Source organism: Bos indicus x Bos taurus, chromosome 25, assembly GCF_003369695.1.
Source record: "Bos indicus x Bos taurus breed Angus x Brahman F1 hybrid chromosome 25, Bos_hybrid_MaternalHap_v2.0, whole genome shotgun sequence".
In the NCBI taxonomy this organism is placed as follows: domain Eukaryota; kingdom Metazoa; phylum Chordata; class Mammalia; order Artiodactyla; family Bovidae; genus Bos; species Bos indicus x Bos taurus.
The window spans coordinates 29629374-29701462 of record NC_040100.1 but is presented as its reverse complement, the minus strand read 5'-3'; the positions used below and the strand labels follow the sequence as shown (position 1 = coordinate 29701462).

Below are 72089 nucleotides of genomic sequence, written 5' to 3'. Positions count from 1 at the left end.
TCTCAGTGAACTCAAATTGGGTCTCTGTAACAATCTAAAGGAGTGGGAGGTGGGAGAGAAGTTCAAGAGGGAGGGGACATATGTATGCCTATGGCTGATTCATGTTGATGCATGGGAGAAACCAAGACAATATTGTAAAGCAATTATCCTTCAGTTAAAAATAAATATATTTAAAAAAAAAGAATCCAGCTTCCAACGCAAGGGATGTGGGGTCTCAGAATTAAGATCCCACACGCCTCAGGGCAACTACAACTACTGAGTCTGAGAGCTTCAGTGAAGATCCCACAACTAAGACCTGAAGTAGCCAAATAAATAAATAAATTTTTAAAAATACTCTAAACTTTGACTGTTCTCCCATTTCTTGCAGTATCTCTAGCTCACCAGGCAATTTTTGTTCTGACTGTTGTATTTGCTTGCCCTCTTTGGAAATCTGACATTCTTTCATAAGCCATTTGGTTTCTCCCATGTGCCTTCATATCTGTGGTGATGAGCAGCAATGTCAAAGCCATTGTGTCTGGCATTAACGGTGTGTCTGTCAGGCTCAGAGTTCAAGTAAGACATGGCTCACCTCCTCCACATTCAACTTTAGGCAGTCTTTTCTCAAATCTTTCCTTCTCCTCATTCTGCAAGTCAGACTCCTCCCAGGGAATGGAACCATCCATTGTGGCTTTATTAAAGAGAAAGCCAGTTCATCTACTGACCCTCTCCAACATGTCCCTAACCTCTATCCCTCTTCTTCCTGGTAACCAGTATTTTTCCATCTCACCTCCAATGAGTCCCTTTTCCAAAGTCCAGTCAACATATCTGACTTGAGTCACTGTATATTTCTTTTTGAAGAATTTGCCACATGACTGCACAGCCATTCCCTAGATCTTCATCAGTTATTATTCCTACCAAGACAAAGTATGCCCCAGAGGGCCATTTTGTATTTCCTAAAATGATGTGAGATAATTAAGATGCTATTAACTATTCCTGAATCATTTTGGAGTCTTTTTAATCCTTTACCTAATGAGATTAGGGACTTACATTAATATTATGGGAAAATAATTTATTTCTTTCATCAAAATAAACAAGCAATTGCTCACATCCCAAAAGACGGTAAACACTATCTATATTTGTGGAGTTATATTAGAGAATAGCACATGAAAAGATGAGAAATGCTGCATAATTTATTGCTGATTTTATCAAGATGGAAATCTGTATGCAAGTAAATTAAAACAAAAATAACAAAGCTTACTAATTGTTATATGCACACAGATCAAGGGTAAGTTCTTGCAGCTACATTCACAAATGCTGTATGTGCCACATATTGACAAAGTTCAAATTCATTGATCTATATTATGTATTATATAGATGTAATATATCAAGCTATATATTAAGTTGGTCCAAAAGTAATTGTGGTTTTACATTGCTGAAATTTGGGTTGGAATACATTCTTAAATAAATGTGGTTTTGTTATACATTACTTTAATGCACATTTCTCACTTTATTTTATTTTTGCTAATGACATTACTTTCTGTTTATTTTGTATTTATTTTAGACTAGGGAAATGATGTTAGACAAAAACCAAATTCAAATGATTTTCTTATTTAAGTTCAAAATGGGTTGTAAAGCCGTGAAGACAACACACAACATCAACAACGCATTTGGCCCAGGAACTGCTAAAAAACGTACATTGCAGTGGTGGTTCAAGAAGTTTTTCAGAAGAGACAAGGGCCTTGAAGATGACGAGTGCAGTGGCTGGCAACTGGAAGTTGACAAAGACCAACTGAGAGCAATTATCGAAGCTGATCTTACAACTACAGGGGAAGTTGCCAAAGAACTCAGTGCCAACCATTCTATGATCATTTGGCATTTGAAGCAAATTGTAAAGGTGAAAAAGCTCAGTAAGTGGGTGCCTCATGAACTGACCACAAACCAAAAAATCGTCATTTTGAAGTGTGATTTTCTCTTATTCTATGCAACAACAGCAAACCATTTCTCAATTGGATTGTGACATGCAATAAAAAGTGGACTTTATACTACAATCAGTGATGACTAGCTCAGTGGCTGAACCAAGAAGCTACAAAGCACTTTCCAAAGTCAAACTTGCACCAAAAAAAGGGTCACGGTCACTGATTGGTGATCTGCTGCCGGTCTGATCCACTACAGCTTTCTGAATCCTAGAGAAACCATTACATCTGAGAAGTATGCTCAGCAAATCGATGAGATACACTGAAAAATCTGTAACATCTGCAGCCAGTATTGGTCAACAGAAAGGGCCTGATTCTTCTCCCTGGCAAAGCCCAACTGCACATCATGCAACCAACGCTTCAAAAGTTGAATGAACTGGGCTACGAATTTGCTTCATCCACCATATTCACCTGAGCTCTCGCCAACTATCACTTCTTCAAGCATCTCAACAACTTTTTGCAGGGGAAACATTTCCACAACCAGCAGGAGGCAGAATATGCTTTCCAGGAGTTCGTTGAATCCTGAAGCATGGATTTTTATGCTACAGGAATAAACTAATTTCTCACTGGCAAAAATGTGTTGATTGTTAATGGTTCCTTTCCTATTTTGATTAATAAATAGGTATTTGAGCCTAGTTATAATGATTTAAAATTCATGGTCCAAAACTGCCATTACTTTGCACCAACTTAATAGATCTATAGTATATAGATATTATAATCTATATTATATATAGTTCAATACATTATATATACATAAATACACATATAATCCAAAATGCATCTATGCTGCTGCTGCTAAGTCGCTTCAGTCGTGTCCGACTCTGTGTGACCCCATAGACGGAAGCCCACCAGGCTCCCCCGTTCCTGGGATTCTCCAGGCAAGAACACTGGAGTAGGTTGCCATTTCCTCCTCCAATGCATGACAGTGAAAAGTGAAAGTGAAGTTGCTCAGTCGTGTCCGACTCTTAGCGACCCTATGGACTGCAGCCTACCAGGCTTCGCCATCCATGGGATTTTCCAGGCAAGAGAACTAGAGTGGGGTGCCATTGCCTTCTCCAAATGCATCTATATTTAAGCTGAATTGAATCCATATGTCTATTTTTCAGTTCCTTCCCTTGGATTTAATGCTTACTCAAAATAAATTCACCCAAAAAGTTAATATTTAATTTCCATTTATTTGCAATCTTCTTTGGAACCACAGTAATTTTTCTGGAGAAAGAAATGAGGAAAAGTTTCATCCAAATATAATTTATTTAATTTTAAAAATATATTTTAATATGCATCTAGCGTTAGGAATAAAATTCGTTGTGAATAAAAAGAGGAGAAATATTTTCTCAGAGTACTAACAATTTGATATGAAACATAGTTCTTTGAAACTTCAGCTCAAAGTAACAAAATTACCTCTGTAACTGTCTTGACATTGATGGCCACCAAGCTGCTATTCTTGCAGGTATTCACTTTATCCACAAATATCTTTTCCCTAACATTCACTGAGCTCTGACTGTGCAGCAGTTTAGGTCAGTTAATCCTCAAAACATTCCCATGAGTTACATTTCATTTCTGTACACCCATTCCACAGGCCAAAATTCTGAGGATCAAAAAAAAATTGCCTACAGCTATACAATTAGAAAGATACAGACAGAGGGCTCAAAGATACTGCTCTCTGGGTTTGGGGCCTGTGCTTTGCCAGTACACTGGGCTGAACCTCCTTGGAATGAGGCTTCTTTTTGGCCTCTGAAGTTACACAGATACATTGTCATACACTTTCCAAAAGTGTTACCTAAGTAGCTAAAATGTCCAAGGAAATCAAGAATGGATCATTACTAGGAAATCTAAAATTTAACTTTTTTCAAAAGATCAAGGAAAAAATTTGTATGATCATATCAATAGACACAGAAGAATATTTGGTAAAATCCAACAGCCACTCCAAATTTTAAATAATCTACTATAAAGGAACAATAACATATATGAATACTACTTCAGACCAGAAGAAATTTTTTTTTTTTTAATTTGGCTGCACCAGGATCTTTAGTTGTGGCATGTGGGATCTAGTTCCCTGACCAAGGATCAAACCCAGGCCCCCTGAACTGGGAGCACAGAGTCTCAGCCACAGGACCAACCAGGTCCCCAGAAGAAATATCTTAAAATGGAAACAAACAGTCCCACTAAAGCCAGATGCAAGACAAGACCATTATTGAACTTTCTTCTGCAGAAACCTTACAGCCAAGTCCCAGAGCTCTGGAAACCAGACTCATGTGTCCCCAAGCAGAAACCTGGTGGATTCTTCTCCCAAACAAACAACACTTTTTTTCCAGGAGAAAAGACCTAGAGCAGTTGAAGTATGGAAATCCCTCACTGAAATCAATTAGTCCACCAGCCCCACTCACATACACAGTGTCCAGTCAGTCCTTTGGTGCTTCACTCTTTGTTAACAGCGAGCCAGGGATCACCAAGTATATGTATATGAGGACAACGTCTAACAGACAGGGGGGAGGCAGGAAAAGGAACTTCCAGGAAACAGAGACTGGCTATTGTATGTCTTTCCACACCATGAAAAGACCATTTACACACTTTTACCACACTCCAGCAGCTGGGATATAAACAGGCATCTTCATTTGGGGCTTTGGATTTCACACAAGAGATTCAAAGAATAAGACACAGAGGAGAATGTGTCCACCATCCAGTGGCGGCCACAGTGGCTCATACTCGTCCCACAGAGCACCCATACCTATGGGCTTGGTCCTTAATTTCCTTGGTTTGTCTTCTTTGTAACCTGGTTCTCTAGAGCTAAGTTGCTTCAATCATGTACAACTTTTCGATCCTATGGAGCGTAGTCCACCAGGCTCCTCTGTCCATGGGATTCTCTAGGCAAGAATACTGGAGTGGGTTGCCATGCCCTCCTCCAGGGGATCTTCCTGACCCACAATCAAACCCACATCACTTACTTCTCCTGCATTGGCAGCTGTGTTCTTCACCACTGGGATGTGAAGAACATCCCAGTGCCACCTGGGATTCTCTAGACTTGCTGGCAATTCTGTGAACTATAGAATAGATTTCAATAAATTCCTTTGCTCTTTAATAAACCAGAATCAACTTCAGTTGCTCACCCTCAAGTACCTGTCTTGCACTGATCTCCGAATTGTATTATTAGCTGAAAAGCAATATGGTAAGAACAAAATCATTTGAAAGTGAAAGTGTTAGTCACTCAGTCATGCCCAACTCTTTGCAACTTCATGGACTGTAGCCTCCTAGGCTCCTCTGTCCCTAGAATTCTCCTGGCAAGAATACTGGAGTGGGTAATCATTCCCTTCTCCATGGGATCTTCCCAACCCAGGGAACAAACCTGGGTCTCCTGCATTGCAGGCATATTCTTTACCATCTGAGTCACCTCAAATAAAAGCAAAATCTACTCACAAAACAGTTAGAACTAGACATGGAAAAACAGACTGGTTCCAAATAGGAAAAGGAGTACGTCAAGGCTGTATATTGTCACCCTGCTTATTTAACTTCTATGCAGAGTACATCATGAGAAACGCTGGGCAGGAAGAAGCACAAGCTGGAATCAAGATTGCTGGGAGAAATATCAATAACCTCAGATATGCAGATGACACCACCCTTATGGCAGACAGTGACTGCTAAGTCGCTTCAGTCGTGTCCAACTCTGTGCGACCCCATAGACGGTAGCCCACCAGGCTCCCCCGTCCCTGGGATTCTCCAGGCAAGAACACTAGAGTGGGTTGCCATTTCCTTCTCCAATGCATGAAAGTAAGAAGTGAAAGTGAAGTCGCTCAGTTGTGTCTGACTCTTAGCGACCCCATGGACTGCAGCCCACAAGGCTCCTCCATCCATGGGATTTTCCAGGCAAGAGTACTGGAGTTGGGTGCCATTGCCTTCTCCGGGCAGAGAGTGAAGAGGAACTCAAAAGCCTCTTGATGAAAGTGAAAGAGGAGAGTGACAAAGTTGGCTTAAAGCTCAACATTCAGAAAATGAAGATCATGGCATCTGGCCCCATCACTTCATGGAAAATAGATGGGGAAACAGTGGAAACAGTGTCAGACTTTATTTTGGGGGGCTCCAAAATCACTGCAGATGGTGACTGCAGCCATGAAATTAAAAGACACTTACTCCTTGGAAGAAAAGTTACGACCAACCTAGATAGCATATTCAAAAGCAGAGACATTACTTTGCCAACAAATGTCTGTCTAGTCAAGGCTATGGTTTTTCCAGTAGTCATGTATGGATGTGAGAGTTGGACTGTGAAGAAGGCTGAGTGCCGAAGAATTGATGTTTTTGAACTGTGGTGTTGGAGAAGACTCTTGAGAGTCCCTTGGACTGCAAGGAGATCCAACCAGTCCATTCTAAAGGAGATCAACCCTGGGATTTCTTTGGAAGGAATGATGCTAAAGCTGAAACTCCAGTACTTTGGCCACCTCATGGGAAGAGTTGACTCATTGGAAAAGACTCTAATGCTGGGAGGGATTGGGGGCAGGAGGAAAAGGGGACGACAGAGTATGAGATGGCTAGATGGCATCACCAACTCGATGGATGTGAATTTGAGCGAACTCTGGGAGATGGTGATAGACAGAGAGGCCTGGCGTGCTGTGATTTATGGGGTCGCAAAGAGTCGGACACAACTGAGCGACTGAACTGACTGAACTGATAAGAAAGTTAAAAAAAAGCGGGACTAGTCAAAAAGAAAAGTTGAACTGTGATGTAGTCACAAGGAAGTCCTCAGCTAATCCTATAAGAAGTTCTGGAGCTGGGTTGGCCTGGGGCAAGAGAACTTCAACCAAATCCCTACATCAACCAGTCCTTAGGTGAAGCCACCACTGTGAAGAGTTGTGGAGTAATCTTGAGCAAAGCACCTCTTTATAGCTGAAGGCAAGTCTTAGGAACTCAGCCAAGAAACTGCAGCTGCCAATACCCCCAGCAGATGAGAGTATGAATTTTCAGTCCTGGAAGGTAGTGATCTGGTCAGCACATTACTGTATCCACTACAGTCTACCCCTTGTCAGATTCATATGTTGCAATAATTTAATCTGTGAACAGCTCTTCCAGGATTCTATTGGGATGCTTCCTGGGGTAAATTTCCAAATAATAATGAATGTGATTAACCATGGCCCCCATTACTATAGCAGGTCTGAGTTCCAAAACTCCTTTTCTTTATACCCCCTCCTACAACTAGCCATTCTAGAATCCCCTCGCCTATGGCTAGCACCTCTGAAGGTCAAGGTGGCTTATCTGGTACAGCAATCTAGACCCTCTTCTCTGTGGAATCTGAGCACCTGGTTACCAGTGTTTCTCAGGCCAATCAAAATTACCATTAAAATTGGGCCAAAGACTCTCAAAAGACAGCCAAGGATTTCTTTGGTGAGAAATGAATGTCTGTGGTTTACAAGCCATCCAATCTGAGGTATCTTTTTTTTTTTTTTTTTTCAGTGCTGTGCTGGGTCTTCATTGCTACCTGCTGGCTTTCTCTTGTTACACTGAGTGGGCTTCTCATTGCGGTGGCTTCTCTTGTGGAGTACAGGCTCTAGGGCACCAAGACTAAGTAGCTATGGTGCATGGGCTTTGTTGCCTCACAGCACATGGGATCTTCCCTGACCAGGGGTTGAACCACGACCCCTGCACTGGTAGGCGGATTCTTAACCACTGGACCATCAGGGAAGTTTTGTGTGTTATCTTTTTACAGCAGCCCAAATGGACCAATGCCTCCAAAGTACTTCCCATTTCTTGTCCATTTGGACTGTCAATGATGTCATCAGTATAGTGGGCCAACAGGATGTTGTATGGGATGTCCAGATGACCCAGGACCTTTGGGACTATATTTTGACAAAAGGAAGGAAAGCTAAGATAGGACTGGGGCAAAACAATAAATGTATACTGCTGTCCATCATAAGTAAATACAAAGTCTTTCTGGTCAGGGTGGAAATCAGAACATTTCTTGGATCAATGGTCACATGCCATGTACCTAAGGACATACTGATCTCCTCCAGCAAAAGATACCATAACTGGCACAGCAGCTATGTTCCAGTTACCTACTTGTAACAAACCACACAGTGCTGTAAACCAATAACAAGCATTTCAGTTCAGTTCAGTTGCTCAGTCGTGTCCAACTCTTTGCAACCCCAGGGGCTGCAGCATGCCAGGCCTCCCTGTCCATCACCAACTCCCGGAGTTTACTCAAACTCATATCCATGGGGTCAGTGATGCCATCCAACCATCTCATCCTCTGTCGTCCCCTTCTCCTCCCACCTTTCAAATGAGTCAGTTCTTCGCATCAGGTGGCCAAAATATTGGAGTTTCAGCTTTAGCATCAGTCCTTCCAATGAATACTCAGGACTGAGTTTGTTCTAATTAAGGAGGTCAGCTGGGCTCAGCTGGGTAATTCTCAGTCAGGGTCTGTCATGTGGTTACAGTCAATTGGTGCCTGGGGTCAGGGTCATCACAAAGGCTTTCTCACTCAGATATCTGCTCTGTGGGCTGGGATGACTCAGGTAGCTAGGGGCTGAAACATCAAGGGTTGCTCAGGCAAATCTCAATCTCAATCTCTCTCTCTTTTTAAATTTTTAACATTTATTTATTTATTTGGCTGGGCCAAGTCTTAGTTGCTACACATGGGATCATCATTGCGGCATGCAGGACCTTTACCTGAGGCATGCAAACTCAGCTGCAGCATGTGGGATCCTGTTCTCTGACCAGGGATTAAACCCAGGTCCCCTGCACTGGGAGCACAGAATCTTAGCTACTGGACCATCCAGGAAGTGCCCTCCCACTCACTCTTTATCTCTATTTCTCTCCCTCTCCTTCTCCCTCTTCCTCACCCATCTCTCCAAATAGTCTTTCAACATGATGGACTCGGGAGAGCCAGACAGGTTACATGGCAACTGAAGGCTCCCAGAGAGAGTGCCCCAAAAGAAACCAACATGGCCTTTACTATACCAATTTTGGAAGTCACTCACCAGCATCATTTCTGCCACATTTTAATCATTAATATAGACACAGGGTCTTCCTTGGTGGCTCAGTGGTAAAGAATCTGCCTGCCAGTGCAAGAGACATAAGAGATCCAGGTTTGATTTCTGGGTCGGGAAGACTCCCCTGGAAGACATTGTGGCAACCCACTCCAGTATTCTTGCCTGGAGAATCCCATGGACAGAGGAAATCTGGTGAGGTCCATCGGGTCACAAAGAGATGCACAGGACTTAAAACTTAGCATGCACACGTGAGGGGGATGGCTACCCCTGTAATACTGTTTTTTATATACTATTCTGGCTGATGTGAGAGAGAAGGGCCACTTTAGACACTTTCTGTTGGCCTGCTCCCACTATGACAGTTTTTACTCGACAAGCCAGGGATGCAGAGTTCTCCCAAACACCTAGTATGTCCATTCCAATCACACTTGGCTATCCCTGGAACAGAGAAGTGACCTGGGGCCAGGCAGCCCTCTTCAGCTGAGAGCAAGTTTTAGAGACTCAGATGAGAGCTGTCAGCCTCCAGCATTTCCAACAGATGAGGAAATGAATATTTGTTTCAAATGGAGTGTGGCATACCACAGCATCCACTACACTGACTGTCCCTCATAGAGTTTGATGAAATTTGCTAAGGTTAAAAAAATCAAGGATTTATCTGGAAGTGGCACAGGAGAGAAAAAAAGGAAGGCCATTTACTCATTTTTCAAGAACGGGTAAAGAACTAACCTTTTGATTTATTAGTCTTAAAGAGGACTCTCTGTGAATAAGCTATTCACATTCTCATTTTTCCCACCAGAATGATACAAAAGCTATCATACTATTTCCTCCTTTCTCTTATTTCAAGCAACTTGTCTTGACTTCTAAACATCATTCTCACTCTAAATGTCAATGCTGTATATCATGACTCCCTGTGGAGGCAAAACTAGGCGTGATTAGATCTCTGTTAAATAACAATCAATTCTACTTTTGCAATGAGCCAGCTCTGAATTTCCTAAACCTATTTTTTATTGAGAAGATACCCTGACCCAATGGCATTTCTCAGAAAAACATAAGAAGCAAACTCCAAAGCAAGCATCTAAGAGGTCAAGAAAGGACCAGAACATGAAGAAATGACAAAATGGGATATTTCAAATGGCTATCTCTTATTTACATTCATTTGTTTAATAAATGAATGCTTTAAACCCCAAAATCTAGTGCCATGAATAATTGATTTCTTATCTTCTACTGAATTACATGTGTTTGTTAATATTATTTAATTTTTAATACATTTAAACTATATGACTTTAAACAGCAAAAAGAATTAAACGATAAACATTGGGGGAAAAAATCCCCTTCTTATCCTGAATTCCATCTGTTCAATTTCCTTTAACAGTTTCTTAGTTTCTTATATCCTGCCAGATTTTCTTTATGTATATTCGAGCATAAATCTACATTCACAAAAGTGATCTTACACAAAAGGTAGCATATTTTATACATTGTTCTGCACCTTACTTTTTTCACTCAACAAAATCAATAATTTCTGATTAATAAGAACCCCAGGGTTTGGGGGGGATTTTTACAGTAAAACATTATTGGGGACTTTTTGGATAATCACACGATTGTTGTAGATATGCTAAAATGATAACTATGTATTACTTATAAATTACAGAATTAAGTCTGTCTACATGTTCCACCCCAATGACAAGGTCCTACAATAAAATTACATGACTTATTTCCATTTAATATTAAGCCAAAGGTCACTACAAGCAATGTGGTCCAAAAATCAGACCCAAATTTAATGTTTTCTTCTATCACCCCTGCCCTCTTCTACAAGACTGCAGGTAGAACCATATGTGGAGAAAACGTCGAAAGTCTACATTTAAACGACTGGGTCCCTTCTCATCTGAAACTATCACAACATTGTTAATCGGCTATGCTGCTGCTGCTAGAGACGGCAGCCCACCAGACTCCCCGGTCCCTGGGATTCTCCAGGCAAGAACACTGGAGTGGGTTGCCATTTCCTTCTCCAGTTAATCGGCTACACCCCAACACAAAATAAAAAAGTTGTTGTTTTTTTTTTTTCAATTCTACGTTGAAGACCTTTATGAATAAGGTCCCCAGGCATCACTACCCCAGAATTCCCTTCTCCACAAGACTAACTCCAAATCAGGCAAAACAGTTTACAACTGCAAGGTCATCAGTGCCTACTAACAAAGACAGGTAACTTAGAACATTGTCATTTGCAAGGTCAAAGCTCTTTGCAGCGTCAGCTCCAAGGCATGCACAGTCAGTCACACAGGCTCAGGAAGGCCTCATGCTTGGTTAAGTGCCCTGCTGTCACCACCCTGAAATTCTCCATTTTTTACAAAATGCCCTGAATTTTTATTTTGCACTGCCTGCTGCCTCCTCTCAGAATGCACTGTAAGAGAGAAGGTGCAGTAAGGGGAAAAGAATGTCTCCAAAAATAAGGAAAAACACATTCCACAAAGCTTACTGGATTTAAGTATTATTTTCCCCAGGGGAGAGCCTCCATGGGGTTCCCCATAAATCCTTGCAAAAGGTTAATTGCTACTCCATAGGAACCACTATCATTTTCACAAAAGGCTACTTGTTGTTACAAAGAGAGACAGGTAATTGGTTTTTGTGTTCAGCTTCATTCTTGCTTTGTTTCTTTTTTGTTAAAGATGAATGGCTTGTCAAAACAGCAAGAATATATTTATTTTAATTACAAGCCATCAAAAGTCCTTATTTCCAAGAGAAAAGATTACTTTAATAATTAAATTCCCTCTGCTTCTCTGAGTAATAATTAGTTAACCAAATGCTAAGTCTTCTTTTAGTGGACTTAACTACAGAGTATTAGCATTCAGGTGACTTCATTTTCAGGCAATTAATACTGGGCTTCCCCGGTGGCTCAGTTGGTAAAGAATCTGCCTGCCAATGGAGGAGACACGGGAGACCTGGGTTCGAGCCCTGGGTCAGAAAGATCCCCTGGAGAAGGGAATGGCAACCCACTCCAGTATTCTTGCCTGGGAAATCCCATGGACGGAGGAGCCTGATAGGCTACAGTTCTTGGGGTTACAAAAGAGTCAGACATGACTTAGCAACTAAACAACAACAACAAATATATGTGATACACACCAATGAATCTCCCAAGGACCTCAGGTCATGGGCAGAACTCTACAGGTATTGCAACTGTTTCCCTAGTCCTGTGTGTACCAACTATTGCCCAGGGACAGAATCAGTAAGACTGCTCAAGGTCATATACTAAAGTTTTTCAAATGTTTCTATTAATAGATGCTGCTGAAATTAATAAGTTAACAATTGATATGAAAGCATTGCTGAAATCATGTGTGTGTGTGTGTGTGCTCACTCACGTCTGACTCTTTGCGGCCCCGTGGACTTTAGCACACAAGGCTCCTCTGTCCATGGAATTTTCCGGGAAAGAATACTGGAATGGGTTGCCACTTCCCACACCAGGGGATTTTCCCAACCCAGGTTTCGAACCCAAGTCTCCTATGTCTACTCCAATGGCAGGCAGGCTCTTTACCACTAACACCATCTGGGAAGGTTCACTAAATTCACAGCAGCTTTTTAAATGTATTGTCCCAACCAACAAACACAAAAAAATCCTACTGCCTTTATGAAGGATGGGTCCAAGAGTATTTTGAATTTGTTAAAAGGATATTTGAGAGTGGAAAGGAAGGGGACCATCTGAGCCACATGTTCAAATCTGAATGACTCAGGATGGCGTTCAAGGCCTTCAGCATCAGGCTTTTAAGGAGACAACAGTTTAATTTAAGGTGGCAATAAGAAAGAATTCAGGTTTAGAAGCAGATGGACTGTGCTCCATGTTCCACTCTTACCTGGGTAGCTGTGGACAAGTTAGTTATGCCTTCTCACCTGTAGGGGCTTACTCAGTAAAACTTTAATCCAATTGTCAGCTGATGGGCGGGGCTGTGCTCCCCTCCTTTAGTTGTTTGGACTGAGGTGACCCAGTCCTGGAGTCTATAGGCTTCTATTGCTGTTTTCAGCTGCTGAGTCCGTCGACTCTGCGACCCCATGGACTGCAACGTGCCAGGCTTCCCTGTCCTTCACCATCTCCTGGAGTTTGCTCAAACTCCTCTCCATGGAGTCAGTAATGCCATCCAACCATCTCATTCTCTGTCACCCCCTTTTCCTCCTGCCCTCACCAACAGGGTTTTTTCCCAATGAATTGACTCTCTTCGCATCAGGTGGCCAAAATATTGGAGGTTCAGCATCAGTCCTTCCAATGAATATTCAGGGTTGATTTCCTTTAGGACCAACTGGTTTGATCTCTTTCCTGACCAAGGGACTCTCAAGAGTCTTCTCCAAAGAGGGCTTACAAGAGCCACATCTCCCAGGACTTATGCTGTCAGTGCTTCTGTCCCCATGGCAGGCCACTACCTACCCACGCCTGTGCAGGAGACTCTTAAACACTCACAGGTAGGTCTGTCTCAGTCTCCTGGGAGTCACTGTTCCTTTCCCCTGGGTCCTGATGCACAGAAGATTTTGTTTTGTTTGTGTAGTCTAAAAGTCTCTGTTTCCCCCAGTCCTGTGGAAGCTCTGTAATCAAATCCCACTGGCCTTCAAAGTCAGATTCCCTGGGGATTCCCAGTCCCCTGGCCGGATCCCCAGGCTGGGAAGCCTGATGTGGGGCCTAGAACCTTCAAAACAGTGCAAGAACTTCTTTGGTATTATTGTTCTCCAGTTTGTTAAGTCACCCACCCAGCAGGTATAGGATATGATTTTATTGTAACTGTTCCCCTCCTACCATTTTGTTGTGGCTTCTCCTCTGTCCTTGGATGTGGGGCATCTTTTTTTTGGTGGGTTCCAGTGTCTTCCTGTCGATGGTTGTTCAACGGTGAGTTGTAATTTTCGTACTCTGGCAGAAGAAGATGAGCGCATGTCCTTCTACTCTGCCATCTTAATCTCGTCTCTCCTCACTTGGAAAATAAGGAGAATAACAGTTCCTACTTTGTTATCTCACCAGACATCACCCCAGACTCTTTGCAACCCTCTGGACTGTAGCCTGCCAGGCTCCTCTGTCCATTAGACTTTGCCTTTTCCTCCTCCAGGAGATCTTCCCAACCCCGGGATTGAAACTACGTCTCCTGCGTCTCCTGCATTAGCAGGCGGATTCTTTACCACTGAGCCACCTGGGAAACCCCTATGGATTATTACAGGATCCTGGAAATAGTTCCCTGTGCTATATAGCAGGTCCTGTTGATTATCTGTTTTAGGTATAACAGTGTATATCTGCTAATCCCAAACTCCTAATTTATTCCTCCCTCACCCCCTTTCCCCTTTGGTAACCATAAATTTGCTTTCTGTCTGTGAATCTGTTTGTTTTGTAAATAAGTTCATCTGTATCGTATTTTAGATTCCACAAATAAGTGATACCATACGGTATTTGTCCTTCTCTGGCTCACTTAGTATGATAATCTCTAGGTCCATCCCTGTTGCTGCAAATGGCATTATTTCATTCTTTTTTATGTCAGCTCCATTTTAAAGACTAGGCCACTTAGGTATGCTGCTGCTGCTGCTAAGTCACTTCAGTCATGTCCGACTGTGTGTGACCCCATAGACAGCAGCCCACCAGGCTCCCCAGTCCCTGGGATTCTCCAGGCAAGAACACTGGAGTGGGTTGCCATTTCCTTCTCCAATGAATGAAAGTGAAAAGTAAAAGTGAAGTCGCTCAGTCGTGTCCGACTCTTAGCGACCCCATGGACTGCAGCCTACCAGGCTCCTCCGTCCATGGGAGTTTCCAGGCAGGAGTACTGGAGTGGGGTGCCATTGCCTTCTCTGCACTTAGGTATAGAGAGGTTAAATAACCTGCATAGGTCACATAGCTGAGCTGGGTTTCAAACCCAAGTCTTTATAAGTTACATCCAGAATCCTTAAGGGGCCCAAAGGTGATCTGGTCCTAGGAAAGGAGTCAAAGTCAGAAAGCATTCTCTCTTTATCTTTTCTCCAGCCTCTAGATTTAAGGCAGTTTCCATATGGATGTGTAAAACTGAGGTTGTTGAGAGAAATTATGGTGGCCTACCTATGGCAATCAGGGTTATCTAAGATGTGCTTAGTTCTACCTCAAGTCAGGAGGAAAATGATGCTTAATCTCACTGCAGACTAGCACCAAAAACCACAGGGCTGCTGCCTGACCTGTGTCTTGGTGGGCAAAACTGAAACCTGCAAAGTAATCTAGAGTAGAGATAGCTCTGATGATCAGAACAATCTAAAAATAAGGAAAGGTTTGGAGAATTATTGTGACAGTGACATGGTGGGAGGAAGAATCTTTTAAGTGAAAAACTTTTGCCCAGGGATGTGAGAATTGGACTATAAAGAAAGCTGAGAGCCGAAGAATTGATGCTTTTGAACTGTGGTGTTGGAGAAGACTCTTGAGAGTCCCTTGGACTGCAAGGAGATCCAACCAGTCCATCCTAAAGATCAGTCCTGAATATTCATTGGAAGGACTGATGCTGAAGCTGAAACTCCAATACTTTGGCCACTGATGGAAAGAACTGATTCACTAGAAAAGACCCTGATGTTGGGAAAGATTGAAAGCAGGAGAAGAAGGGGATGACAGAGGATGAGATGGTTGGATGGCATCACTGACTCAATGGACATGACTTTAAGTAAGCTCCAGGAGTTGGTGATGGACAGAGAAGCCTGGTGTGCTGCAGTCCATGGGGTCGCAAAGAGTCAGACATGACTGAGCAACTGAACTGACTGAGGGGCGAAACTACAATGTCTAGACACATCTGCTGCTGCTGCTAAGTCACTTCAGTCGTGTCCGACTCTGTTCGACCCCACAGACAGCAGCCCACCAGGCTCTCCCGTCCCTGGGATTCTCCAGGCAAGAACACTGGAGTGGGTTGCCATTTCCTTCTCCAGTGCATGAAAGTAAAAAGTGAAAGTGAAGTCGCTCAGTCGTGTCCAACTCCTAGCGACCCCATGGACTGCCGCCTACCAGGCTCCTCCGTCCATGGGATTTGCCAGGCAAGAGTACTGGAGTTGGGTGCCATTGCCTTCTCCTCTGCTAGAATTTATTAATACAAAAGTCTGCTTCCCTAGATACCAACTTTTGACATTGTTGCCCAGAATATACATTAAATATAGAATTCACGATGTAATACTGTGCAGTACTGATGAAGTATTTATTTAGTACCTGGGAAGTGTTTTCTTTTGCTTTCATTATAAAAGCAATATAAGTTAATGGTAAGAAAGTCAAACAGAGCAGAACAGAATAAACTGAAATGTAAAGGTCTCACCCTACACCAACCACCCATTTCAACTCCCCAGAAGCTATTACTTTTGTTAAGGGCTTTTCTATGTAGTCATAAGGAAATAATGCCTGTTTACTGGTTCTTTAAACAAATGGGACCATTCTATACATTACTGTTTTGAAGTTACTTTTTGTATTTTATAATAGCCTGGATTTGGTATCTTGTCACATACAGCTTGGCAAATAGATGTGGAAACAGTGGAAACAGTGGCTGACTTTATTTTTGGGGGGCTCCAATATCACTGCAAATGGTGATTGCAGCCATGAAATTAAAAGACGCTTACTCCTTGGAAGGAAAGTTATGACCAATCTAGACAGCATATTAAAAAGCAGAGACATTACTTTGCCAACAAAGGTCCATCTAGTCAAGGCTATGGTTTTTCCAGTAGTCATGTATGGATGTTAGAGTTGGACTATAAAGAAAGCTGAGCACCGGAGAATTGATGCTTTTGAACTGTGGTGTTGGATAAGGCTATTGAAAGTCCCTTGGACTGCAAGGAGATCCAACCAGTACATTCTAAAGGAGATCAGTCCTGGGTGTTCATTGGAAAGACTGATGTTGAAGCTGAAACTCCAATACTTTGGCCACCTGATGCAAAGAGCTGACTCATTTGAAAAGACCCTGATGCTGGGAAAGATTCAGGGTGGGAAGAGAAGGGGACAACAGAGAATGAGATGTTGGATGGCATCACCGACTCAATGGACATGAGTTTGGGTAAACTCCGGGAATTGGTGATGGACAGGGAGGCCTGGCATGCTGCAGTTCATGGGGTCGCAGAGTTGGACATGACTGAGTGACTTAACTGAACAGCTTATAAGTATTATATGATATTCCACTTATTAGGGATGCAGGAAGAAGTTTTGACTAGCCTCCTAGCATAAGAAATTCAGGAGAAATATCTGCAAAATAATGACAGTTCACAAAATTATATGATTAATAAACATCATACATAAGTTCCCCACAGAATATAAGTTCTACGGTAGCCAAGTTTTTAATCTGTTTTGTTCACTGACAAGTCATGGTGCCCAATAAATATTTGTGGGGTAAATATATTTTCACATATATATGGATCTATATAGATATTTTAAATTTCTCTATACATTGACCAATCATCCTCCAAAATTACTGCTTCATTATATACTCTTACAGGACTTCATCTGTAGAGCTCAGTTTATTGGAAATAGTGAATGCTTGTGTATTAGTTTCCAGTTGCTGTAACGAATTACTACAAATGTAGGTGCTTAGAACAACCCAAGTTCATATATTCCAGTTCTGGGGGCCAGAAGTGCAAAATCGGTTGGCAAGAATGTGTTCCTTCTGAAGCCCTCAGAGGAGAACTCATTCCCTTGCCTTTTTCAGCTACAAAAGGCAGCATTCTTTGGCTCGTGGCCCCTTCCACATCATTCCAACCTCTGTTTCCATTGTCACATCTCCTTCTCAGACTCTCACCCTCTGGTCTCTCTCCTTCCTTTATATGGACGCTCATAATTACAGTGGGCGCACCATGACAATCCAAAATACACTCCCCATCTTGAAATCTCTAAATGAATAATGTCTGCAAAGCCTCGTTTGCCATATAAGGTAACATATTCACAGGTACAAGGGATTAAAACATGAACATCTTTGTGGAGCCATTACTTTGCATATCACAGCTGGGAATCAGGTTTGAATATCAGAGTTGTTACTTCAACATGCATATCCTTCATACGTGTTGAGTCCCTACTTATCATGTCCTGAACTAAATGCCCTAACTAGTTGACTGGTCTTGGCCAAATTACAAAAGCTCCTTGGACTCCATTTTCTCACTTGCAAAAGTGGAGGGATTCACATGAGTCTCATAGGAATGGCTATGTGGAGAATGTCTGCAGACATTCTTTTCCATTTAATCAACATTTAGGAAATACCATATACTGTTTAAATCTTGACAAAATGTAAGTAAAGTACTAGACTAAGCAGTAAGAGGTAGAGAAACAGATCCTCTTGCTGCGTGATCGGTTGCACCCAACTCTTTTGCCACCCCATGGACTGTAGCTCGCCAGGCTCCTCTGTCCACAGGATTCTCCAGGCAAGAATACTGAAGTGGGTTGCCATGCCCTCCTTCAGGGGATCTTCTAGACCCAGGGATTAAACCTCATCTCCTGCATTGGCAGGCAGATTGTTTACCACTGAGCCATCAGGGAAGCCCTGTAAACTGCTGATGTTGATATAAATCAGTACAGGCTTTCTAGAAGGTGATGTGGCACCATGGATGTAATGAAAACCCTTACATATGTTTGTTCTCTTTATCCTACTAAGTACCCACTTCTAAAGTGCATCTTACGGGCATGGTTGAATTTATGTCTGAAGATACTCAATAAAATAGTATTTACAATATGACAGGGGGAAGTGGAAACAGGCTCAATGTCCACTAATAATGAATTAGGTAAATGAGTATGGTACATTTGCATTGTAGAAATCTCATCGGCCATATATCTAAGAGAATTTGGGGGCTTCCCCGGTTGCTCAGTGGTGAAGAATCCAGCTGCCAACACAGGAGACACAGGTTCAATCGCTGGGCTGGGAAGATCCCCTGGAGGAGGGAATAGCAACCTACTTCAGTATTCTTGCCTGGGAAATCCCACAAACAGAGGAGCCTGGCAGGCTATAGTCCATGGGGTTGCAAAAAAGTCGGACACAACTTAGCAACTAAACAGCAACAGCATTTCTTACAACTGAATGTGACTGTACAATTACCTCAATAAAACTGTCAAAAAAGAATTTTGTAGAAGAATATTAAATACCATGTTCACAGATTTATCAAATGAGAGCAACAAACTCTCGATTTAAATCAGAGTTACTCATTATATCAGTAAAATAAGTATGTGTGGTGAGAATTTATATACCAAAAAAAAGACAAAAACTAAAAGCGTAGATGATGTTACAGTAGTAATTTCTGGTAATAGAATAACAAATGATTTTTATTTTTGCTTACTTATACAGTATTTTTTATTTTCTAATCATGGAGGTTGGGGAAAAAGGGAGGTACATACAAAAGAATTTCTCTAATTAGATTACAGGCATTTCTACCTACAGAACAAATACCTAGGTGTCCCCCTAGTGGAAGACTAGACAAGGCTACACCGAGTACACCTGGTTGCGACTTTTTACAGAGCTAAGAACCCACCTTGGAGAAGGAAATGGCAACCCACTCCAGTATTCTTGCCTGGAGAATCCCATGGACGGAGGAGCTTGGTGGGCTACAGTCCACGGGGTCGCAAAGAGTCGGACACGACTGAGCGACTTCACTTAAGAACCCACCTGCCAATACAGGAAACGTAAGAGAGGCGGGTTCGATCCTTGGGTGGGGAAGATCCCCTGGAGGAAGGCGTAGCAACCCACTCCAGTATTCTTACCTGTAGAATCCCATGGACAGAGGAGCCTGGCAAGCTATAGTCCATAGGGTCGCACAGAGTCGGACACGACTGAAGCGACTTAGCAATTATAGTCAAGACCTTTCGAGAGAAACAAAAAGCTGAGATTAACAAACTATTCTGCTTATACAAACAATTTTTAAAAGAGGGGCCCATTGCAAAAGAAAGGAGCAAACCTCACCCTGGGCAGCAGGTGCTACCAATTCTAAGTGCAATCCTTAGACTGACAATTAACTTTTTCAATGGATAATGTCAGGGAGCTCAGTTCCTTGGGTTTACATCTCCTCTCTCGCTTTGTGGTAGCTTGTGGTCTAGTGGGTCTAGGCCGCCTGACTCTCAAATCTAAAATACAAACAAGGTGAAACCTGAAGACCGCAGCAGACACCTGTTGAGAGCGATAGCACCTCCCCGCGGACTCCACGAATCTTCGATTCCTCTAGGTTCCTCTTCGGCTGCGTTCGGCCGGCTCCCGTCCTGTCGGGCTCGGCTCTCTTCGGCTACGTTCGGCGGCTTTCGTCCCGGACTCGGCTCCCTTCGGCCACACTCGGCTCTCTTCGGCATGGTCCGGCCCACTCTCGTCTCAGACTCGGCTTCCTTCGGCTACGTTCCGCCGCCGCCCCGGAAGGGCGCCCATGGAGCCGGGCTCGCCGGCTCGAGTGACGGCTATGGCGCCGCTTTTGGAATATGAGCGGCAGCTGGTGCTGGAACTGTTGGACGCCGACGGACTGGTAGTGTGCGCCCGCGGGCTCGGCGCGGACCGGCTCCTTTATCACTTCCTCCGGCTGCACTGCCACCCGGCGTGCCTAGTGCTGGTGCTCAACACGCAGCCGGCCGAGGAGGTGCGGCTGGCCGCCGGCGCGGGGGACAAGGGGACCCCTAGAGGGCTGGGGAGCCTCCTGAGTGGACGCAGGCCTCGCGCGGAGGCCAAGCCTCTGAGGGCGATACGGGGCCCTGACGCGGGCGGGAGGGCGTGGAGTAAGGGTCCCGGAGGTAGATGCAGGCCCCTGGCGCGGGTGCGGGAACGCTGAGACGGTGGGAGAGGTCCGGAGGTGGTTGCAGGACGCTGACGGGGGTGCCAGGACCCTGAGAGGGCGGCGGGGTCCTGAGGGAAGATGCGGGACCGTGACACAGGTGCGAGGACCCTGAGAGTGTTGGAGGGTCTCTGCGAGCAGTTAGGGGAGTTCATTTGAGGAGGATGGAGGTGGGGAGAAGGATCGGAGGTCTCTGGAGAGGGTGGGAGGATTCTTGGAGGAGGATATGGGTGGGAATAACGAGGCAGTCCTGAAGTTGGATATTAAGGGACTTACTGGAGGCAGAGCAGTGAGGTCCCTTAAAGGGAACAATGATGGGGATGGAGGAGTCGCTGAGGGGAATGGGAACTTAGGAGACGCTGAGGCTGGGGAAAACTAAGCAGGGAAGAGGACGTCCTGGGGGTTCACCCAGGCTTTGGGACAAGGGGCATAAGGTCAGAAGGGAAGGGAGCTGGAAGCTGAGCGTATTCCGAAAGGGTGCCTGGGTCAGGGAGAGTAAAGGACCCTGAGGAAAATAGGATACCCCTGTGTTGTGGGATAGTGACAGGTGTCATAGCCTGGTTGACAAGTCTGATGAGCCCTTAGCTATCTAGAGCAGGTGGCCTCAAGGAAAATGCCAGCTGAGAAGAGTGACCATAAACTCCTAAGAACTGGGCACCGGGCTGATTCATCTGGGTATCCCTAGTGCTCGACTGGGACTTAGCACGACAGGTGCCCCCCAGGAAAAGTGGCATGGAACTGAAGATGTGAAGAACCAAAGGTCCCACTGACGTGATGAAATCCCCTCTGGGGGGACCCGGACAGAACTAATAGTCTAAAACCACCTGGAAAAAGGGTTCCCTTATTATCTTCTCACATGGTACACGTGACTGCAAAGCCACCTCTGGCAGGCAGTATTTTCTAGGTAGCAGTCTTTTAGCCCAGGATTTTAAAGTCTTTTTGTTGTTAAACTGCTAATAACATCTCAAGTGCAATGAGTCTTTAGTGCAAACCCCAAAACAAAAATAAAACCCTAAGTAAATGTCGATTGATTAGTGTTAAGTAGTAATTTGTGTGTTCATTATAAAGTTCATAATCTCTGAAAAAGGCAGCGTGTTTTAAGTACAAATGCTGCTGCTGTGCTATGCCGTGCTCAGTCGTGTCCTTTTTGTGACCCCATGGACTGTAGCCTGCCAGGCTCCTCTGTCCCTGGGATTCTCCAGGCAAGAATACTGAAATGGGTTGCCATTTCCTTCTGCAGGGCATATTCCCCACCCAGGGATGGAACCCAGGTCTCCTGAATTACTGGCAGATTCTTTACCTCTGACCCTTCAGGGAAGCTCTTTAAATAAAAACACTTGCAACCTATTAAAAACTGCCCTGTATTAAATAGTCTGCTAATCCAGTTTAATTTGATTTAGGAGTATTTTATCAACCAGCTGAAGATAGAAGGAGTTGAACATCTCCCTCGCCGAGTAACAAATGAAATCACAGGTAGCAATCGCTATGAAGTGTACACGCAAGGCGGTGTGATATTTGCAACAAGCCGAATACTTGTGGTTGATTTCCTGACTGATAGAATACCTTCAGATTTAATTACCGGTGAGAATTTGAAGCCTTATTGTTATTTGCATGTAAGTTTCTTTTTTTCCCATGCTTGTCTGTTCTCTCTGCTAAACTCCAGACTAGAACCTTGTAAACAGCATTGGATGTTTTTTTGCTCAGCATTTTTCTTCCAGGTGTTAACACAATACCTGACACATTTTGGATGCTTAGTAAATATTTATGGCCTGAATAAGAAACTAAATGTAAGATGACATTTCTGTGTTTTTTAAGCTCGTATTCAGTCAATGCTTAGTAATTGGTGGTTGCTTTTAGAAGCTAATCAGATTTGAATGTTTATAAATATTCTTCGTATATCCCTTAAAGTAGTTTGGTTTTTCCTCTTTAAAGAGTATTTTTTTTTTAACCATGATTTTGAAATTTTCAAAACAATTTTTTTCAGTGTCATTTACTTACAGTGTTACATTGGTTTCGGGTGTATAACACAGTTAATTCTATATTTTATAGATTATACTCCATACAAATTTATTATAAAGATTGACTGTATTCCCTGAGCTGTACATTACGTCTTCAACTTGTTTCTTTTATACTTAGTACTTTGTGCCTCTTGATCTGCTTTTCGTATTTTGCTTCTCCCCCACCCCTCTCCTCACTGGTACCGCTAGCTTGTTGTCTGTTCCTGTTTTTTTACACTTGTTTTTTTACATTTTTTACATTTGTTACTGTTCATTTGTTTTATTTTTTAGATCCCACATAAAAGTAAAAACACAGTATTTGTCTTTTTCTGTCTGACTTACTTCTCTTAGCATAATACCCTCCAGGTCCATCCATGTTGTGGAAAATGGCAAAATTTCATTTTTTATTATGACTGAGCAATGGATATTTATATATATATATAGCACGTCTTCTTTATCCATTCCTCTACCTGTGGATATTTCGGTTGAACCTTATAGATAATGCTGCTATGAACATTGCAGTGCATATATCTTTTTCAATTAATGTTTTTATTTTCTCCAAATACCCAGGAGTGAAGTTGCTGGACCATATGGTACTTTTCTTTTTAATTCTTTGAGGAACCTCCATACATTTTCCATTGTGGCTATACCAATTTACATTCCCACCAAGAGTGCACAAGGGTTCCTTTTTTCCCCACAACATCAAAAACACTTATAACTTCTTGTCTTTTTCACAATAGACATTCTGAGAGGTGTGTAGTGATATCTCATTGTTTGTCTCTGTTGGCCAATGTTGGAAAAATGCCTATTCAGGTCCTCGGCCCCTTCTGTTTTAATCAAGTTTTTTTCTTTTTTTGATACTGAGTTGTATGAATTTTTTATACATTTTAGATACTAATCTTTTATTGGAAATATTGTTTGCAAATATCTTCTCCCATTCAGTAGGTTGCTTTTTCATTTGTTGGTTGGCTTCTTTCACTGTGCAAAAGCTTTTTAATTTGGTGTAGGCTCATTTGATTATTTTTGTTTTTGTTTCCCTTGCCTAAAGAGACAGATTCAAAAAGTATTGCTAAGACAGATGTCAGAGAGCCTACTGCCTATGTCTTCTCCAAGGAGTTTTATGGTTTCAGATCTTAAATGTTGGTTTCTAGTCCATTTTGAGTTTATTTAATACAGTGTGAGAAAAATGTTCTGATTTCATTCTTTTACATGTAACTGTCTAGATTGCCCAGCACCACCTATTGAAGAGAGTCTTTTCCCCATTTTGTTGTGGTGGTTTAGTCACTAAGTCATGTCCGACTCTGCAACACCATGAACTGCAACACGCCAAGTTTCCCTGTCCTTCATTATCTCCCAGAGTTTGTTCAAGTTCATGTCCTTTGAATTGGTGATGCCATCCAACCATCTTGCCCTCTGCCGCCCTCTTCTTTTGCCTTCAGTTTTCCCATCATGAAGGTATTTTCCAGTGAATCGGCTCTTTGCATCAGGTGGCCAAAGTATTGGAGCTTCAGTTTCAGCATCAGTCCTTCCAGTAAATATTCAGGATTGATTTCCTTTAGGATTGACTGGTTTGATCTCCTTGCAGTCCAAGAGACTCTCAAGAGTCTTCTGTAGTACCACAATTTGAAAGCATCAGTTCTTCAGTACTCAGCTTTCTTTATGGGCCAACTCTCACATCCATACATGACTACTGGAAAAACCATGGATCTGACTATACAGACCTTTGTGAACAAAATGATGTTTTTGCTTTTTAATACACCGTCTAGTTTTGTCATAGCTTTTCTTCCAAGGAGCAAGTGTCTTTTAATTTCATGACTGCAATCACTGTCAGCAGTGATTTTGGAGCCCAAGAAAAGAATATCTGTCACTACTTCAACTTTTTCCCTTTCTATTTGCCATGAAGTGATGTTAATTAATTGACCACATGCTTGAGTTTATTTCTGGTCTTTCTGTTTTGTTCCATTGATATTTGTGTCTGGTTTGGGGCCAGAACCATACCGTTTTGATTGCTATAGCTTTGTAGTATAGTCTCAAGGAAGGTGATAGCTCCAGTGTTGTTCTTTTCTCTCAAGATTGGTTTTGCTCTTTGAAGTCTTGTGGTTCCAATCAAATTATTTGTTCTAATTCTTTAAAAAATGTCATAGATATTTTGATTTGGATAGCATTAAATCTGTAGATAGCTTCAGGTAGTATGGTCATTTTAACAATATTAATTCTTCCAGTTCATGAACAAAATACATTTCTATTTGTCTTCAGTTTCTTTCATCACTGTCATAGTTTTCAGAAATCAGATCTTTCACCTCCTTGGTTAATTTATTGTTAGGTATTTTATTCTTTTTGATTAAGTTGTAAAATGGATTATTGTATTGATTTCTCTTTTTAATACCTAATACTTAGTGTAAAGAAACACAAACAGATTTCTGTATATTAATCTTGTAGCCTACAACTTAATTTATGTATTCTCAAAGTTTTTTGATGGAGTTTTTAGCATTTTCTATATATAGTATATATTTGGAAATAGTTTTACTTCTTCATTTCCAATTTGGATGCTTTTATTTCTTTTTCTTGTCTGCTTGCTGAGGGCAGGCCTTTTAATACTATGTAAATAGAAGTGGGGAAAGTGGACACCCTTGTCATGTCCCTGATTTTAGAGGAAAAACTTTCAGCTTTTCACCATTGAGTATAACATTAGCTGTGGGTTTGTTATAAATGGCTTTTATTATGTTGAGGTGTGTTCTCTCTATCCAACTTTGTTGACAGTTTTTATCATAAATGGATGTTGAATTTTGTCAAATGCATTTTCTGTATCTATTGAGAAGATTATGTGATTTTTATCCTTTGTTTTGTTAATGGTTCAGTATTCACAAGTCAAGTTTCAATATTGAACCATCCTTGCATCCCTGGAATAAATCACACTTGGTCATGAAGTGTGATCCTTTTTATATATTGTTGAATTCAGTTTGCTAATATTTTGTTGAGGATTTTTGCATCTGTGTTCGTCAGGGATATTTTCTCTTTTTTATAGTGTCTTTTTCTGGTTTTGGTATCAGAGTAATGCTGACCTGGTAGAATGAGTTTTGAGGTGTTTCATCCTCTGATTTTTTTGATAGTTTGAGAACCATAGGTATTTACTTTTCCTGTAATGTTGGGTGGAATTCCTAGCCCTAGATTTTTCTTTGTTGGGATTTTTTTATTAGTGATTCAGTTTTTATTACTAGTTAGATATTTTATTTTTTTCTGATTCAGTCTTTGAAGATTGTATGTTTCTAGGAGTTTATCCATTTCTTCTAGGTTGTCCAATTTGCTAGCATATAAGTCTTAGTATATTCTCTTATGACTATTTATATTTCTGTGATATAAATTGTAAGTTTGCTTCTTTCATTTCTGATTTTATTTGGGCCCTTCCCCTTTTTTTTGTCTTGAAGAGTCTTGCTAAAGGATCAATTTTGTCTTTTCAAAACAAAAAACAACTCTTAGTTTATTGATCTTTTCTATTGTTTGTTTGGTTTTTTTGGTCTCTATTTGCACTCAGGTTTTTATTTTCTTCTTTCTGCTGACTTTGGGCTATGTTTTTTTCTAATTCCTTTAAATGGAAAATTAGGTTGTTTACTTGAGAAGTTTCTTGTTTCTTGAGGTAGGCCTATATCACTTTAAACTTCCCTCTTAGAACTGCTTTAACTGTATCCCATGACTTTGGAAAGTTATGTTTCTCTTTTCATTCATATCAAGGAATTTTTAAATTTCCTATTTGATATCTTTGTTGGCCTATTGGTTTTTTAGTAGCATGTTGTTTATCTACATGTGTTTGTATTTTTCCATTTTCTTCTTGTATTGATTTCTGGTTTCATTACTGTTGTAGTTGGAAAAGATCCTTGATATAATTCCACTCTTCTTAAATTTACTTAAGGACTTAAGTCCTTCTAGGACTAGTATGCTAGTCTTTCTAGCATTTTTCATTTTATTGTATGTTTTAGTTCTGATTGGCTCTTTTTTGTATTTTTCTAGTTCTTTGTTAAAGTTCTCACTATGTTCCTCTGTTCTTTTCCCAAGTTCAGTCAGTCAGTAAGTTCAATCGCTCAGTCATGTCCGACTCTTTGTGACCCCATGAACAGCAGCACGCCTGGCCTCCCTATCCATCACCAACTCCTGGAGTCCACCCAAACCCATGTCCATTGAGTCGATGATGCCATCCAACCATCTCATCCTCTGTCGTCCCCTTCTCCTCCTGCCCTCAATCTTTCTCAGCATCAGGGTCTTTTCAGATGAGTCAGCTCTTCGTATCATGTGGCCAAAGTATTGGAGTTTCAGCTTAAACATCAGTCCCTCCAATGAATACCCAGGACTGATCTGCTTTAGGATGGACTGGTTGGATCTCCTTGCAGTCTAAAGGACTCTCAAGAGTCTTCTCCAACACCACAGATCAAAAGCATCAATTCTTCAGCACTCAGCTTTCTTTATAGTCCAACTCTCACATACATACATGACCACTGGAAAAACCATAGCCTTGACTAGACGGACCTTTGTTGACAAAGTAATATCTCTTCTTTTTAATATGCTGTCTAGGTTAGTCATAACTTTCCTTCCAAGGAGTAAGTGTCTTTTAATTTCATGGCTGCAATCACCATCTGCAGTGATTTTGGAGCCCAGAAAAATAAAGTCTGACACTGTTTCCCTATCTATTTCCCATGAAGTGATGGGACCAGATGCCATGATCTTAGTTTTCTGAATGTTGAGCTTTAAGCCAACTTTTTCACTCTCCTCTTTCACTTTCATCAAGAGGCTCTTCAGTTCTTCTTCACTTTCTGCCATAAGGGTGGTGTCATCTGCATATCTGAGGTTATTAATATTTCTCCCGGCAATCTTGATTCCCGCTTGTGTTTCTTCTAGCCCAGCGTTTTTCATGATGTACTCTGCATATGAGTTAAATAAGCAGGGTGACAATATACAGCCTTGACGTCCTCCTTTTCCTATTTGGAACCAGTCTGTTGTTCCATGTCCAGTTCTAACTGTTGTTTCTTGACCTGTATACAGGTTCCTCAAGAGGCAGGTCAGGTGGTCTGGTATTCCCATCTCTTTCAGAATTTTCCACAGTTTATTGTGATCCACACAGTCAAAGGCTTTGGAATAGTCAATAAAGCAGAAATAGATGTTTTTCTGAAACTCTCTTGCTTTTTTGATGATCCAGTGAATGTTGGCAATTTGATCTCTGGTTCCTCTGCCTTTTCTAAAACCAGCTTGAACATCTGGAAGTTCACGGTTCATGTACTGCTGAAGCCTGGCTTGGGGAATTTTTGAGCATTACTTTACTAGCATGTGAGATGAGTACAATTGTGCGGTAGTTTGAGCATTCTTTGGCATTGCCTTTCTTTGGGATTGGAATGAAAACTGACCTTTTCCAGTCCTGTGGCCACTGCTGAGTTTCCCAAGTTCAGTGAGCATTTTTATGACTCTTATTTTAAACTCTTTATCAGGTAAATTACTTATCTCTGTTCCTTAGGGTTTTTTCCTCAGAATTCTGTCTTGCTCTTTTGTTTGGAACATATTCTTCTGTATTCTTATTTTACTTGACTTTCTCTGATTGTCCCTATGAAGTTAGGCAACACAGTTACCTTTCCCAGTCTTGAATCCATGTCCCTGTGTGGGCATGTCCTTTGCAGTCTGTGTGCCCCATGGGTGCTTTTGGTGGGAGAGCTGGATCTGAAGAGAGCAAAGACTGCATCTTCCCTGAGAGTGCGCTGGTGGAGCTGTCTTGTTGGGGGATAGGGCTGGGGCAGGAGGGGCCGGAGCAGGAGCCTGGTACAGGCTGGTAGGGTGGGAGGGGCGGCGGGGTCCTGCAGGGCAGCTGGAGCACCAGGCAGCTTTCAGTCTGCTGCCTCTGCTGAGATGTCTAGGCATACTTGCTCTCTTCAAGAGTGGAATCTAGGTTTTCTGCAGCCCACTGGTAAGCCCCACTGGTTTCCAAACCAGCCAAGGGGGCTCGTCTTCCCAGTGCTGGACCCCTGGTACCCAATGTGGGGTTCAAACCCCTCAGTCTTCAGAGAGGATCCCTGAGCCTGCAAGATCTCCCTCCTCTTCTGGGCCACCCACTGGGGCTGTGGGTCCCAACGAGATCTCTTTTCCTCCCCTCCTGTCAGACTCCCTGGGGTTCTTTCTCCATAGCCTTGGTTGTAGGAGAGCCGTTCTACTGGTCTACAGGTCATTCTGAGAGAGAGTTGCTCTGTATGTCATTGTAGTTTTGATGTGTTCATGGTGGGTAGGACGGTGGTGAGCTCAGGGTCTTCAAACTCCACTATCTTGATCCCAACTCTCTCCCATGATTGAAATTAAACTAAGCAGTTGCTTAGTTATTTTGAGAAGAATGGTTTAATGGTAGCCAGAATTAATGTAGAGATAGAATCATTTTTCACTGTTGTTTGTCCTTCGGGAAAGCTTTTCTGATTTCCCCAAAGATAATTTAGGGGCCCCGCCTCTGTTCTCCCCAGTCAGAGCACTTCAGAACACCACACTGTATTTGCCTGTTTGTCTATCGCTCATGAGATGGCAAGCCTCCTAAGAGTAAGGAACAACTTCATCCCAGGCTGAGTAACTGGTACATAGTAGATACCAAACACACATATGTTAGGTGAATGATGTATGTATATACTGTGGTCTTCAGTGAACTTGTAAAGGGCAGAGAGGTGCTGAAATTCATAATTGACCTTCCTACAATATCTAACACATTGCCCTGAGCCTCAAAGACCCTCAAGAAATATTTAATGCATAAATGTATGAATGACTGTTTTTTAATGGAAATGTCATTTGTAATACTTTATAATTTTATGTATTTGTTTTTTCTGTGCTGGGTTTTCATTGCTGAGTGGCCTTTTCTCCAGTTGCTTTGAGCAGGGGCTACCCTGTAGTTGTGGTGTGTGGGCTGATTCTCATTGTGGTGTCTTCTCTTGTGGAGCGTGGGCTCTGGGGCACACGGGCTTCAGTAGTTGTGGCTCCCAGGCTCTAGAGCACAAGCTCACTAGTTGTGGTGCCTTGGCCTAGTTACTCCATGACATGTGGAATCTTCCCGGATCGGGGATTGAAATTGGCAGGCAAGTTCTTTACCACTGAGTCACCAGGGAAGCCCTGAACCAATGTTTCATATGATTCATAGTGAACTGATTGATGAAAATTTTGCTGTACTTTTATATTTATCAGTTATAAGCCATGACAGGGCTGTACAGTTAGGGTCAGACTCGGTTGACTTTGAAGGGTAACACCACTGCTTACAAGCAAATTACTTAATTTTCCAAAGTCTCAGTTGTCTCATTGCTTACGTTGAGAAAATAGTGCCTTGTGAAGTTATCATAAGGACTAAATGAGGTAAAATAAATATAATTGCTAGTACAGTACATGGTACATAATAAATAATAGATAATAGCAAAAAATAAAGGCTTTGTATAGCCCAAAATCTTGATACATTGTAATAAAATATTTTACTGCTTGTTGCTGCTGCTGCTAAGTCGCTTCAGTCGTGTCTGACTCTGTGCGACCCCATAGACGGCAGCCCATCAGGCTCCGCAGTCCCTGGGATTCTCCAGGCAAGAACACTGGAGTGGGTTGCCATTTCCTTCTCCAATGCATGAAAGTGAAAGGGAAGTCGCTCAGTCCTATCTGACTCTTCACGACCCCATGGACTGCAGCCCACCAGGCTCCTCCGTCCATGGATTTTCCAGGCAAGAGTACTGGAGTGGGGTGCCATTGCCTTCTCTGTTACTGCTTGTTGGTTTCTTATAAATTTAGCTTTACTTAAGTCCCAGGGACGGGAAGCCCGGTGGGCTGCCGTCTCTGGGGTCGCACAGAGTCGGACACGACTGAAGCAACCTAGCAGCAGCCCAGCAGCAGCAAGTTGATAAAATGGAAAAAAGTATTGAAATGACCACTAGATGTCAGTATTACTCTGTGACTCCCAGTAACAGTTCAACCTAATTAGGCAGAAAGCAATCTGAATCAAAGGACTATGCAAAGTGTAGTTTATAGGTGGTTCCTAATTAAAATGCCATTCCCAAAAAAAAAAAATAAAATAAAATGCCATTCCCATTTCTGATTGATTCCCAGCCAATAATGAAGCTGGAGCTGTTAGTGCTCCTTGGCTGAATAGAATGCAAATGAGCCAAAGAAATGAATCCCTTCAAATGCTGCAACCCCTGGGATCATCGTCTATCCCCCACATTCTCCCAGCCCCCGTAGAAGCTTTCAACACAGCTGTTACAGACCAGTGTCCTAGGAGCATGTAACCCCTTGGGAAGTCCTGAATGCACCAGCCCTAACTTGTTCCTGTCACTAGCTCTTAGCATCACTGCACCCACCCTAGGCATCCCTGCCAACATGACTTCTCAGTAGTGGGAGAACTGTGAAAATATCTCCCCAGATTATACTTTCAAACATACAGGGAAAGAGGGTCCTTTCATTGTTTAGCATATTCTGACATCTCTAAATAGACCTCAGAACACACTTTCCTTGGGAAACTTAAAGGAAAAAAAAAGTTCCATGTTAGATTTGCATACCCAGTGCTGTAATTCAGCTTTATCGTCATTCAGACTGTATGTCATTTTTAACATTAACTATTAGTAAAGATCAGTTGCCAGTGGCCCCTTATTTGGCAGGAATGAGATAGGTGCTGGAGACAAAGATGACAAGATGGCAGGGTGCTGTCCTGAGTTAGGCGGCCTCTGGGTTGGAGCTCACCGTCACCAGGTGCAGCTGTGTGACCTTGGGCAAGTGTCTCCACTTCTGTGTGGCTCACTTTTCTCTCATTTCTCTTAGGATTATTGTGAGGGTAAACTGACATCAGGTGTATGAAATTCTTTGCATTATGCATGGCACATAGTAAGCACTCTCTGATTACTTCTTTTTATAATGATCTTGTGCCCAAGCAGGAGGAGATAGGCGTAAAGAAATAATTACAGTGCAGCAAAATGAGATGCCAAAATGTGGCACTAGAACTGTACCCGGAAGCCTAACTTACTTGTACTTTTTTAAGGGGGAGGGGTGCGTGGTCCTCAGATGATGTCACCTAGTAGGAAGAATATAGCTGTGTTATCAGACACTCATGATTTGGAACCTTTGGCCTCCATTTACTTGTAGGGTGACTGTGGTCAAGTTGCTTTTTCCTGATCTCTATAGTAATACCTACCCCATAGAGTTATTTTGAGGATTCAGTGAAATAAAAATCTATAAAAATACCTAAGCCCAGTGCTTAGGGCTGGGATAGAGTATACTTCTCTTCTCCCTCCTCCTTCTGGCTTCCAAAAGAATGACAACCTTTTGGAGCACACCATTTTCTTAACTTGAGATTCACCTTTTCTTTAGAAGTCTATTTTCTAACTTTCATGTCCTATTTCATCCAGGACCACAACTGTGGCCCAGAAACATATTTGGAAAAACCCACCTGCTAGGTACTGAGTATTTCTGAGTAGTAGATTAGCTGTGCACATATACTGGTGTTGGCTTCCCCTGGAAAAAGGAAGTGGCAACCCACTCCAGTATTCTTATCTGGAAAATCCCAATCCATGGGATCGCAAAAGAGTCAACTAAACAACAACAACATTTACTGGTGTTATTGAAAATGCTTTGTCTACAAATTTCTACTTAGCACTATTTATTTTTACTGTCTTTGAAAAGCAGTTTGCTTGGCTAGAATAAATTTCAGCTCCATCTACCTCAATCTACATTTAAATACCAAAACAGTAGAATCTGAATTGAGTCTACTGAACTGCTAGGAGTCATGGGTTACTATTGTCATTTTCCAAACCCCAGGAGTGATGAGAATGGGAGCAAAAACATGCCAGTGAGTTTACAGCAAATATATATGGTACCCGGCTTGGTTTAGGTCTAAAAGGCAAGAATTGTCATAGAATAATTGACATCTGTGCACTCGTGTCATTTCACGTCTCTCTCTAATTTCCCACTAATCGTACTGCACCACAGAGGCGTGTGTCTATGATATATGCACATGAGAAATCATCTGGTCCAGAACTCTCTTTTTCTAATTAAAGAAACGTGTATATCCTTGTTTTTGCAATTCAGAGGTGTCATTGTCACATCCACCCCACAAAACAGATGCTTAAGCATTTTTTTTTTAGATTTTTGTTTCAAATAGACTAATTTATCTTTCAGTAGAATATACTCTGATTCTGAAAGTTGAATTCTTATAATAAGTGAAGCAGATGTTCCCCAGACTTCTGAAAGGCAGCTATTTTGCAAAGTTCACATCTGATTCACATATAAAAGAACAAATGGCCCACTTGACTTGGAGAAATTCTTCTTCCACCAGGTCAGACACACCCCACCTCAGGGCCTTTGCTCTTACCCTTCTTTCGGCTGGAACTCTTGTGGCCACATGGTCACAAGGCTCACCCTCTCATCTCCATCCAGCCTTTACTCACTTAAGACCTCAGTGAGGCATACCCTATCTGAAATTGCAAATCCTAAAAAATACAACAAACTAGTGAATATGACCAAAAGAGAAGCAAACTTACAGATACAAAGAACAAATTCGAGGACTGTCCAGTGGTTAAGACTCCATGCTTCCACTGCAGGGGTCATGGGTTCCACCCCTGGTCAAAGAAGTTCCACGCGCCTCAAAGTGCAGTGAAAAAAAACAAAGAACATATTAGTGTTACCAGAGATTAGAGGGACGGAAGGGGCAATATTGGGGTAAAGGATTAGTAAATACAACTATTAGATATAAAATAAGCCACAAGGATATATTGTACAACATGGGTAATATAGCCAATATTCTATGATAGCTATAAATGGAGTATAACCTTTCAAAATTGTGAATCACTGTATTATATACCTGTAACTATAATATTGTATATCAACTACAATTTTTTTAAAGATTAAATAAGTAAGGAAATTGCAAACCACCACCTCTTACACATACTCCTTGTCTTCCTCTGATTCATTTTTTTCCCTCAGCACTTATCCCTTATAACAACTAAATATCTTACTTACTTATATTACTTATTGTAAATGCCACAGGACAGCTTTTCGTGTTTTGTTTGTGGCTGTATCCTCAGCCTAGAATAGCTTGCCTATGCTCAAATAAGGCATTCAGGAAAACTGTGATGAATCAGTGAAAGCAAGCATAAAAATGACATGTCTTTGTGCACTCTAAATTATGATTTTTCCCCCCTCAGGCATCTTGGTATATAGAGCTCACAGAATAATCGAGTCTTGTCAAGAAGCATTCATCTTGCGCCTCTTCAGACAGAAAAACAAACGTGGTTTTATTAAAGCCTTCACAGACAACGCTGTTGCCTTTGACACTGGCTTTTGTCACGTGGAAAGAGTGATGAGAAATCTTTTTGTAAGGAAGCTGTATCTGTGGCCAAGGTAAACAGCATTATGTGACCAATTTCTGCAAGAGAAACTGGTGTACTTTAATTTCACACTTTAATGTAGTATTTATTGTCACTGTACTTGATACATGCTAGTCAGGTTTATAACAGTGCACCCAAGTATAGATAAATGGTCACCACATTTGTTATTCTTTTGATAAAAAAGAGAGATTTGTTGGTTATTTTTCCAGTAGTCCAAGGCCATCACTTTCTTGTTCATTTAGTGAAATCCCTAGGGATCTGGAGGCTCATGTGTACAACAGAATTAGGTGAACTACAAATTTACTGGCTAAGATTCTAACTTCCACTTTGAAAACTACCCATCAGCAGCGGGGAAGAGGATGGGATAAATTGGCAGATGGGGTTGACATACATTACTGTAAATAAAATAGAAAACTAGTAGGGACCTACTGTATAGCACAGGGAACCACTCAGTGCTCTTTAATGACCCATGGGAAAAGAATCTAGAAAAGGGTGGGCATATGTATATGTTAAGGCTTCCCTGGTGGCTCAGATGGTAAAGAATCTCCCTGCAGTGCAGAAGACCTGGGTTCAGTCCCTGACCCTTGCCCTATTTGACTAATACTTCTGGCTCAGAGGTTAAAGTGTCTGCCCGCAATGCAGGAGACCCGGTTTCGATCCCTGGGTCGGGAAGATCCCCTGGAGAAGGAAATGGCAACCCACTCCAGTATTCTTGCCTGGAGAATCCCACAGACAGAGGAGCCTGGTAGGCTACAGTCCACGGGGTTGCAAAGAGTCGGACATGACTGAACTAATTCACTTTCACTTTCCATTTATATGGTTAAAAGTAATCCTGAAAACATTGTCACCTGGCTTTCCATTTTGCTTCTTAATTACATTTGTTGTTCGGTCACTTAATCATGTCTGACTCTTCGTGAGCCGGTGGACTGCAGCACACCAGGCTTCCCTGTCCTTCACTATCTCCCAGAGTTTGCTCAAATCCATGTCTATTGAGTCGATGATGCCATCCAACGGTCTCATTCTCTGCTGCTCCTTCCCCTTCTGCCCTTCATCTTTCCAAGCATTAGGGTCTTTTCAAATGAGTTAGTTCTTCACATTAGGTGTCCAAAGTATTGGATTTTCAGCTTCAGTATTAGTCCTTCCAATGAATATTCAGGACTGATTTCCTTTAGAATTGACTTGTTTGATCTTCTTACAGTCCATTTACAAAAAGCTGTTAGAGTAAACACAGGGCTCTTACAACTTTAGAAAATATTTTTAAAATGTTTGTCTTTTTAGATTCCATGTAGCAGTAAACTCGTTTTTAGAACTGCATAAACCCGAAGTCGTAGAAATTCATGTTTCTATGACACCTGCCATGCTTGCTATACAGACTGCTATTCTGGACATCTTAAATGCCTGTTTAAAGGAATTAAAATGCCATAACCCGTCACTTGAAGTTGAAGATTTATCTTTAGAAAATGCTATTGGAAAACCTTTTGACAAGGTACTCTATTTCTCTTCCTTTTTAAGCACTGTTTATGATGGTGTAATTTTTAAGTATGCAAGTTATTTTAATATTTATAATGTTCTCAGTAGGAATTTGTTGTCATTTTAAAATTAGGTTGGAGGTGATTTAAAGTATATCTTCTTTGGTTTACTGGAAAGTAATTTGTAGTCGAATACATTGATTGGCATCTAAGCATAATTCTGATTTTTGCAATTATACAATGACTGTCTTTTTTTTTTAAGTATATGTAAGAGAACTTTCCTGGTGGCTCAGATGGTAAAGTGTCTGCCTACATTGTGAGAGACCCGGGTTCGATCCCTGGGTTGGGAGGATCCTCTGGAGAAGGAAATGGCAACCCACTCCAGTACTCTCGCCTGGAAAATCCCGTGGACGGAGGAGCCTGGTAGTCTACAATCCATGGGGTGGCAAAGAGTCGGACACAACTGAGCGACTAAACTTTCACTCCAAGAGAACGATGAATAACCTTTTGCTCTGAAACGACAATATTTGAATATCTACAAGTAGAAGAGTGTACATAAGAATGCTTCATAATTTATTGTGATCTCTTATTGGGAATAAAAATAATTGGGATGAGTTTTGATTACTAAGGAATGTGAAACTTGCTCTGTCTTAAAGTTACATTCTGAAGTGAGAAAATGGTAAGACTGTAGTCTAGGAATGTTTATTTCAACTAATTTTTTCATCATAGATTAATATTAATACAGGTACATAAATGTCTAAGATCAAATTGTATGTCTAGAAAAAAACTAAAAAAATTCCAGGCAGCTTTTTTTTCATATTTTTGTAGAACAAGTTCTTTTCTTTCAAATTCTGAATCAATCTCTTTGTCACTAAAAATAATGCATAGTGATTTTTAAAAGGGAAAAATTTAAGTCCTTATTTTTCTGATTCTTCCAAAAAGTCTTTTTACTGTGGAATAATGATGCATAAAAGCCATTCCATGTGTTTTGTGCCTCTGTTTTTAAAATGTATTTTAATTTAGTGCCTAGTATACCAAAAACACCTCTCACATTCTTCTAATGGTACATATATCTGTGTGGTGGTGGTTTAGTCACTAAGTTGTGCCTGAGTCTTGTGACCCCATGGAGTGTAGTCCGCCAGGCTTCTCTGTCCGTGGCATTTTCTAGGCAAGAATACTGGAGTGGGTTCCCATTTCCTTTCCAGGGAATCTTCCAACCCAGGGATTAAACCCGGGTCTCCTGCACTGCAGGCAGATTCTTTACCACTGAGCTACCAGGGAAGCCCCCGTATATGTCCCTAGAAAAGCAAAATATAGCCAGATATGCTTTGCACTAAATTTCTGTAAGTCATCCCCTGGTCAGTGAAAGTCAAAGTATTGTTTTACGTATTCATCTCATAACCAAAACAAAATATAGGCATAATTTGCATTTGTTAGAAAATTTAAGTTTTGTTAATGGTTTTAGAAAAGATTTTTACAAAAGATGATGTACAAAAGACTTACATGTCCCAGTTTATCTAGGACAGTCACAGTGTCTGCCTGTTGTCCTGGAGTAATTATTAATAGTGTCATTTCATTTTCACAAGAGTTCCAGTTTGGACAGTAGATTATTTGGTCTTCTAAATATTACTTCCGTTCAGTATTAAATGTGTTAGATAAGATGCCATGTAGTGAAACTGCTTCTGAAGCATGCTGCATTATCCCTTTTAGTTACAGAATCAGCTTGTGAAGGAGATATGCATATGTATAGCTGTGGATATACATAAAGCTGTTCTGTGTTTTAGACAATTTTTTAGGATCTTAAAAAGTATTCAGATTTATTTGGTTGTTAAATATTTTCTCATCCTTGAATCACACTTAATAATAAACACATCTTTTATAGCAGCAAACTGTGGTCTGATGATAGTAATTTGATACATGTAGCTTCCCCGGTTTATGTCTTCTCCATCATCCAACTGGCTCTCACATCTCTATCCATACAGGACTTGGCAGAAGTTAAATGTATCTGAATTACTTGCTTTGATTCTGCATAAAAGTGAATAATTGAGTATCTGATGTTTATCAGGACCTTTGTCTCCTAATAATGTAAATGCGGGTAATTATGAATTGACTATATCTGATCATAAAGATTGTAGTGATGACACTCTGCTTTACATTTGGAAAATCAAACATTCTAATTAGGACATTCTGAGTCTTATGAACTTAAATTTTCTGTCCACTTCCTTGGAAGATAATGTTTTTTGTTTTTATTTTTTAAAACCATTGTGGTAAAGCTTACATAACAAAATTTACCATTTTAACCATTTTTAGGTATACAAGGGATAATGTTTGTTGCAAGTATCATTTGTATTAATAATAGCTATATTAAATATCTCTTAGCAATATTTTATTCTTGTTTTAGACAATTCGCCATTACTTAGATCCTTTGTGGCACCAGCTTGGAGCCAAGACTAAATCCTTGGTTCAGGATTTGAAGATATTACGAACCCTGCTGCAGTATCTCTCTCAGTATGATTGTATCACATTTCTTAATCTTCTGGAATCTCTCAGAGCAACAGAGAAGGCATTCGGTCAGAATTCAGGTGGGACATAAAAATACTAATATTATTCTAGGAACTGACTTGAATGAAGTACTAGATTTTGTTGGGGAGTCAGGTGTGCAGAGTGCTGTATTCAAGTACATGATATACTGAGATGTCAAATTATGTTTTATGTTCATGGCACAGGGATATAGATTTCATTGATAGCTAATGTTTCTACCTAATTCTGTTCTGTATATTAATAAACATTCATATCCATTCCAGGCAGTTTTATTTCTAGAAAAGACCATATATCACAGGTAGTCCCCAGCTTAGAAATAGGTTGTATTCTGAAAGTTGTTATGAACTTAAAATTCATTTCCCTAAAGAAACGGCAAGGGAATATGGAGTTTCATTAGCCAAAGAATGAAAAGAGATTTGTAGGGAAGCATACATATGCCGCTGTCCACCAACTGGATTTTCTACCAGCCACATTCTTGCCTCATTACTGTGACTTTTCTCACTGTCTGGCAAGACCAGTGATTTTTAAAGTGTGCCCCAGGGGCCCCTGGGGCCAAGATTTAATAAAGTTAATATTTCTTATTGCTTCATCAGGAACTTTCTTGAGTCATAAGCTACAAATGCACAGTGTTGAAGAATGCATTGATTGCTTGTGAACTTTGGGTCCACTGCCTTCATCTGTGCTTGGGCACCAGCAGCATAACCCACCGACGCTTTTGCACCATCATTAGAAACGTCAACACCGTGGGGGAAATTCAGTAATAGTACTAGTATGAGAGTAGTTTTGAGCTCACAGACCATCCCCCTGAAAACGTCTTGGGGACCCCCAGGGATCTGTAGGCTGCACTTTGAAAACCACCAGTCTAGCCAAACAGTGACAGAGACCATAACAAGGGAGGTGTGGTTGGGAGATGAACAAGCTGGTGACTGGTTGATATATAGGTCGTGTGACCTTCAGAGATTCTCTGAAGTTAACCATAAATTGAAAGCTTTTTTGTTTTCCACTTAACTTTTTATGTTAGGTTGGCTCTTTCTTGACTCCAGCACCTCAATGTTTGTAAATGCTCGAGCAAGGGTTTATCATGTTCCAGATGCAAAAATGAGTAAAAAAAGCAGACTGCCTGAAAAACTGGAGATTAAAGAAGAACAAGGTATCTTGTATGATTAAGTCTTCAAACATGTCTTTTGTTTACATATTTGGTATGGAAAAGCTTATCAAGTTACAGTATAACTTTAAATCTCATTCGACTGTGTGAAAAATAATTACTTGTTACATGTAACATATGTGATCTATGTTAAAAAATATTTGGAATGGATTCATTGCCAGGGGATTCCGAATAACTACTACATAAGAATGGTGGTGGTTTTTTTTTTTTTAACTTCAGAATAATTACTGTTTGGGCACTTAAGGTCTTAGTGGACTGTTTTAACATCCCATTTCAGTTCAGTTCAGTCACTTAGTTGTTTCCAACTCTTTGCAACCCCATGTACTGCAGCACACCAGGCCTCCCTGTCCATCACCAACTCCCGGAGTTTACTCAGACTCACATCCATTGAGTCAGTATGCCACCTAACCATCTCATCCTCTGTCATCCCCTCCTCCCACCTTCAATCTTTCCCAGCATCAAGATCTTTTCAGATGAGTCAGTTCTTCACATCAGGTGGCCAAAGTATTGGAGCTTCAGCTTCAGCATCAGTCTTTCCAATGAATATTCAGGACTGATTTCCTTTGGGATAGATTGGTTGGATCTCCTTGCAGTCCAGATCAGATCAGATCAGATCAGTTGCTCAGTCATGTCCGACTCTTTGTGACCCCATGAATCGCAGCACGCCAGGCCTCCCTGTCCATCACCAACTCCCGGAGTTCACTGAGACTCACGTTCATCGAGTCAGTGATGCCATCCAACCATCTCATCCTCTGTCGTCCCCTTCTCTTCTTGCCCCCAATCCCTCCCAGCATCAGAGTCTTTTCCAGTGAGTCAACTCTTCACATGAGGTGGCCAAAGTACTGGAGTTTCAGCTTTAGCATCATTCCTTCCAAAGAAATCCCAGGGCTGATCTCCTTCAGAATGGACTAATTGGATCTCCTTGCAGTCCACGGGACTCTCAAGAGTCTTCTCCAACACCACAGTTCAAAAGCATCAATTCTTTGGCACTCAGCTTTCTTTATAGTCCACCTCTCACATCCATACATGACCACTGGAAAAACCATAGCTTTGACTCGACGGACCTTTGTTGGCAAAGTAATGTCTCTGCTTTTTAATATGCTGTCTAGGTTGGTCATAACTTTTCTTCCGAGGAACAAGCGTCTTTTAATTTCACGGCTGCAGTCACCATCTGCAGTGTTTTGAAGCCCAAGAAAATAAAGTCTGACACTGTTTCCAGTTTCCCCATCTATTTGCCATGAAGTGATGGGACCAGATGCCACGATCTTAGTTTTCTGAATGTTGAGCTTTAAGCCAACTTTTTCACTCTCCTCTTCACTTTCATCAAGAGGCTCTTTAGTTCTTCACTTTCTGCCATAAGGGTGGTGTCATCTGCATATCTGAGGTTATTGATATTTCTCCCGGCAATCTTGATTCCAGGTGTGCTTCATCCAGCCCAGCGTTTCTCATGATGTACTCTGCATATAAGTTAAATACACAGAGTGACAATATACAGCCTTGACATACTCCTTTCCCTGTTTGGAACCAGTCCATTGTTCCATGTCTGGTTCTAACTGTTGCTTCCTGACCTGCATACAGATTTCTCAAGAGGCGGGTCAGGTACTCTGGTATTCTCATCTCTTTAAGAATTTTCTTTTTAGTTTTTAGGAAACAGAGGTACTAGAATGAGGCAAATAATGGACTCTGTTTCACACTCATCTATAACTATTATAATATATATTGAATATTGTTGGCTTTTTAAGACATATAAGTGAAAGTGAAAGTTGCTCAGTCATGTCCAACTCTTTGCCACCCCATGGACTGTACAGTCAGTCCATGGAATTCTCCAGGCCAGAATGCTGGAGTGGCTAGCCTTTCCCTTCTCCAGGGGATCTTCTTCCCAACCCAGGAATCGAACCCAGGTCTCCCTCATTGTGGGCAGATTCTTTACCAGCTGAGCCACCAGGGAAGCGCAAGAATACTAGAGTGGGTAGCCTATCCCTTCTGCAGCAGATTTTCCCAACCCAGGAATAGAACCATTATCTCCTGCCTAGTGCAAAGATATATTTCAAAACTTAATTAAATACGTTAGTAATACATTTGAGTACTTACAGAAATAAAAGTTTTATTGTCTGCTTATATCTCATGTTCAGCATTAGGAAAAGCATGGAGATTTTAGAAATAATAAAAACTATTATTCTGTACTGATTCCTTTATTTTGTGTAGCAGTTTATATATAACATCACAGTTGACAGCTGACACGTAATCATCTCTTATTAGTGACCATGCATATGACTTTCTGTCAAGGCGTTATGGAGCCTGTGTTAATCTGGATTTGAAGTGTCTTCATTTAGACCATAAGGAGACCTTCTCAAGAATCTGGATTCTCTCTGTAGAACATTATGAAGGAAGCGCAAAGGAATAGGCTTGTAGAACAATGCCTGTGTTATTTGTTGTTTTCAAAGCCTTTGGAATACTTTATGGATAAACATTATCACATAGAATGAGATTATCATTTATTTCTATACAGAAACAAAAAAGGACCTGGTCCTAGAAAGCAACCCAAAGTGGGCAGCACTCACGGAAGTTTTGAAGGAAATTGAGGCAGAGAATAAGGAGAGTGAAGTCCTTGGTGGTCCAGGTAGGAAAAAAGGAGATGATGACATTGGCCTTCAAAATCTGGCAAATGAGTCCTTTTGATTAGCTCTTTAAAAATAACTTAACACTATTATTTTGTCTATAGAATAAGAAGAATAAGTGCCACATCACCAAAATCTTAGTGACAACTTCCTTTCTGTTTATTGGATGGTTTTTCTCCAAGTTCAGTCATTGTATATTCATGAAAGCAGGTGGTTTTACTGGTTGAGTTCTTGGGAAAACTTCTATTTAAAAATATAGCTAATCAACTATTATGTATAGAATGGATAAACAACAAGATCCTACTATATACAGGGAACTCAAATCAATATCCTGTGATAAACTGTAATGGAAAAGAATATTAAAAAGAATGTATGTATGTATATACCTGAGTCACTTTGCTGTGTAGCAGAAATTAACACAACATTATAAATCAACTAGACTTCAATTAAAAAAGATAAAAGATGCAGCTAATCTCCACATATATGTTCACCAGGCTTTAAAGCTTAGAGTCTGGAATCCCCAAGGAGAAAGCTAATGGGCTTATGTTTTAAGTTGTCAGCAAGTCTTTTCAAAGAAGCCTTAATTGGTCTATGGAGTAACATTGGCCTAGCCCTAACGAAATTCCAAGTTTTAGGGCTACTGTCTTCAAACATTTAGCACCATAGACTGAACCTGAGCTAAGTTTTTAAAATCAGACAAAAAATAAAACTAAATTTTCAAGAATATCTATTGGGACTTTGACTCCTATAAATCAATAAAGGCAAGCACAGAGTCCTTCTGTGAGTATTATTCTGTGATATTATCACAGAACATATGGTGCTGAGGTTTATGATCCTAAGTCATACATACCCACTTAGATAAAGTGAAAAGTATAAAGAAAAAGAAAAGAGGGAAAATTATGTCTTGCAGCCACTGTTAACCCTGACATATTTCCTTCCTGGTTTTCTTCTGTGTATTTTCTGTTTCACATTGTTAAAGTTATAGTATAGATACAACACTATAAAGTTATAGTGTAGATTAATTCTGGATGTAGAATTAAGGAGTCAAATGATACTGACATTTTCAGTTCTCAAAACATATTACCACATTGATATATAGAAAGTTTTTTCTTTTTTTTTAATCAATTGTCATTTCTTTTGGAAATATAAGACCTTGTCTCTATTTCACATAGCTAGCATTGACTGAAGATGCTGTATATATTTGTGTATATCTGCATGTATCACATATGTATAACAGTTTTATTCATTTGATTGGAGAAAAAAATCTATCTAGTTAGAAATTTTGATGTTTCGGGAACTCAGTGTTTTCTCAGATGCATTTCTTCCTTTGTGAATTGTGTTAGTTTCCTTTGCTGGTTTAAAGTGTGTCCTTAGTTTGTATCAGCTTTTTATACATTGAAGATAATAAAGTTGTATTTTGTCTTTAGCTCTTTTTTTAAGATTAGAAATGGATTTATTTAGAGAGAGAACATTGTGTAGACAAAACGCGGTCCATCTCAAAAGGCTTGAGAGCAGCCTGTCTTTAACTTTATAATGCACAGTTAATTCTCCAATGTATTGAGTCAGTCTTAGTTTACAGATATCAGTATTCTCTGAGATTTCTTCCATTGCTTTTAAGCCTGGAAAATCATCCTCATATGGAGAGATGGAGAAGAGTCATCTTTTTTTTTATGATTTATTATTTAACATTTGACTTTGTAGTCCATTTGGAATTTATTTTAGTATTTCCAGATCCTCTGGAAAATTGTTAATTAAAAAGAGCTCCTTTAAACCTTCCATTATACCACAGCTATATTTTCATAAGTCTCTAAATATTTCTGGCTTCAACTTTACCCAAAAGATTTAAGTGATCCTGGCAGAGAGGTGAAAGTCTTTGATGAGCATCTGAGATCCTTGTTAAGTTGTAAAGTATCTTTAGCACCAAGGAGGTGAGATGGGTCTTCTTTGTGGGGGACAGGAAGAGGGGGCACAGAGGGAGGAGGGCAGCAAGTGAGCTAATAGCTCCATAACACTGTTTTTAATTTTAGGACAAGTTCTCATTTGCGCAAGTGATGACAGGACCTGTTCCCAGCTGCGAGAGTACCTCACTGTCGGAGCAGAGGTCTTCTTGTTGAGACTCTACAGAAAAACCTTTGAGAAGGACAGCAAAGCCGAAGATGTATGGATGAGGTTAAGGAAGGAAGATGACTCAAAGAGAATCATGAAATCCAGCAAGAGGCCCAAAGACCTCCGAGACAAAGACAGGCCCCCTGCCAAAGAGAAGGCCCTCAGAAAGAAGAAACCAAGGTTGACTTTAACTCAGATGATGGGAAGAACTGAAGAACTAGAGGGGGAGGCGGGTGTTGAGGAGGGCAGCCCAAGAGAGCTGACCAGTAGCCCGGAGAGCTGCACAGAAGACATTAAGCACGAGGAGTTTGATATGAATGTGTCCTCCGATGCCGCCTACGGAATCCTGAAAGACCCCCTCACCATCATCCACCCGCTCCTGGGCTGCAGTGATCCCTACGCTCTGACACGCGTGCTCCATGAGGTGGAGCCGAGATACGTGGTCTTGTATGATGCAGAGCTGACCTTCGTGCGTCAGCTTGAAATTTACAGGGCGTCTCGGCCCGGGAAGCCTCTCAGGCAAGTTGTAGGGAAGGTGAACTCTCACCTTACAGGCTTCAGCTTCACAGTTCTGTAGGATTTAGCACAGACAGACCAGCTGCACACGGGCTTTCTGATCTTTAATGCTGCCTTGTTGGGATGTTGGCTGAGTTTATGAAACGTTTGACGGTTCAGATCAGTCTGGGAAGTACACCTGAGAAGGAGATCCAGTGTTGCAGTGAAACCGGGAATCTGGGGGAATGCCTCCCTTCTTGTTAACCTTCTCTTCTGCTGTTCAGTGCCATATTCTTAATGCATCGGTTGTAGCCTATAGGGTGCCGTCTCTGACTAAGCCTAAGAAATTTACAATATCCTAACTTCTCCCACATGTTAATGTAATTATGACTCAGAAATCATTTCATAATTCGAAAGTGTCTTTCATTTAAATCTGAAGAAGTGACTCTTAAGTTAAAGCCACATAAAACTGGAGTATTTGAGGAATTATTGTACCAAGTTTTCTTGAGTTTCAAGAGCTATCAGATGAGAAATCTACAGAAATATCAGATGAGAAAATGCTGCCTCCCCAAGAATATAGTGTTCTGGCTCTCCAATTATCCGAGGGAAATAAACAGCAAAATTAATATCCTAAACTCAGCCTGAACCAAAAACAGAGCCAAAAGAAACCTTTCTAGCCAGTTTAACGAAGGCAGCCCTTCCAAGTAAAGATGAATGGAGGAGGTGGGTCAGAAATAACACAGGATGAAGAGATTAGACGAAGCTGGTAAAATAATTACAGGCTGATAAATTTTTTATACTTTACCATTGATCAATACTGTAAATAGCTTGCGTGCACCCAAGTTCTCTGTTGCCTGATAATACTGTGTGATGCTTAGAAACAAAGTGTCAGAAATGGAAGGAGCTTTGGAGTTCAACCACTCAGTTCAGCAGGGAGAAACTGAGGCTCAGAGGCGGTGAATGACTTGCCCGCAGCCACTTGGTAGATTCGTGGCAGAGCTGGGGGTCTCTGGACTCATTGGCCAGTGGCCTTTTCCATGTTCACCCTTTAAAAAAATGCAATCTAGGAAGATGAAGGTCGAAAGAAAAATGGAGGGTTAAAAAGGAAAAATATCTCTGATAGAAGGTGAAGAAAAGGTGCTTCATTCAGCTTCTTAGCAACAAACAAGATAGAAAGCTGGCCTTTTATAAGAGAAAAGAGTATGTCAAATTATTTCTTGAGGCACTTGATATAATCCATATGTCCTCTGTGTCCTGGTGTTTATATAAAATGTGTGATGGCTTGGTTCTGTTAAGACATGAATAAAAAGGATCTGAGAAATTACTTGTGAAGATAAAGGTCATATAGATTTCATTTGTTTACTTTTCACTAACATGAACTTTCCTAAGCTGGCTTTTACAACTGCTCTCCAACTTTTTAAACGATTGTTTGGCAGGGGTGCAAAGAAAAAATTGAAAAAAGAGAAGCCGCTAAGATTGTGTTTTCTGATTTGTTTATAGTTATGAGGAAAGAATTATTCTATCCCTCTTTGTTATATTTCAGTGTTTACCTAAACTCCATTCCTCTTGGTGAAAGAAGAAAGGAAAAAAAAAAAAGCCCATGTGGTAATGAGACCTTTAACAGGTGGGGTTTAGGCTGCTTAATTTTAGCAAGTATGTGATTAATGGAACCTTTTCTTCTCCATCAAATATTTATTATTTGAACACTCTGATTTGCTGATTTCACGCTTTTCCTTCCAGGGATTAAAAATTATGTGTTTGCAGCCTAAAAGAGATCTGTCTTAACTTGCAGGGTTTACTTTCTTATATACGGAGGTTCAACGGAGGAACAGCGCTATCTCACGGCTTTGCGGAAAGAAAAGGAAGCTTTTGAAAAGCTCATAAGGTAAATACACAGGAGATCAGTATGAAGGAATCAAAGGCCTTTGAGATCCAGAGACTCCTCTGGATCTAGGTGAGGGAATATCTACTAGCCCTTAGGTGCTAGGGAGAGTCACGTCAAGATACACCTGTGTTCTGATAACCCCCCAGGGTTTACATGGTTCAGCACCCATTTCGTTTTTCCCTGCCTCTCCACCATCCCCATTTGCTTTTCAGGGGTTTGATAGACTATTAGAAACGTGAAGAAAACTGCTTTTTTGTTTGTAAAGAAATAAAACCTAAAGCACCAGCATGTGCTCTCCCCCTCCCCCATGTCCAAGATTTCTCCCTTACCTTGGAATCATGATTTTTTTCCCCCTTGTGAAATCTCCATTGTCTTGGGTGAGTGACTGCTTTACTCTTTACCCGAAAATACTTTTATGACCTGGTCAGTTCATATCAATAGAATCACTCTGAGAAAACATTTTTATAAAAGTGTGACATTTGTCTGAACAGATGTGTGTTTTTTGAGAATGAGTATCCTTTAATGTTCCAGATCCAGATAGAAAAAACTTTTGGTTTAATAGAAGGAAAATGTTCCTAAGTGAGATATTAGCAAACTGCATGGCTGCCTCTTACCTGTAGGTATCTGAGAAAGCTGATAACATCCCCCAAGGAATGTTGTCAAGGAGATGGCAGCTTGGTGAGAGAAGATGGATCAGGTGGTCTCTCAGGGGCCCCAAGAGCCAGGGTAGGGGCTGGACAGGGAATCCTTGAGCTGAGATAGAGAAGAGGCTAGATGAGAGGAGACCGTGGCCTAGCCTGGCTGGGACCGAGCCAAACCAGTCTTAAAAGCCTCGGACGCTGGCAACACAGCAGTGACAATGAGAGGGCAGAAGTCACTTTTAGTGGTAGTTACCCAGCCAGGACCTCGACAGAGTTTCAAAATGGACAGCCATTCTTCAGCACTGGCTATGAGCTTTCAGTAGATGCCTAAAATATGCAGATACCCCAGTGCATCCAGGAATGGTTTCCAGACACAGGAGCACCTCCTGAATCAGTGCCAGTGAGTCCCTGTAAAGACACTCAGCACAGTATGGGGGCAGCACCCTGTGCTGTCCTTCCCTCCCCTTCCTCTCCTCTGTGATTGTGGCATGCCTTAGGCAAGGATTCTTACAGCTATCGATCCACAGTTATGGGGCAGTCCTTTCAGCCTGTGAAAATGTAGTTTCTTTTTATTTTTTTATTGAAGTATGGTTGATTTGTAATTTGTGTTAATTTCCACTGTATACCAAAGTGATTCAGTTACACACATATAACTCCCATTCCTTCCCTCTCCCAGCCCCTCTCCACCTTGTGAAGTCTTTTCTCTATGTCTGTGAATCTGTTTCATTGTTGTTCAGTTGTTAAGTAGTGTCTGACTGCAGCACGCCAGGCTTCCCTGTCCTTCACCATCTCCTGGAGTTTGCTCAAACTCATGTCCATCGAGTCACTGATGTCATCCAACCATCTCAAACTCTGTTTCCCCCTTCTCCTGCCCTCAATTTTTCCCAGCATCAGGATCTTTTCCAATGAGTCTGCTCTTTGCATCAGGTGGCCAGAGTATTGGAGCTTCAGCATCGGTCCTTCCAGTGAATATGCAGGGTTGATTTCCTTTTGGATTGACTGGTTGGATCTCCTTGTGGTCCAGAGGACTCAAGAGTCTTCTCTAGCATCACAGTTGAAAAGCATCAATTCTTTGGTGCTTAACTTGTTTTATGGTCCCTTCTCAGCGTCTGTACATGCCTACTGTTCCCCTTCTGTTTGCCATGAAGTGATGGCACTGGATGCCTAGATCTTCTTTTTTTGAATATTGAGTCTTAAGCAAACTTTTTTCCTCTTCTCTTTCACCTTCATCAAGAGGCTCTTTAGTTCCTCTTTACTGTCTGCCATTAGGGTGGTATCTTCTGCATATCTGAGGTGGTTCATATTTCTCCCAGCAGTCTTGATTCCAGCTTGTGATTCATCCAACCTAGCATTTCGCATGATGTACTCTGCATAGAAGTTAAATAAGCATTTAAGTTGAATAAACAACTCCTTTCCCAATTTTGAACCTCTCCATTGTTCCATGTCCAGTTCTAACTCTTGCTTCTTGACCTGCATACAGGTTTCTCAAGAGGCAGGTCAGGTGGTCTTGTATTCCCATCTCTTGAAGAATTTTCCACAGTTTGTTATGATCCACACAGTCAAAGGCTTTAACATAGTGAAGCAGATGTTTTTCTAGAATTCTCTTGCTTTTTCTGTGATCCAATCATTGTTGGCAATTTGATCTCTGGTTCCTCTGCCTTTTCTAAATCCAGCTTGTACATCTAGAATTTCTCGGTTCACATACTGTTGAAGCCTAGCTTGAAGGATTTTGAACATTACCTTGCTAGCGTGTGAAATGAGCACAATTGTATGGTAGTTTGAACATTCTTTGGCATTGCCCTTCTTTGCAATTGAAATGAAAACTGACTTTTTCCTGTCTGGTGTTTTGTGGATAAGTATTTTCTATTAATGTGTTCTGGAGGATAGTTTGTGGGCTTCCCTGGTGGCTCAGATGGTAAAGAATCTGCCTGTAGTGAGGGAGACTGGATTTGATCTCTGTGTTTGAAAGATTCCCTGGTGAAGGGAATGGCTACCCACTCCAGGATTCTTGCCTGGAGAATTCCATGGACAGAAAAGCCTGGTGAGCTATAATCCATGGAGGATATTTATATGTGTGTATATATGCTTTTTGAAAAAAATATTCCAAAAAGTGTAATAACCATGTCTGTTATACAGACTTCCTCTTCCTGTTCAGAACTTTTAGCTTCTCTCTCTGTGTCTCCTAGACCTTCATCTCCCAAGACTCAGTCAACAGATATTTCTTGAGCATCTATTATGAGCCAATTCCTATGCTCACATTAAAGTGCTAGACTTACAGTGGTGCAGAAAAAAAGCTCAGTTCTGTCTTCTAGAGCTTATCCGCTAGTGTAAAAGACAAACATTGAATGGTTATGCACAGTCTAATAAACACTTGCAGGCTGTAGCCTGCAAAGGTGAAAGAAAATGGTATCGAATGAGAGTGTGTCAGAGGGTCAGGGGCAGGGGCTGCGTCAGGGGCAGCATCTCTGAAGGGGTGACCTTTCAGCTGACCTAGGGAGCATGTGTGGTGGTTGCTAAGTAGATAGAAGTGGGCCTAGGGTTGTGTTGTTCAAGAGTGTGTGTGAAAGCTCAGAGGTGCAGGAGGCCGGTTAAGGATTCAGAACTTGACTCTGAAGGCCGTAAGACAGCACTGCAGAGTTCTAAGTAGGAGAATGCCGTAGTGTGTTTTCAGAACACCTGGCACCAAACTCGGAATGGATGGAGTAGGGAAGTAGTCAGGAAGCTATTGCAGTTGTCCGATAAGAACCAGTGGCAGCTAAGATTAGGTTGATGGATAGAAGGGGAGAGATTTAAGCGATATTGAGGAAATGGAGTCAAAGAATTGGTGCCCCTGGATGTGGGCCAGTAACCTCCTAATTGGCTCCTTCACTCTTTTTAAAATATCCTTTGCCTCAGGCTTCTCTGATTACAAGTGACTGTCTCTAGATTACAGTGAGCACATGGAACTAAGATATTCAGATGAGGTTGTTGGTGTTTACGTTGAGGGTCCCTAAAGACCACCCTCAGGCTCAGTGAGTCACCAGAAAGACCCACAGGAGTCAGATAAACTGGGGTCCTCACCATTGTGGCTAATTACAGAGAAAGGACACAGAGTAAAATCAGCAGAGAGAAAGAAAGCACAGAGCCAAGTCCAGGAGAAAGCCAGCGTGAGCTTCCGAGTGTCCTCTTCCAGTGAGTTCCCAGGGAAGTGCTTAATTCTGGCATCCGTGTGTGACACCACACACTCAGCATTATCCTCAGGGAAGCTAACCCAAGACTTGGGGTCCAGCGTTTTTACTGGGAGTTAGTCATGCAGATGCAGTACTCAAGGGACAGACTCCGGCTCCCTGGAGATGAAACGTATTCACCATAAATCACACTGGGGCCTGCTGTGTGATCCTCTTATCAGGCGGAGTAGTCCAAGAACTCAGAGCTCAGCTCCCAGAAGCTGGCCAGGGGTTTCCAGGAAGACAAGCTGAGGAGACAGGCCTTTCTTGGGAATGTGCAAGGTTTGAGCATCCCAGGCCTGCTCTCTGAACCCTTTCCTGCCCAGAGCTGTAGCCCAGGGTGCCTGTAGCATCCGAGTAGGTGAGTTGTGTGCGCCAGGCCTCCTCCCCACAGCTGCGTCTTCTCCAGTTCATCAGCACGTAGCCTGGAAACGAGTGCCATCAGTGGACTGTAGCCAGGCCTTGGGGACCCGCATGCATTTCCCAGCTTATACGAGGGACTCTAAACTCAAAGGGCTCAGTGACAAGGCTCAGATCAGCCTGGCCTTGACTGGAAACGTCCCTCAGCAGAACCCAGGATGTAGGCTTTGTCCTACATTGCAATTTCTACAGCAATTTCCATACGAGATTTTGGTGTAATTTTATCTACATGGCCTGGCCTAGTTTCTAACTCTCTCACCGGTGACTGTCTGGGTATTATGTTAGGTCTTTCCATATCACACAGATAGTAACACTCTTTAGAACCTTAAGATATTTACTTTCCCAGAAAACTTGGGGAATTTGAGAAGTGTTTGTTTTGAAAAGCAAAATATATGTGAGGTGCGTGGCTGAAAGAGCATTTGCACTGAGCCTGGACTTAGAGAAAAATGTAATGGGAGACTGAGGAAATGCGCTGTTGCCAGGACCTCCACAAGTGATTTTGTAAGAACAAAAGCAACGCTGCTATTTAAAATAACCAGACAGGAATGAATCAGGCAAGCTGGCAGTGAAAGGACTGTTTGGCTGGACTAGAGATCAGTAGGTTACAGATGACAAGTAAAGAGAAAAAAGATTACATGTCTCAGTATTGATAATAAAATGTTCCCGGGGTCAAAAAATTAGTAATAACATTATGAGTAAACATAGTTTTGGAGAGGTCACCACTTTTCAAAGGGAAGGGTTAGATTATTTGAAATTTTACAGTTAAAAAAATATCACAAAATGGGTTAGCATGAGGACTTGAATAAATGCCCATTTGAAGAGACTCCTCCAGTACCTCCTCCCTGTGTTATCACGTTGTACAAGCTATTCAAATACCACTAGAGATGTTAGAGCAATATTAAGAAACCACAGTATTTCAGGTGGATGTAGGAATCTGAATTGTTCAATTATTATTTTGTATCTGTCACATACAGTAATTTGATTATGCTAAATGTGAATAAGGGACTGAATATTTTTAAGTATGACAAATTTCTGTTCAACTAATTTGAGTTACTGGTTAGGAAGACTTAATATTTTCTTCACAACCCTGGTTTCATTTCAGGAGTATGTTTTTTTCTGAAATTTAATTTGCAGTTATAACATTTCATACTAAACTAGCTGTTTTGTTTAACAGTATTAACTGAAGCAGTTGCAGAATCATTTGAAAGAAATCTGTTTTTTAGCATGCAAGTGCGTGTTTGGTCGTGTCAGACTATTTGCGACCCTGTGGACCGTGGCCCGCCAGGCTCCTCTGTCCATGGAATTTTACAGGCAAGAATCCTGGAGTAGATTGCCATTTCCTTCACAGTTTTTTTTAGCATAGTCATGGATAATTAGGGGATGAGGTTACTACATTATAGGACTTCCCAGGTGGCTCAGTGGTGAAGAATCAACCTGCCAGTGCAGGAGACACAAGACACAGATTCAATCCCTGGGTCGGGAAGATCCCCTGGAGGAGGAAATGGCAACCCACTCCAGTATTCTTGCCTGAAAAATTGCATGGGCAGAGGAGCTTCGTGGGCTACAGTCCATGAGGGCCACAGAGTCAGACGTGACTGAGTTACTGAGCACACACACTTATAATATTAATAAAAGCTAACATATGGTGCTTGTTATGTTCCGGGTACTACTCTGAGAGCCTTACATATATTACATGATCTTTATAACAGTCTGTTGAGGTTCAGTTCAGTTCAGTCATGAATCGCCCAGTCGTGTCCAACTTTTTGCTACCCCATGAACTCCAGCACACCAGGCCTCCCTGTCCATCACCAACTCCCGGAGTCCACCCGAACCCAATGTCCACTGAGTCGATGATGCCATCCAACCATCTCATCCTCCATCGTCCCCTTCTCCTCCTGCCCTCAATCTTTCCCAGCATCAGGGTCTTTTCAAATGAGTCAGCTCTTTGCATCAGGTGGCCAAAGTATTGGAGTTTCAGCTTCAACATCAGTCCTTCCACTGAACACCCAGGACTGATCTCCTTTAGGATGGACTGGTTGGATCTCCTTGCAGTCCCAGGGACTCTCAACAGTCTTCTCCAACACCGCAGTTCAAAAGCATCAATTCTTCGGTGCTTAGCTTTCTTTATAGTCCAACTCTCACATCCATGCATGACCACTGGAAAAACCATAGCCTTGACTAGACAAGGCTTGACTTGGCTTGACGGACCTTTGTTGACAAAGTAATGTCTCTGCTTTTGAATATGCTGTCTAAGTTGGTCATAACTTTCCTTCCAAGGAGTAAGCGTCTTTTAATTTCATGGCTGCAATCACCATCTGCAGTGATTTTGGAGACCAGAAACATAAAGTCAGCCACTGTTTCCACTGTTTCCCCATCTATTTGCCACGAAGTGATGGGACTGGATGCCATGATCTTAGTTTTCTGAATGTTGAGCTTTAAGCCAACTTTTTCACTCTCCTCTTTCACTTTCATCAAGAGGCTCTCTATGTTTCTTCACTTTCTGCCATAACGGTGGTGTCATCTGCATATCTGAGGTTATTGATATTTCTCCTGGCAATCTTGATTCCAGCTTGTGCTTCCTTCTAACCTGTTGAGGTTAGGTTTTAGTATTCTTTCCATCTTACACACAGAATTGAGGGACAGAGCCTTTAAAAAACTCACCTAAAGTTAACACAGCCAGTAAGTGGTTTCAAATCCACAACATGTGGATGCAGAGTCTGAATTTTAACCCCATGTGCTCTGCAGCCATGCACAGATAACAGATTGATTAGGAAAGGAGGCTGCCCCTGCCTGTGTTGGCTTAGCCAGTAGGGTAAGTGGAGATAAAGAGGGGAAAAAATCCCCCATGTTGATCCCAAATGTAAAAGAAATTTAAGAGCATTGAGTTCTCTGGACAGTTCGCCATTTGTCCCCAGCTGGAGTCTGGTGGGTGTGACAGGGCAGTACTGAGTGACTTTGGACCTGTGATCACTGCAAAGAATTCTGCAGTAACCACCCTGACACTGGTGTTGAGAATAATGGGCAAGAACAGAACTAGAACAACAATCTGTTCATAAAGTGTTACACAAATAACAACTTTGCATTTGTATATTATTTCAAATAGTATAGAATTTATAAAGTTGAGTTTCTGTTCACCCGTGGTACCTCTTTATGGTACCGTGCCCTAAGACATTGTGTATCCAGAGTGGCTGAGGAATTGCTCCATCTGATTTTATCTTTCTTTGGAAAACCCTTGGGAATGAGCCCTTGTTGGAATGATTTCTTGTTGCTAATGATTCCCCTTGTTTCACCTTCTGCAGACTCTCTTACTGTAGGCAGTCAGTTCCACAGTTGTTTTTCATGTTGCTGTATTTCCTCAACTCGGTTGCAAGCCCAGCCAGGGCACAGACGCAATCTTACACATCTTTTCTGTTGACCTGGCACAAAAGGACACACAGAGCTCGCTGTTTCCTGAACTGATTCTAACATCCTTTTACTGGTTTTGAAAAATCAGATGATGGCAAGCCTGGCTTAGTCTTCTGTGGTTATTGAGGGTCCTGTCATGATTCTGGTTCCTGATGGCAAATCTGAGTTAGGATTCTATAGGCTTGTCAATCTACCAGCTTAAAGTGCTAAGCTTTCTTGAAGACATAAATTATTGGGTAACCATATTTGTATCCAAAATACCTCCCATAGTACGTGGGAGCCTACCCTAAATATTTTAAACGAACAGCTAAGTTAGTGAATCAATACTGCTGTACTGTGTATAACCTGAGATGTCGATTTTTTTGTTTAAATCTCTGTTGGAAATTTGCTTTCTTGTATTAATCATGATTTTCCTTTAAAACTGGAGAGTGTTTAATGGGGCCTCCAACCTAGAGTTTTTCAAATCAAAGTTAGTTTGGCCATTTCTGTTTTCATGTCTTTAATCATTGGTCTTTAATTATCTTATGATTTCTCTGAAAATATTGGAATATAAATTATTTGAAATCTTTTCAGTGCTCAGTAACACATTTAGCACATTTGTATAAAAACTCTGAGTAACCTCTTTGTGGCAATGTCCACATGCTTATTTCATGACTCAAAGTGTTTGGAGGACATACAGAATAGAAAATAAGTAAGTTTTTTTCTTTTTTAACTCCAGAAGATGAGCAGAAGTACCCAACCAAGGAACTCTTTCTGCTTCCATTCCCCATCGCTTCTCTCTGCATATTTCCTTCTGATGTTTCCTGGGTTCTCTTTTAGCACTACAGTTCTGTAGATCATTTTCTAAAATCAGGAATTTTGAAATTAATTCAGAGAGGTTGAAGATGTGTTCCTCCCACCCCCAGGGAAAAGGCTAGCATGGTCATCCCTGAAGAAAGAGAAGGCAGAGACGAAACGAACCTCGACCTTGTGAGAGGCTGCGTGTCTGCCAATGCTACCACCGACACACGCAAAGCCGGTGAGTCCCGCCCTCTGCCGAGCTCTCCTGCTGCCCGTGCCAGAGGCTCTGGGGTTCCAGAGTCTCTCTGCAGCTTGGTTTTTCTCAACAAGCTCTTCAACGGGGGTGTCTGCTCTCATATCCCGGTCTGAACTCTGCTGTTCACTAACCACATGTCTTTCCTGAATCTCGGGCTCCTCACCCATAAGATAAGAGGGGTTGTGTTCTAGGCACCAGCATCGGAAATAAGTTACGTTCCAGCATTGGTTGAGATTCAGAATGTACTTTTGCCAAGAAGCTTTTGTGAATGATGATTAGGTTCTTACGTTAACCCTAAGAGGCCAGTGTCCTCATAGATAAGAGACGGTGCTTTGTTCAGGGTGCATTCCCACCCCTTCCAGGGTTTGCTGATTGCTTCTTGGCAGTTTTCTAGACCCCGGGTGTGTGGTACTCTCACTGCCCTGCAGATCCAGGCAGTGGCCTTCCACCAAGGCATGCTGGATGCCCCTTGCACTGCAGTCCGAGGATGACCATGTCCCTCCCACTCCCCAGATCCCCATTTCAGCAGTGCCTTCAGCCAGGTGGCATGGGAAAAACAGTGTGGCTGAGTCGCTTTCTCCTTTGGTGGGGTCAACGCAGTTAAAGCATTGTATCTCAGAATTCACTGTACTTCAGAATAGCCTCTTATGCTTGTTAAAACTCTAGATTCTTGGACCCCACTCCATAGAAATTCTGATTCGATAGATCTGAAACGGGGTCAGCATCTGATGGAAGTGGTCCTTGGACCATACTTTGGGAAGCACGGCCTCAGAGCATCTGTGTCTTTTGAAGAAGATTCCTAACTCCAACAGGTTGGGGACATTTCATGCAGGACAGCAAGATACCTGGCAATATGAAGGAAGATAGAGCCTGCGGGTACCACACGGAAAGCTATTCACAGAATCTGCCCTCTGAGTCCAGTCTTCTCAGCACTCCTATTAGCTTCCCTTTTGCTGCTGTAACAAATTGCCACAAACTTTAGTGTCTTGAAAGAACATGCAGTCGTTATCTAACAGTTATTATATAATCCAAAGTCCAAATGGGTTTCACTGAGTTAAAAAGAAGGTGTCTGCAGGGCTGCACTCCCTCTGGAGGCTCTGGGGGAGAATCCCTTCCTCTTCCAGGTCATCCAGGGCTGCCTGCTCCCTCGCTCGTGGCTCCTTCCTCCACCTTCAACACCAGCAGCTCTGCCTCTGAGCTTCCTGCTTCCTTCCTTTGCTTATAAGGGCCCTTGGACCTGTCTCAATAATCCAGAAGAATCTCCCAGTCTTGAAACCCCTAATTTAATCACGTTTCCAGAGTCCCCTTTGCTGTGTAAAGTAACATATTGGCAGCTTCCAGGGGTTAGAACAGAGACATCTTCCGTAGGGGCATTATTCTACCTACAGAAGCCATTATGTAGTCCTTCAGCCAGCAGTGTTGGCGTCACCTGGGAGCTTGTTAGAAATGCAGGCTCTTGGGCCCTCTTCCGCACCTACAGAATGCAGTAGGTGTTGTCACTCCATCCCAGGCGATTCATATGCACGTTAGTGGGAGAAGCTCTGTGTTCCTGTTTCTCCCAGCTTCTTCCATGCCCGAAAAGCTTAAAAGTTTCTCACAGCAGCTCACATGGCAGTTTATCGAGAGAACATTACTAAGCATCTCCTGCGTGCGAGGCGCTGTGCTAGGAATTGGGGTGACGATCAGTAAAGAGTGGTCAATGTATCAGTGAGGGGCGAAGAGGAGCCCCAGAGGGAAGATGATGGTGAGTGCTGGTGTCTGTGAATTCTGTGTAAGGAAGTATTTACCAAGAGACCCCAATTTCCTAGCAGCTTTATTTAGTTTAAGGGAAATTGCCTTCAACCGTAAATAAACCTTTTTGAAAATACAGGAAAATGTGGAATAACGTAATATTGTGTAACCAGGCATGGGAGACTAATAGCAGAAACACAGACATCTGACTTTAATTGTGATCTTCCATCTTTGAGAGTTACTCCTCAGCAACGTTTCTTTAAGTGCTTTTTTTTCTTCTCAGGCGGCCAGGAGCAGAATGGTACCCAGCAGAGCATCGTTGTGGACATGCGGGAGTTTCGAAGTGAGCTCCCGTCTCTGATCCACCGCCGGGGCATCGACATCGAGCCAGTGACCCTGGAGGTCGGAGACTACATCCTGACTCCGGAAATGTGCGTGGAGCGCAAGAGCATCAGTGATCTGATTGGCTCTTTGAACAACGGCCGCCTCTACAGCCAGTGCATCTCCATGTCCCGCTACTACAAGCGGCCGATGCTTCTGATCGAGTTCGACCCCACTAAGCCTTTCTCTCTCATGTCTCGCGGCGCCTTCCATCAGGAGATCTCCGGCAACGATGTCAGCTCCAAGCTCACCCTCCTCACGCTGCACTTCCCCCGGCTCCGGATCCTCTGGTGCCCCTCCCCACACGCCACTGCCGAGCTGTTTGAGGAGTTGAAGCAGAACAAGCCACAGCCAGACGCCACCACCGCCATGGCTGTGTCCGCCGATTCCGAGACTCTCCCCGAGGCAGAGAAGTATAACCCCGGTCCCCAGGACTTCTTGTTAAAAATGCCAGGGATAAATGCCAAAAACTGTCGCTCCTTGATGAACCACGTCAAGAACATCGCTGAATTAGCAAGCCTGCCCTTCGACGAGCTGGCGAGCATGCTGGGGAACACGGCCAGTGCGCGGCAGCTCTATGACTTCATTCACACCTCCTATGCAGAGGTCCTGTCCAGAGGGAAAATGAAAAAATGAGCAGTGCTGCCTATTTTCTTATCCCCTGACTGTGCTTCTGAACTGCTCTTTGCCTGCCCTCACAGATCTTTATTATTAGCCCAGTAGCTCTTTCCCGTGGGATTCCCAGGGAGCTCAGTGGTAAAGAACCTGCCTGTCAGTGCAAGAGACGCAGGTTCTATCCCCAGGTTGGGAAGACCCCTTGGAGGAGGAAATGGCAACCCACTCCAGTATTCTTGCCCGGGAAATCCCATGGAATCCCATGTAGCCTGGTGAGCTACAGTCCATGGAGTCACAAAAGAGTCAGTTTGGCGACCAAACAACAAAGCTCATTCTCTTCCAATCTGTGAGCAGTTGTGCTGTTTCCTGGGTCAGGGGACCGGAGGCCAAGGCTGGGCTCTGAGCTTTGTGTTTAGGCATCATTTTCACTGCACCATCCACGCCAGGTCTAGTACTTTCCATCTTTACCTGAGGTGTTGTCAGGATCAGGGACGGTGTCTGCAGGCATTTATAGAAGGCTGTTTATGAAACAAGCAGAGACTTCAGTTTCCTTCGGAGACTAATAAAATGCACAGTTGCGTTCTTACCCTCTGTCTGAGAGGGACCTCTGGGGCTCTGAGAAGGGAGCATCTCTGCCCCTCCTCACCAGCGCTCTCCACGCTCTCCTCAGCTGCGTGCTTCTCCTAACTGCCTGGCTCCAGGATAAGCTCATGGGACTTGCTACTGCTAATCAAAGAAAGACCACCACCTCTAGAACAGGCCAGTTGGTCTTCTGACCACCTGAAGATACACAGCATGTACCATAACCATACCTGGTTTGTTCAAAACCAGTATTTTTAAAACATAAAATGAATTACCTATTTACAGAACTGGATTGTCTAGAAGGAGCCCTAAAAATTCTGTTTCTGCATATATTTAACCTCCTGAGTCCAGTGATCTCTGACCAAATGGCTACTCCGGGAGTCTGTTAGATGCCCTCCTTCCCAGTGTCTCCTCACCTGCCCTGGGACGCCCCCAGCACAGGTCCTCGCCCAGGCCCCTGCCCCCCACTCTCCTGAGCCGGACTGGCCTCCTGCGTGTCTCTGTGAGGACTGGATGCAAGCAAAGGAGGGACCCACAGTTTTTAAGGTTCAATTTTCCTTCCTTGATTTGAACTACAAGTGTTGCGAGGAAATGGAAGATCAATGCATAGAATATATAAAAATCTTAAATATATATATATATTTTAAAACTCCATAAGGAAAACAGTCTCATTGGAAACCTTCCTGTGATTGACTTGACTTAGCTTCTTACAGAAGTATACATACAGGACTTTCACAGCGTCTTTGTGCAGCTTTTAAACTTTGATATTGAACCATTATTAACTTAGATATTATTCACATATTTAGTGGTGAGTCGATCTTCTACCTCAAGAGCTGCTGTTGAAGAGCATAAGTTCCACTGGCCACATCACATAGGGTCATGTTTCGTCAGCATCAGCTGTGTTTTTATTTGTCACAGTGTCTGAACTCAGAGTAGACGGGACTGTGTGACATGAAATGGTCTTCATCTTTAATAGTCTTTCAAGTGTCATCACTAAACCACATCTGTTGTCTTGACATCTTGGTTTCTTGGTATGTTGACATAAGTTAAAGTGTGTGGATTTTGAACTCTCTGCAAGGGTACCATAAGAATGAATTAAGGGGTACCAAATTGTTATCATCAGACTCTGTAGAGTGACTTGGAAAAGAGAGAAGAGGACAAGAAACAGATTAGTTTATGGTAGAATAAAGATTTGGGATACTAACTCTGTCCCAGGGTTAAAAATACACCCTTGAGAATAGAAAATAAAATGTCAGGCACATATGTTAACTTTCACTTTCCTCTGCATTTCTTTAAGCACTCAGTCATAGTCATGTATTTTAAGTACATTAAAATAGATACCACCTCAGATAGAGATGGTTGGTATCATTTTTCTTCACTCCATCCTAGCACTTGTGCTTGAGAAATGTAATTTCTATTTTTTCCCCTAGTATAATTCCACCTGCCTTTTATTGTTCTTTCATTACATAAAAGGAAAACCCTAACAGCACATTTTTTGAGAACGGTTTCACTCCAAGTTTTCAAAAATAAGCTCTCTTAAAGCTACTGTTTTAAAATAGTCCTCGTTACCTGCTACAACATAGAAGATGGTTGTATTTAGTTAGATGTGTTTAGAGAGCCGACGTCCTCTGGCTCCCAAAGACTTACTTGCTGTTGTACCTACTAGGAGGAGGACATGGCATCCCACTCCAGTACTCTTGACTGGAGAATCCCGTGGACAGAGGAGCCTGGTGAGCTACAATCCATAGGGTTGCACAGAGTTGGATGTGACTGAAGCGACTTAGCATGCACAACGCACATACCTACAGGACATCTTAAGAGGGGGCACAGGCTCAGATGTGTTTAAATTATGGATGGTAGTTTCTAATGAACTCTAAAATGGTCATTATAATTGAAAGGCTCTTATTGCCACTTCCTCTTCCAACTAAATAGACATATCTTAGTGTCTCCAGTTCTGAAAACCCTTCAACATAACCGTCACGTATTTACTTTACATCAACTTCTTTTACGAATTTTTATAGCCTAAGAATCTGGCAAAGAACTAGAAATGCATGCAGTTGAAAAATCTTTATCACTTTGTTTTCTAGCAGCATTTTATTAGCTTTGCCCTTCTTTTTTTTTCCAAAATCACAAATATCCAATTAAGAACTTATGCTTAGCTTTTTTAAAACCTTTTTTTAAGAACTCAAGACCAGCATTATTTTAGTTTATAAGTTTTTTGCACAAAACTTTCAGTACATGAAATATTGTGAGAAATGGTTTTCAGTTTTGTTTAAATCACAGTGCCTCTCTTGATACTTTCTCAAATTATATATAAGAAATCATTTTTAATAGTGGCTATAAATAATATCCTTTTGGCAATCAGTTACTGTTTCTTTAATCTGAGGCTTAGTATATCTATGTCTGCATATGTTTGGGTACATCCAGATTGTAGTTTCCCAGCTCATGAGAGGACTGAAAACAATTATCTCATTTATCAACCCTCTGAGACGCAGAAGGTTAAGACTAGATTTGGTCGTGTTGAGAAAACAGAGTATGGAGTTAATAGATGGCCTCCAGCAGGAAAACCTACACTGAAGTGAATCCAGAGAGGTGGGTGGGGGAGAAAGACAGGCATTATTAGTCTTTGCTTTTGTTTTTCAAGCATAATTTGATTTTCTTCTGGCTCAGAAAACTTCTTTAGGGAAATTCCCTTCTCTTTTGTGTTCAGTTGAACCTAGAAATGTCCCCTTAAGAACCAACATTTTAGGAAAATTCTTTTCTCAGGCTTGAGCCTATTAAAACTTACCCAGACTTCAACATGAGTTGTCACTTCTCTTCATTATTTTGCTTTCTATTTTGGTTTATAGCTATTTCCTGTCTGATTCTGAGCCTCAGTCCTTAGTCTACCATCTTTACCCATAGTTTTTTGGTGGCCTACACCACTGTTGTGTTTTTGATTCAAGGTTATATAAGCCAAAATTGGGATGGGAGGGATACCTAACCATTTATATCAATTTGTGACAGAGTTGTTTGTGTATGTTTTAATAAAATGTGTATTTATTCAGTATTTCCCTCAACATTCTGTGGGCAAAATAAAAACAACCAAGTGGAGTGGGAAGGAGTACATTCCCAGTACATGATAGTTACCAATGTGTTGGTACATTTAATTTAAAACTGGAGAGAATATTTAATTAGTTTTTCATACAGAATAAGTGATTAAAGCTGAAATGTGCTTTGAACCACTGCTTTGGCATTTGACTTGCTTGGGAAGCCCACTTTCTAAGGCTCCAGTGTATTTTTCTTCTGGTTATTTTCCTTTGCTGCTTTTCATTTTGTAGCATGTGTCCTTAAGGAGGGAGAAAAAATGATTCTTCTGAAAATACTCGTGTGTTGACAATGTAATGAATGTGTCATAAGCACAGTGCCTGGGACACCAACTCAACAAAGGTTAATTCTTGCCACCCATGACTCAGACATTTTTGTCCCTTTAACATCAAAGTTGAAAGAAGTAAATTATTCTTTTGAAACAAGAATTTAAGTTATTAGTTTACTAATTTGCTCATTTGGATGATTTCATTATTTTGAGCTTCCATGGGGGCTCAGATGGTAAATAATCCACCTGCCAATGCAGGAGACCCAGGTTTGATCCCTGGGTGGAAAAGATCCCCTAGAGAAGGGAATGGCCACCCAAAATTCCATGGACAGAGGAGCCTGGCGGGCTTCAGTCCATAGAGTTGCAAAGAGTTGGACACGACTGAAAGACTAACAGTTATTTTGCTTCTGCTTTAAAATGTAGAACCTAAACCCTCTTTAATGTATAGTGTCAGTTTATTTCTCAAAATGTTTATGTCCCAATCAACACTTTGGTAGAATAATGAGCCCTGGTAAAGTGAAGGTGTTAAGTTGCTCAGTCACGTCCAACTCTCCGCTGCCCCATGCACTGTAACCCAACCCAGGCATCAAACCCTTAGTAGGAATATAACTCAAATTTATTAGCAGTTGCGCTTTATCTCTTTTAAGTCATGGCAAAGCCATAAAGTTACAGATACTTAAAATTTTCTTTTACAGTGACGAAACTGAGGCATAGAGGTAATTTTTCCCAAAGTCATCACATAAATAGTGGAACCGTGATTTCAACTCAAGCTCTTGGATTCCAGAGCTCATAATGAAAAACTTGAGGGCAAAGGAGGGCCCAGTGGAGAGTGGGGAACTATGTTTTGTGTCTCCTTTCCTGAATCTAATAACAAATATAGAGAAAGCAGATTGGTTTGTTTCCATGCCTCTCAGAGAAGAGTGTGCAGAGCAAATACGCGAGACGTGGAAACAGGTCAACGAGATACTGAGCACCTCTTCTCTGCAGACCTGGGTATTGTCTAGTGACCTCTGCTGCCCAGGGATTATCTGATTTTCTAGAGTTGTGAACCTTTTGCTGACTGCTTAGGAACACTATTTTGCGTGCTTATAGAGAATAGAGATTAACTTGCAGAAAGCTGATAGCTCTACAGATGAGTCTTGTCCAGTAACATCACAAAGGTTATTGTCTGGTGGGACATTAGCCAATTTTGCATTTGTTAGTAAATTTATTTCTACGTTCCTTTGACCAGCTACAAATCTCCAGGTCCTTCAATTTTCTCTTAACTCAGTCAGTATCTAACTGGTTTCCTCATTAATGGGATTGAATTAAAAAAAAAAAAAAACTTTGACTTCTGTTATTTTTCTGTTTGTATGAGAGCCCATATATTTAACCTTTTGAAAATTGTACTTGGCAAATGATATTGCCAACAGGAGCGCCCATATAATGATGAAACCATATTTCCAGCCTCATTCATCCTAAAATGAAACTTTGTAAACTAGAAAGTATAAGTTAAACCTTCCAGTGGACCTCTGTTTCTCATTTTATGAAAGCTCAACTGAATATTTAATCTGAGTTCCTTTTCTATGTTGTATTATCAGTGTTAAAGAGACTGATTAATGAATGAGGGAAAAAAAAAATATATATATATATATATATATATATATTCACACACAATATGGCTTCCCTGGTGGCTCAGTAGTAAAGAATCCATGTTCAATGCAGGAGATGCAGGTTCTATCTCTGGGTGGGGAAGATACCCTGGAGGAGGAAATGGCAACCCACTCTAGTATTCTTGCCTGAGAAATCCCATGGACAGGGGAGCCTGGCGGCCTAAGGTCTATGGGATTGCAAAGAGAGACAGCTGAATCGACAGCACGAACACGTGCACACACATAATATATGTACACATATTTAAGAACTGTACTTTAGAACTAGGACACTAATATTAAAAACTATAAATCGATTAAATATTTAAGAACCATAGATACATTTTAAGATGCTGGCTCAGTAGACCTATGTTTTTCATTGTTTACAAACACTCAACTGAATCTTTAATCTGAATTCCTTTTCTGTGTTATATTATCAGTGTTAAAAAGGCTGATTAATGAATGAGGAAAAAAATTTTAGACATTCCCAAGGATCCATTTGCCTGAAGTTTTTTCTACATCGAAAGAACAGTGCTCCCTGAGGGCCTGAGAGACAAGTAAACAAAACCAAGCTGTGATTTCAAACAAGGGAATTCCCTGGGATTTATGAAAACAGTAAATAAACTGGGTCTGATGCAATGGTGACGTGGATTATTTGAGAGGATATTCAGGGACACTTTTCCCGTAACGATGAGCTCCAGAACTTTGGTGTCCAAGAGGACGCCTTTCACTGAGTGAGCGATTTGCTTCCCTGTGCAACTTTGTTTCTGGGAAGGGTGACACCCAACAGAAACTTCAGGAAGAAGAAAGCTCAGTAGACAAAGGGAAGCGTGACCAGGCAGGTTTGTTTTTGGCATAAGGCGTTTATTGCATAAGGCGGAGGACTCTCGGCTCGGTGCAGTAACAGTCTGTGCCATCAAGGACATTCAGTCGTGCAGTAAAGAGAATTCAAAGAACATGAGCCAAGCAGAATAATAAAAATGCCACCAGAGAGGGATAAGTGTTCCAGGGGCCAGAGAAAGATGTCATATCTGATGGTAGGAAGCAGGGATGGCCTCAGAGAGAAGATAGAATTTGAGATGAGTCTTAAAGAACAGCTAGAATTTCATCAGACAGAGATGCAGACAATGCACTTAAGTCCAAGTCCAGAGCACCAGCAAAGGAGCAGATGGTGTTTAAAGAAAGAGTCATGAACAGCAGAGTTGGAGCAAGACACGGGGGCCATATTATGCAAGTCTCTCAAGTGCTAGGCTCAAGGAGTTTGTCCTTATTTTGGTAGAAAAACGTATGTTTGAGTACGAGAAGGGCGTGACTAGGAAGTCTGTTTTAAGGCTTCGGTCTGGTAGTAAGTTTGAAATGGAAAGGAACTAGCATCAGTTGAGCGTTTAAAGCGCACCAGACGTTCTACATATGTTGTTGTTCAGCCACTGAGTCGTGTCTGACTCTTTGTAACTCCATGGGCTGCAGCACACCAGGCTTCTCTGTCCTTCACATATGGTACCCCCATTAAATCCTCACACCTCAAAGTATGGATTTATACCTGTTTTACAGGTAAAGAGACTTAAGAGTTAGGGATTATGAAAGTAAAGGCACAGTGAAAGTAAATGGCAGAGATGGAAGTCCAACTCCAAAGCCTACTTTCTACCATAATTTGCTGTCTTGAAGAAGGGCTGGATGTGGAAACACCATTTCAGAAGTTGTAGCAATTTCAGCAACAGGTCTGGTGGGATGATGACCAGAACTCAGATAGTAGCTTTGGAAATGGAAAGAAGGACACAAATGGAAGAAGCATCAATGGGCAGTCAATGGAATGTGGCAACGAAAATATCTGCCTAGGAAGAGTCTGAATAACACCTAACCTTTAAGCCTTAGGAAATGATGGCGCTGTTAACAGAGCCTGGAGAAGGATCCAATTGTGTTGGGAAGATTAAATTCAGTTTTGATAGGGTTGGTTTTGATATAATCTATAAGCAAACAGTCTCAGCTGAAAATGTAGTAGATATTTGCTTAGAAATGAGAATTGAAGAGATCAGATAAATGGTTAAAGCAACTATGAAACAGATAGGACTTAAAAAGTGCCTAAATTTAGGAGGTGAGACAACAGAGGAGACAGACTACAAAAAGAAGATTCTGAATCATGCAGCAACCAGAATCAAAGGCAGGAGAGAACTTCAAGGGAATGGCCCTTGGGATTAGGAGTGGAGCAGTAGGAATGCTTATTGCCTGGGTGTGCAGCAGGCAGAGAACACTGGGCATCCCGGATGGTGGTTGCAGGGAGCTCTGGACAGGTACCAGACTGAGAGGCCAAAGGAAGCCCTGGGCAGTGTGGATGAAGAGGAGAATGGGCAAGTACCATGGCCAAGGTGGTTTTGTCTGTTGGTGATCAGAAGGAACAAAGCCAAGAGAGAGAAGGCAGATGCTGGAGAGAAGGCAGATAATTAATGGACTCCAAGCCCAGTGCTTGGGATCCTGGGGGTGGAGGAAAGAAAGAGTGGTTTTGCCTTTCTTCCTTTCACACCTACAGAAAACCTGTTTTCATACAGATTTGGCTCTTCTTAAAAATCAGCGTTTAGAGTACCATGTACCCCCAACTTGGAACAGAACTGGCAAGCCACAATAAGTAACAATGAGCCCTTTTCCAAAGTCTGTTTCAACGACAAATGCTGCTGCTTGGCACTGAGGTCTGCTTGTGTGTTAAGCTGAAAGTAGGGACAGCCCAGAACCCCTCTGTTTGTAACCTGGCCGGATAGTTCTATTATTATTTAAAGCGTCCCTTTCAGCAGTTTAGGAAACCGAAATACATGCTGGCTCATGCTGTCTGGAAACTGAAAGTCTGTTGAGCAGCTCTCACGAGCCAATCCTGAGACTTGGTAAGGATTTTTATTTTGGTCGTCCTGCGCGCCTACTGTAACTGGGGCGGCTGAGTTGCTATGGTGATTTGTTCTCCAAACAGAGCGCTTTGCCTCAGTACCTTGAAGCAGCAGATCAATCTATTTTACGTTGGCTTGATCATGACATCAATTCTAGTTGAAACCTCTCCCCTGCTCCCCTCAGATTCGTGTGCAGGAATTTTAAATCGGGGCCAAGAGGGCACTAGCTAGAAGAATCACAACTCCCGCTTTGTAAACCTCGGCCTTCAGTATTCCTGCCACTGAGACTGTTGGCAGAATTCTCGGCGAGGGAGGCGGGTTGCAGCTGGGGGAAGGTTCATCACTGAAGCAATTATGTGGCTAATCGCTCCAGTGTATACACCGGCTGCAAGTTGTGACTCACGCTCCACTCTGCCGCTAATAGTTGGGGGTAGTGGGCAGGATGCACAGAAAACTCGGTTGCGTTTTCCTACTTCTCTTATCAATCTGCAAGTCGGTAAGATCTGGCCTTCAAGTGTGAGAAAGACAGACCTTCGCTCCACGACGTGGCCCTCCCTGTCTCCACCAGTAGGGGGCCCCATTGAGTCACCGGACACTTTAAGGATGACTGCACTTGAATGGTGGTGTATCTGCCTCTAATTCTTGCCCAATCCTGACATGGGAGGCGGGGGGGCGGGAAAGGAGCTGCCTGATTTCCAGCATGACTCATTATAAACAAACGGAGGACAGATTGACTGCCTCTTATCAGAAGCCGAGTATGCGCCCCAGGACTGAGGGTGAGTCATGCTGGAAGTCCCAAGTCTTTTGTTGGTCAGAGGGATTGTTTTTCCTGCGGAAGCAGTGGATTTGGGGCGGAGGCGGGAGTCGGGGTAGGGGTGTCGGGAACTAGGTGAGGTTGCTGTTGATTTCTTCAACATTATCAGTGACCCCATGGTAAGCCCTGGACTCCTAGATGAGCTCCAATTCCCTCAAAACCAAAAAGGTTTCCAAACTGAAAAACTGGCCATGCATACATGGAAACTCATTTGGAGTTGATGGAAATGTCCAAACTCTTACAGTGATGATGTCACAACATAAACGTTGCCAGTTATCATTCAGGAAATACAATTTCCCTATGTGCTGTTTATTGTATGTAAATTATACCACAAATATTTTTAAGAAATAAACACAGTTAACACTTTGGTGGAATAAAAAAAAAAAAAAAAAAAAAACCGGCCAACCCATTTTTATGGTGATTTATCCTGAAGCTCTTGGTGTCCACCCTCACTGTCTCATCCATACCCATCTGTGGCTTTGTGAAAAGTGAAAGTGTTAGTCGCTCAGTCGTGGCGGATTCTTTGTGACTCCATGGACTATAGCCCATCAGGCTCCTTGGTCCATGGAATATCTCCAGGCAAGAGTACTAGAGTGGGTTGCCATTCCCCTCTCCTGGGGATCTTCCTACCCAGGGATCAAACCCAGGCCTCCAGCACTGCAGACAGATTCTTTGCCATCTGAGCCACCAGGGAAGCCCCTGTTGCTTTGTGTTTGGGTGCAAACACAGATGAAGTGCACACACCTAACACTGGTGTGCTGATCCCACACTCCTGGAGTGTATTTGGTAGGTGAGCTTTTTTTTCTTTTTTTTTTTTTTTTTAACTGACACATGACTGCAGGAATAGGTAAAGCACAGACCGGCAACAAATTTGGAGAGCAACAAATGCTGGGGAGCAAAGACAAAAAGAAGGCCCTTCCCTGTGCCTGCCTCCACCCGCTCCCTAGCAGCCTTGAGACTGGAGACATCTGTTTATGCCCCGGGTGCCTTTCCATTTCAGCAAATACAAGTCAGGTCAAGCCAACAGCGTAACTGCACCCACTTGTACTGCGCGGATGGGCGGTGCCACACACGTGAAATGACTTAACACTTGGACCCCAGCAAACCCACGAGCAAGTTAATTTAGGGGAAAATGAACACATATGTGCTTAGATGGCAAAAAAGAACCAAGTGGCTTGGCAGGTGGGGCTAATCAAGAGCCACAGTGAAGGGAGGGGCGGTCCAGATGTTTTTAGATGTGATCGACCTCAATTGGGAAAATATGAATATGAGTTTCTGCGTGGGCTGGCCCATGAGCTTCTTCTGAAAAGTATGTGATATTTTTCTCCTTTCAGATAACACACCCGTGGTGGACAGGAAAAGTGACTTTTCCATCCTCCACCTAGAGAGATTCTCTCGATAATTCCTGCTTCTGGCTGATAACCTTTCGGGTAAGGTTTTAATTATTTCTTTCATTGTTCCGCCTGTCTGCTGCTGTCTTTTGGTGACCAAATTCGATGGACAAAACAAAATGATTTGGAAAATTTGACTGTCATCTGTACAAGAGGGTCATTAATGTAGGAGGGCTTTGTCGTAATCTCTTCATCTCTCTGTCACTAACTCTGTGTGTGTGTGTGTGTGTGTGTGTGTGTGTGTGTATGTTATTTTCTGACTCCCTGGATTCTGAACTTACTCTGAAGGTGTGTCCTGGTCATAGTGGCTGATCTCACATACAACAGCAATGTGTCCTTAACATCCAAAGACAGTCCCAAATTTCAACTATTCTTCTGACATACCTTCCCCATAAATATATTCATCCTTTTTAGATTGCTTCTTGCTATATAGACATGCCTTCAAAATACCATAGGTTTAGTTCCAGACCACCTCAATAAAGCAAGTATCATAATAAAGCAAGTCACATGAATTTGGGGTTAAAGGTTATGTTTATACTGTACTGTGGTCTGTTAAGTGTCCAATAGCATAATGTCTAAAAAATGATATATGTACTTTAATTAAAGAATACTTTATTGCTGAAATATGCTCACCATCACCTGAGCCTTCTATAAGTCATGGCAGTAACATCAAAGACCGTGGATCACAGACCACCATAACAAATATTATAAAGAAAGATCTAGAAATATTGCCAGAATTACCAAAATGTGACACCAAGGCATGAAGTGAGCAGATGCTGTTGGGAAAATGCCAGTAGACATGATTGACACAGGGTTGCCACAGACTTTCAATATGTAAAAAAAACCCTGCAATATCTGTGAGGCACAGTAAAACAAGGTGTGCCTGTATAAACAGGATCTGTAGAAAGGATGACTCACTGAACAAGTGTTTACTCTTGAAAGCCAGGGTCTTCAACATCATTATTGGGAAAACAGTGCCAGTGAACTCAGCAAAACACTCAGGAAGCACCTACTATGTGACAGACAGTAAGTAGAATACGGCCCAGAGGCTGGAGTTACAGGTTGTTGTTTTTTTTTTTTCTTCCCCAGATCTTAAAAGAACCCTAAAAGCAGAGCCAGCTTTTGTATTTGTAATAATGGAATGACAGGAGAGTATTACTTAGATTAAACACACACATACTCATTGCTGGAAATGACCAAACCTTCCAAGCACTGTGATATGCATTGCAGAGTTCTGAGATGCCATGAGCATAGGTTACCGAGGCTGTAAAAGTAGACTTTGTGGCAAACTGCCCAGCAAGGCCTTATTTCACATTTAATGCCTTGTAGGAATAAGATAGCAGGAGACGAGTCTTTCCAGCTGACGTGAGAGCTTAGTTGTCTTGAAAAAAGCCGAGGAACCAATGTCTTCAGTTGCTGAGGGTCTTGGGGCTATTCCCTGGTTTCACTGAGTGGTATCAGAGGATGCTTTTGAAATGGAAGAGAACTTGTATAAAAACAAAGACAAGCCCCAGGTAGGTCTGTTTAACTTACTTCTTAGTGCAGTTTTAGATGATACCTTTGCATATAGTTTGCAGTAGGCGCTCCAAACTTTTGATGTATGCCTTCAGACTGAATCTTCAATCTGTCGTCCAGACTCCAGCTCCCTATGTTTCCTCTAGTTAATAATTGTGTTTCCTTTATCATGTTCTAACTTTCATTTAACATAGGTTTTTCTTTCTTATTGGATGCCTGATACACAGAAGTGCATAATTTATTAATATCCTTGGTTCATGAAATGCATCACCATTGATCCGTGCTGCTGCTGCTGCTGCTGCTAAGTCACTTCAGTCGTGTCCGACTCTGTGGGACCCCATAGACGGCAACCCACCAGGCTCCCCCATCCCTGGGATTCTCCAGGCAAGAACACTGGAGTGGGTTGCCATTTCCTTCTCCAATGCATGAAAGTGAAAAGTGAAAGTGAAGTCACTCAGTCGTGTCCGACCCTCAGCGACCCCATGGACTGCAGCCTACCAGGCTCCTCCGTCCATGGGATTTTCCAGGCAGGAGTACTGGAGTGGGGTGCCATTGCCTTCTCCGATTGATCCGTGCATGACCTGCTTTAATTACTTTTTTTCATATATGCTCCATTATTTGATTTGATTTTTTTGGCCACACCATGTGGCATGTGGGATTTTAGTTCCCAGACCAAGGATCCAACCTGCGCCTCCTGCAGTGGGAGAGCAGGGTTTTTAAAAAACAAAACAAACTTTTTTTTAACCAAAAAAGCTAGAACCTTGACAGTAAGATTATAACCTGCATCTAACCATGTAGATCTACCCCTACTCTATTTACCTGCTTCTCCCAAGCCAAAGTGGACCCTGGTCCTGATGTCTGTTCAGTATGCCCTTCTTTTTATCTAGTCTCACTGTTTTATATGTATGTTATATGCATTCAGAAAAGTGTATGTGTCTATTTATGTGTATATATGTTCCTAATTTTATAGAAAAGATATCATGCTATATGTAATTTTTTAGAAACTATGCTGTTAAGATTCACTTATTATTGCACATTGCTGTCTTTCATTTGTTTGGGCTCCTCTATAATATTTTATTATATGAGCATCCCATAGTTTATCCAGCCACCCTCTCATTGCCAGTCATTTGAGTTGGTCAAAGATTCTTGATATTGGGAAGCCCAGAAAATATAATAATATAATAAAATATAATATAAATAAAATATTTATATTATATAATAATATAATAAATTATACTATAATTAATATATAATTAATAATTATTATTAAATAATTATTAATTATATAATTAATATATAATAAATAATAAAATATAATCAATATAATTATATAAATATATATGTATAAATATATATAAATATAATATATAAAATATATTATATATATTAAATATATAAAAAATAATATAATAAAATAAATAATAAAATAAAATATAAATAAAATATAATATAAAATATAATAATAAGAGTAGGCAAAAAAACTATATCTAATTTTACTAACCAGAGATATCATTTCTGGCATTTTGACCTGTATCCTAGGTTGTTTCCTGTCTCTGTTTACCTATTCAGTTCAGTTCAGTTCAGTCTCTCAGTCGTGTCTGACTCTTTGCAACCCCATGAATCGAAGCACACCAGGCCTCCCTGTCCATCACCAACTCCCGGAGTTCACTCAGACTCACGTCCATCGAGTCAGTGATTCCATCCAGTTAAAGTGGAATCTTCCCATAGATGCTATCATATACAGTTTTTCTATATAATGAATCTTCTTCCACATTATTTCAGTGGTACAGAGTATTTCCTTGTGTGGGTGGAATCTAAAATAGTCGTCAAATGTGCATGAGAGACGCTGACCAATCTGAGTCGCTCTCACACACTCATGTCAGGCCTGGACTTTTTCAAACCGGTTCTGTATTGTTGACCCTTCCATTTCCAATTGTCTTCATTAGAAGGAATGGTGACATGCATCTCTTCTACACTAAGCCTTTGTGCACATCCATGATAATGTTCTCAGGATAAATTCTGACACATGGGAATTCCTAATCAAAGGGTAAGAACGTGTTTTTACTTTTTGACATATCCAGCTCTCCAAAAAGGTTTTGTCAATTTATATTCGCATCAGCAGGATATGAGAACCCAGCCTCCCACAGGCTCTCTAAGAATAGCATTGTTGTGACTTTTATTAACAGTATCCCAAGTTCAATGTCATGTCACTATTTTAA

At 41.7% G+C, this 72089-nt stretch overlaps 1 protein-coding gene across 1 annotated transcript; it reads left to right on the top strand.

The window, feature by feature from the left end:
- The first annotated feature begins 20208 nt into the window (after positions 1 to 20208).
- Positions 20209 to 61518, top strand: ERCC4 (ERCC excision repair 4, endonuclease catalytic subunit). Its single transcript, XM_027526764.1, has 11 exons — positions 20209 to 20455; positions 22048 to 22228; positions 33819 to 34014; positions 35280 to 35487; positions 37872 to 38052; positions 39033 to 39161; positions 41686 to 41796; positions 43822 to 44419; positions 46188 to 46280; positions 54858 to 54970; positions 57003 to 61518. Exons 1-11 carry the CDS (start codon positions 20249 to 20251, stop codon positions 57734 to 57736), a joined length of 2751 nt encoding a protein of 916 aa, XP_027382565.1. The 5' UTR covers positions 20209 to 20248; the 3' UTR covers positions 57737 to 61518.
- The last annotated feature ends 10571 nt before the right edge of the window (positions 61519 to 72089 follow it).

Coding starts and splice junctions, on each gene's coding strand:
- ERCC4 (XM_027526764.1), top strand. CDS start 20,249: ATGGAGCCGGGCTCGCCGGCTCGAGTGACGGCTATGGCGCCGCTTTTG. Junction 22,229..33,818: donor ACCTTCAGATTTAATTACCG/GTGAGAATTTGA, acceptor TTCCCCCCTCAG/GCATCTTGGTATATAGAGCT. Junction 44,420..46,187: donor CGGCCCGGGAAGCCTCTCAG/GCAAGTTGTAGG, acceptor CTTAACTTGCAG/GGTTTACTTTCTTATATACG.